The sequence below is a fragment of the Rhipicephalus microplus genome, chromosome 5 (genome assembly GCF_043290135.1).
Source record: "Rhipicephalus microplus isolate Deutch F79 chromosome 5, USDA_Rmic, whole genome shotgun sequence".
Classification (NCBI taxonomy): domain Eukaryota; kingdom Metazoa; phylum Arthropoda; class Arachnida; order Ixodida; family Ixodidae; genus Rhipicephalus; species Rhipicephalus microplus.
Window position 1 is genome coordinate 130088512 of NC_134704.1, and position 72089 is coordinate 130160600.

Sequence of the window (72089 nt, forward strand, 5' to 3'; positions counted from 1 at the left end):
ATGCACTAAAATCGCACAGGACATGGGCCTTTAGAATTTAGCCTCTTTTGAAATGCGACCGCTCTGACCGGAATCAAGCCGGCGACATTGGAGTAAGCAGCGGAGCACAGCGGCTACTGTCTCAGTGGTGTTAGTAATTTCATGTTGATGAATATGATCTTGTCCCCGAGTGTCTTAGAGGTTGCCGCCATTATCTTAACCACTGTGATTATTACAATCAGCAAAACAATTTTCGTTGGGAAGATAATATTAGGACACTGTAAGCCCAGTCCAGAAATAATTAAACTACTCTCACCTTCATGTCCACTAAATGGAGGTACCTTATGTTCGCAAACTTCCTAACCCAAAAGTCTACAATGCGTTGCCTTTTCGGTATAATAGTTGAATGACTTTTCTATAGAGGAACAGTGCAGCGTTTGAAACATGCTTCACGACATATCCTAATCACAATTGCTCGCTATTGCGTAAATACTACGCGTTGCACGACACAAGTATCCCATAAGTAAGTAGAGTTTCCTTCAGTTTGGTCAAACTGGAAAGTATGCCCAACATATTTCTGTGCGCTCGGCCTCAGATTTCATGACCGTCTTCAAGTTATTTTTGTTACAGTGTCTGTAGAAGTTTCTGAGTATTAGTGCCTCTTAGTAGAATACATGCCATCAGCATTATGCCCCAAAAGGCCCGTGCAGTGCTTCGAAGTCCGAAGGATGCGATGCCCAGTATAGAAGATGATACATCCCCAATTCGCCACCTCCAGCATGCACTGGCCAAGCGTATGCGAAAACTCTTCTGGGCGCACCATGACGTATCATATGCATATAATAGTATCGCAGGTTTTTCTTGGCTGCTCAGCGTTTACCTTTCGTCGAAAACAGTGGATAAAACCGAGGCATTCGACGCGGGTTTGTAAGACGACCCTCTTTACAAGTCATAAACGACGCTGTTGCTTTTCATTCAGCATTGCCACGTGCTACAAAAAGAGCAAAAGTACATCAAAACACAAATAGAATGCACGTATGAATAATTTTTAAAAAGCGTGGCTTCTTCGACTTCACCTCATTTAGCCGTTTTTGGCCTCTTTCGCCTTATTTAGCCGTTTTTGGCTGGCTACGGTTTGCTTGCTCCACCCACCACGGCAGCTGCATAGCCTTGCAAGCTTTGACAACTTGTCAGAAAAGACTCGTAGAGCTTGCTTAACTAGTTAGTTTAACTTAGTAAACCTGCCCTCGAGAGTACACGTATTCCTTTTTTTGCCAACAGACATGAAATATCAACCGATAACTACGTCACCATTCATTTCTTTACTCTTGGCATGATGGAGCAGGATCTTCTCTTTCATCACCTGCTATAGATCGATAGATCAGGTATACCTTCCCAGGCTCGCTCCACACAAGAAGCGTCGAACAGGTGTGCTATTATATACGACGCGTGCCAACTGACCCACGCTTCAACCCTCCAAGGCGCTCCGCCTCCAAGGGCGCCTTCGCGGAGTTAAGGGTTCCCCATCGGTCATGCAAATAGAGAAAACGTGCTGCCCAACATCCATCCTGCAATCAGCGACCGGAGATTTCTGTAAACGGCCGAGGCAGCCGGCACCGACTCGAGCTGGTGCGAGATGATGGTTAGTTCCTCCTTGACCCCGAAGGGTGGCGGCTTGATGTTCGTGCACACGACCCGAGGAGATGGCTAGCGATCATAGCAGGTCATGCCTAATTGGCCAGCGCTCTTTCTCTCCTCACAACCTGAGTCGGCGCCTCGAGCGCCGCTGAAGGTGAAGGACGATCGCTGGATGAGGCAAGAAGCGGGGGTGTACATGCCGAGTGATGTGTGCTTCCCTCACTTTCGTTTTTATGATGTTCGCAACCGTCAAAGTGAAAGAAAACATCGCTTTTATTATTTCCGTTTTGCTCGTGCAGAGGCCACCGGGGAAAGCGCGGAGGCGTTAGCGCCGATTGTGTATATGCCTTTGTGAGTGTGTCGTAATTACGCGAGTATGTCGCTGCGTTTGCGCGTCGTCCGGCCATGCCAGCGCTTGCTGCCAACGCTAGAACCTTTGCAGAAGCGTAGAGAAACGTCAGGATGACGCATGTCCACAAAATGGACATAAAAAATAGATAGGTAAGAAAATGAAATGCAAAGCATACAAATGGAAAGGGTGGCAGGTAGACGTAAGATATTCGTATATAAAGGAAGAGCGCGTGCGAGTACCTCCGTGAGTTTGACTTGACGGAGTCTGTGGCGCCCTTGTCTTCTGTGTTTACAAACGGAGTCGTGCTTCTGGCTTGCAGCTACACCGGAATTCAAACATGGTGAGCACTTTGCTTGTGTTCGTGCTGCCATCTGGCATGAGCGAACTCAGAGTTTTTCTCTTATCAGAAAGAATAGAAATGAAAGTTGGAATGCGTACCTAATCCTAAACTTTAGTGAACAAAGCATAGCGGTTACGCTCTTGGAGAAAAAGAAAAAATGTGGGCATAATAACATGTGCCTTACAATGCGAGCTTAGCAACTCCGTCGAGATTTGATGAAACCTAATTGCGTTTGACAAACGTCGTGGACGGCATCAGAAGCAACTCTGAAAACGGAGCCATAAGCTTTGAATGAAGAGGTGTGAACAAGTGCTTTATGAATTCCGTACCTAATATAGTGCATTGCACCGTGCATACGAATCCACTTCTCGTATGGAGCAGTGATACGCAGCGGCCCAAACGTTAAACACTTTGTTTATGTCAGAAAAAAACAACAAAAAAAAACAGGCTAGCTCAGTGATCCGTATTGTTCTTGGCAATTGCAAAGCATTATTTAGTCTTTTACAGTTGCTGTTAGCGTTGCATGTTATTCACTCTGACGCTGTTAACGACAACATTTGCTGCATATCTGTATTCACTCGAATGATATTATTTTCAAATGAATGGTTATCACTGTGGGGTGCTTCGCACCCCATTTGAGTCTGCCTCCAATACCACAACAGCTTGAATGTAAACGTCAACACACCTGTGATTTTTTGTTATTTCTTGCTTTGAGGGTTACGTATACGTAGGCATATTTGAGGAGGCAGGAACGTACAGCGGAGGGGGAAATAGATATATCTCATCGAAAACATTTTAGGATTCGTGCCATTGTGGTATACCTGGACTACTAATTTGCTTTAGGGAGAGAAGAAAACACAAGAGATGTCAACAATGTACATGCAAATGGTACTTCACTTTCAAGTTAGACTGGCCGCTGCTGTAATCCCATGCAGCTCTAATGAAGCTCAGTCGTAGCCGCATCGGGACCAATGGCAAAGAAGGTTTACGCTCCTGCCGACAACTATGCATACATTCGGAATTACCATCTGGCTGCATGGGTGTGCCTTCAGAGGCCGTTTTATGCTAAGATTTTTCGTTTCACGCCAATTTGAGCAAGGGAGGGGGGAAGTGCTTTCTGTAATGCGCGTAAAGGCTATGTCACAGGCCATGAGGTTTGAACAAACTGAAAAAAAGTATGTATTATGAGGCTTCTTGTTAGATACGGAAATCAATTCACTACGCTAAGACAGCACATAGAATAGAGGCTAGGTTATAGGGAGCTGAATACAACTTTATGTCCTATTTTCTCTATTTCTTGCCCTGTTTTAGCACTGTTTTGAATTTCAATCTGGATGAGCTTTCGTGAACGCTTCCGCTTTCTTGTGTTTCACGAACACACTCACTGGTTACGCTACTGGAATACGGGGTAGATGACGGCCATTATCAATGTCAAATCGGCATAGGACTGATTTTCATACTTACAGTCAATGCTTTTATGAAGTATTTTGGACACATAAACACTGAAAAGGTGACTTCAAACCTGAAATTTATTTTTGAACGTTAGCTTCATTTTGAGCCTATGTCATGACGGCCATCCCAAAAATGCCATTCATGCAAACAAGCTATAGTCTCATTTTATGTGCAAATATGGGGACAAGATATTTTTGGAGGTTATCAGGCGTGATGGCAAAATGCAACCTGGTGATGGGCCGAGTGCAGGCACATCTCCCTATTCCTGGTCATGGCGTTCTCTGCATGAATGATAAAGATAGGTGAAGAGTAGTAAGCCAAGCCGTACGAAATCTTAAAAGGAGGAAGAGGCGATTGATAGAAACCATCGCTCCAACTGTATCTGTACAGTCGCATATTACAACGTGTATGGTTCTTAGAAATCTTCATTGTCACTGCAGGGTAGCATACAAGTTCTTTTAGACTAATAAAACCCATACATTTCTTGCCTTTTCTTTTTTTCTTGTCCGTCCCTCCTTTCCTTCATGTTTCTGGCACTCTAGAACAAGAGCAGTTGTGTGAAATTTGAAGCAAAGCGGTTGAAAGACACATCTACGTGTGGCATCATTGAGGCAGTTTACTTCACTTGGGAACGCAGGGCACACTCTCTTACGTCTGTGATAGGTCAACGTCTCTTGAGGTGCAAATTGCGACATCTCAAACTGTGCGAAGAGTTTTCAGATAGTAACATGGGATGTTTGGTTCATGTCCCATCGTTAGTGTGGTGCCTGAGAAGCCGTACAGTTATTAACAAAGAGAAAGTTAGCTATCACCTTAGAACTTGGTGTAAACACTTCTTCATAAAAGATGACACGATGAATCAATTTACATATGATCATAGGAGGTAAAGAAAAAAAAGGAGAGGCAGGCAGCTTAACCAGCTAGGCATCGCTGATCAGAAGAGCAGTGACGCAGCTCCTCAGCGACTCTAACTGTGGATAAACTTCGCTTCCGGTGCTGCTGTTGGGTAATTATACGAAGACCTAAATTGAAGCATTACTTTCTCCATCGAACGCAAGAACACGAGTTCGGGTGTCTGTGGAACCTTTTTACGGCGTTTCCTAGGGCACGGTAGACCAGCGATTTCCCTTGATACACACCTGTGCCAGCCTACTCCACGACAACGCTCAATATTGCCTACAAATGCGCTGCAGTACTTATTTATGGGCTGCGATATAACACACAATAAAAGTTAACATGGCTAGAACCAGCAAAGCACTGGATTAACTGGCGAAAAATAAAACACGTCTTTGTTTTGAAGTGGGCGTGGACGCGCTCATGACGATGATTATGAGAAAGCCATAAAATAAGAAAACTTCCGGTGATACACAGGTAAAATACAACTTTTCTATAGCAACCGAGAAATAACTGTCAGCCCAACAAGAACATTCGTTGCACAAAAGCAAACAAACAAAAAACGAAACTGGCCAATGCCGAGGACTGTGAGAATAAACTTCATACGAAGCAGCGAATGAGCCGTAGCCTATATCAGATTTTGTGTCATGAATAAAGCATTAAGAGCCAGAGTGACTTACTTATGCAAACTCTGTATCTGTGCGTATATGGTGTGTTTACCATGCAGGCGCACCGAGTAGTAAGTACCTTGGGGGGTGGTGGGTCATGGTCTGACCTAACGTCGGCACTGATGTCCAGCAGATACATCAGTTTTCTCACCACGAAGTGCGGGCTAAGGTGCGATTATACGCACATACATCACAAGCAGCGGTCATAGGCGTAGGTGTGCGCAGGGTTAATTAGGGAGAAGGGTGCAAAGTTTTAGTGCAACGCAGCCCTGTACCTTCCCACGCTGGTAGACCTCAAAAGAAAACCTGCTTCACAATTGATGAAAAAAAAATTAAGCGTGGGTGTGCTTCTCAGAACAGCTTGCTTTTGATTCCTGGCTTTCCGGGAGTAAAGTTTATAGAAAGAAAGAACATCAGGCAGTTTTGGCAGGTATTCTCATAAAAAAATTGTGTTCCAACAATCCTGCTGCTTTGACGGGAGAGATGAGATTGACAAAAGTATGAGGCGAACCTTTACCACAAGTATTACTTGAGGTTAATTTATGCCACTTAAGTACTGTATGGTGTACAAGATTTTGAAGTATTCAAGCACTTTATAGAAATATTTATCAGTGTATATATTTTCATGCATTGCAGGCAAAGCTGGCAATTCTACTAGGTGTCGTTGTCATCGCTGTGACAATGGTGCAAGCACAACAGGTAAGTAATTTTTGTGCTCAACGAACTTGAGAGAACAATAATAATGTTCTGATAAAATGCCGGTGCTAGGTTAAACGAATTTGTAGCGAACAATTTGACTTGCTCTGTAGGAGAGATTTTGCATTCAACTGCGCTACCTTGTTCTGATCCCTTGAGCGTCCGCGTTATTTAATGTGCAGAGGGTAGCTAAAGAATGTGTTTACTGGACACAGGTGATTACCTCGAACGCACATGTTCGGAGAGTCATCAATATATATTGTTATAAATCCATCGTTCAAATATAAAAGACTGTCGCGTCTACGTCACGAAAGTATAACAAAGAAACTTAAAATACTACGTGACACAAGTTTGTAAGAGAACAGCAGTAAATGCAAAACATACACGTATTTAATGATAACTTTACACTAAGGCACCACACGTACGTACTTAGTATGCATATTTTTCAATATGCGTGTTATTCAATGTTTATTCAGTATGTTCTTCGAGAGCTCTATTTAGAAGGTGTGACTTGATACGCTTTGCTTCCTAAGTAACATCTCATCCCAAACCTTCGACTCATGTTATGCAACGACAGGGGTACTTGAGAAAAAATAGATGATGATGATGATCATGTTAACAATGATGATGATGGTGATACTGATGGTGTTGAAGGGTGAGATGGAAATTGAACTCCTTGCCCACTGCAAACAGAATGACACTAGAGTGAACGCTACTGAAGCTGTAAGCTCCGTTACTCGGTGCAGCAGGGCAGCCGTTCACAAAAGGTTTTCACTGACAGAAAACACGACAAAATAGGGAGCATTTGTCTATTCACAGGGTTGAACTTTTTATAGGTGTGATCAGTAACACAACATTACATTTAACAGCAGGATGTGATCGGATTCAAATACCCATTAAAGTATTAGATGAGTTTGATCCAAGTCACAGTGGTCACATTTTGATGAAGGTGAAAGAGCAGAGACCCGTCAACTGTAAGACCAGGTGGTTGAAGTTTGTGGAGCCCTCCACTTGGGCGTCTCTCGTATTCACATCATTGTTTTAGGACGTATAGCCCGAAGAAGTATCATGAAGTATTAGCTGGTTTCGTACATACGTCACTGAGGAACACATGAGGAAAATGTGATTGAAACAAATGTTTTGCTCATTTTTTTCTCTCGTTTGCTACCCGAGTCCTCACGTGGATGGTAGTCGATCGGACCATGCAAAGTTAGCCTTTTTCTCACGTCTTTCCCACGACCTACCGCCCATCAGTTTGCCATTACGGCAACATAGTGATCTTTCTCTACAAAACCGACGCTCACTATTGGCTCACTGCCAGTTCATCCTAGCGTGACAGCGATTTATATGGCTCCACTTGCACAGAGAATACACACACACACAGACACACACACACACACATATATATATATATATATATATATATATATATATATATATATATATATATATATATATATATATATATATATATATATATATATATATATATATATATATATATATATATATATATATATATATATATAATTGTGAGATCTAACATACAATAATGCCAAGGAATGTATAGGGGAAGTTCTTAGAACCAATGTAATGTAAAAAAGAAGAAAGAAAAGTGGGTGAATAAATAACTTGCCGTGACTATTAGTCAGCTGCCCTCTCGTAATATGTTCACGTGCAACGTGGCGCCACACAGGCTCATAAAAATGTGTTTCACACTCACCGCTATAGCTACAGATGGCGCTGACTGACAATCCTACGTTTAAATTCACATATAAACCGAATAAAGTGACTGGGGGGATAGCCGCCGTGATAGCTCAGTGGTTAGAGCATCGAACGCGTTATTCAAAGGTCGTAGGTTCGTTTACTGCTCACGGCAAGTTATTCTTTTGCCCACTTTTATTTCTTCTTATTTACATTATATTGGTTCAAATAACTTGCCTTATACATTCCTTGGCATTATTGTCTGTTAGATCTCATAATTATTGCGTCAAAACACGAAAAACAAGCCCTTAGGTATACACTTCTTTCCCATATATATATATATATATATATATATATATATATATATATATATATATATATATATATATATGCTAACCACTCCTTCTTGTAATGCCTTCGAGCTGTAGAAGCGTATGTAATAAATAATACATAAATAATATGCAACTCTCGCTAAGCATTGCCAGTAACACAAGGCTGGACGCATATTGCAGCTTACAGAAAAAGGCTACAATAATTTATATTTAAATGAAAAGAGTTTAGCGCAACATTATGGCATTGGACGAAGTGGTGCCTTTGCGATTTTAAACTTAGCTCCACGGCCTTTTCCTAATATTATTGTAATTGACCAGCTGCTTTTCTTCATTGCGCACATTGCGACGTTTCCTTCGATTTGTTATCTAAACGCATGACACGCCTACGTTGCAGCCGCAGGGTGAGGCGTACCAGTTCCGGTACGACGTACCGAACCCAGAAGGAGGCAATCACTTCCACGAGGAGTCAAGCGACGCGGGAGGCGCCCGGCGTGGCTCGTACGGGGTCACCAACAATGAGGGACAGTTCGTCAACGTCGAATACGTCGCCGATGAGAACGGCTATCGTCCGGTCATCAAAAGCAACGTGCCTGGCGTGTCGAGGGAGGGTTAAGCGCACATTTAGTGGACGGAGTACGAGAGGAAGCATCGCAGAGCGGGGACTTATGGCAGTGGCATCAGTGCTTTCATCGAAGTGCCTTCATTTCTCACTCCTTGGAACTATGGCAGTGGTTTTCAGCTAGCGCAGCGCAGCTATATAAAAGCAACTTTCAAATATACATAAAAAAAACGTTTTTTTACCTGATGTTTCGTCCGTATGTCTGTTTTTTGGAGCTGGTGCTGTTAGGATGAAAAGTTACTACTGTGCATAGATGAAAAGAAACGAAGGTGGGTAGTCCACGTTTGAACCTCCCACTTTCCCTTATTCCCAAAGCATGAAACAACGATCACGAGCTCAAAAAGTAAAGCCGTTAGAAGGGTATAGTGATCATTTGCCCAACTACAAGCTGTAGAAGGCAACCTTGTATCTATGCTTTCTCACCGAGAAAATGTAAATAGCATCTACAGGTTCAATACTGTGTTCAGAGGGATGCTGTTAACACCATCGACGCATTGAACCACCGCAAAACTTCGAGGTGACGTTATCAGCTGGCGTGTAAGCCAGCACTGGTGGTTTTGCAATTATGATTGTGACATTAAGGCGTACGACATTGCGGTATTACAGCAATGGTATTGCGGCGAGCTTCATTCACTGGTGAGATGGTGGCTTCTTGCGGAGTGCACCGGTGCCTAGACTCCTGGAAGCCAGGAAGTATGCAATGCGAAGAGATTGTTAATAAAAGTCAATTACCACGTGCCTTACCTATGAAAAAAAAAACACTTTTACCAGTGGTTACATCTCTTCACGTCGTTGTACAATATTTAAGCTTATCGATCAACCCGTCTTGCATTAAGGCAAATACACCCTTGCCAGAAAAAGGGCTGAAAATGGATGAGCTGTCATTCATTCCTGTTTTGGGTGTAAATGTGACGCTAGTTCTTTAGAAGTCACTAATCAAATTTTGATGCAATGTGAAATTCGCGTGTGTAGTCGTAGCTTCTGAGTGGTACAACAAATTAATGCAAGGTAATTTCGCTACCCTGTGCCCACACTCAGGTACACGGGCTGACTTCTTGAAAAGCGCGCAGCAGTTAAACCTGTTTCGAAGATTTTTCAAGGCCTAGGTAAACTCATTTTCTTATCTATTTGACTAAGAAAAAACACTGTTTTCTTCACCACTTTTTATTTCAAACATGACGCAGGCTTTTCATTCAGCAAAATCGTATTGAGGATGTTCAGCAAGAGACTTCAGGTAACACTTGAAAACGCATTGTTGGGACTCACTCAGTTTTTTTTCTTTCTACAACACAATGCTGCGTCTATATGTGCGAAGGAAAGCGCAACCCAATTAACACGCCTCGCAATGGAGAATGAACAATCTAATTGCCAGCTGTACGGTTATGTCGGACGGAAAGCAAAGAAACTGTGAAAGGCTAATCAACGGCGCACGTAACAACTTATGGTTGCTGCACAACGCGCTTTGGAACGCATTCCGGGCCACCACTAGCTCACGGAACAGGAACAACGGCGAGGCGATAAAAGTTTTTGTTGCGCTCTGTAGGGTTACGCATTATCTAGCAGGGAAGTGGCATACCGCGATACGGTGCACGAGCACGGACGCCGCCTGTACGCCTCGTTCGTGAATGTAATCGTCCACGCATGAGGTAAGGCGTCGAGAAAGACAGCGAATCATCATGTGCGGCAGGTAAGCACGTTGTACCGGTGGCGGACCGTGAGCCACTGTGGTTTGCAAGGCCCTGCTTTCCCTCCTTCGACTCGATGCTTGACCACGGTGGGCCCTTAAAAAGAGCCGAAACGGTCGTGGTTGCCTCAGTTCTAACACGTGGGCACGTGAGAGCCTTTTGTGGTCCCATAATCGTACAGCAACTCCTGCCTTCGGATTTATCATTGAAAAGACACCGGTCTTCGACACTCTACGCCATGTCCAAGTATGGCTACTTCCCTATACTGGTAGGTGTGAACGTTTACGATACTGTCTAGTAATGATTCGGTGTCGTTAGGAGGAATACAGATGGGCAGGGAAATGCGACGGCCACTACAATAACGAAACTTTGGTGCTAAAATCATAACTGTTTCGCCTATTCGCACCCCACATGCATGTATGCGAATACTAGTTTGTCATCGCGACAGTTTCACCATAATGCCAAATAACAGAGAGTATACTTATACAACCATGGTACGATGACATCTAACACCACATGAGATCTTTGCACAGGCAAAATGCGATGAATATACCTGCTCTGATATGTTTAAAGAACTCGGTGAACTAATTGATGAAAGGCGGATGGTTTGGTAAGACTAAATTGGAGCAACATTTTAATTTGAAGGCAAAAATAGTTCTAGCATCAATGGAATACGTTCTGGTATAAATAAATGTTAACGCTTAGTGCATTAGTGCATCATCAAACTGATGAAGGTCATGACAGAGCTGCGGAGAAACAGCCACCAATACGAAGCTGAGTAAACAATACGTGTCGTTTTACTTATTTTACCGTTACGATGAGGGTCGACAGGTGGCTGTACCTTCGGTCTGAGCTGCACGCTCTAAACTCCCTTTTTACGAATCAAGGTGAACTTGAGCAGAGGTGTCGATACATACTCGTTGCTGTTTCATCGCTATACGTTCGTTCGTTGCGTCAAGTAACAAAGATGGAAAGATGAGACGACACGGGCACACAAAAATTCTTTTCTTTCGTCTAACCTGCTTCCTTTTGGTACTTGGCGTAACAATCAAACGTTGCGGTAAACTAGAAGCTTGTTGAGTATTCAAAGCTTGTTTTCTTGTATAAAAGCTAAAAGCAGGGCGTGTTGACACGAGTCATCTCTAACGAGAAAAACAAAAACAAAAACAGCGTTAAAAAGGCACACGCGAGAAGTTAACGGCGAACGCAAGCGTTCTATATTCGTAGCTTTTCTACTCATACTAAGACTTTCCGCGTTTTTTTTTTTTTTTGCTAGAGTTGTTAATTCGTGGTGTCTACGCCAATCGATGGATATCAAGAAGTTTAGGGCGCTGTTTACAAGGTTTCTTGCTTGAGCTCATGGCATCTGCATTACGCCAGCCCACATCAGGTTATCTAATGCACGACGCTCGGCGAGGGAGTGCCATGACCAAGAAACATCTTAGCCGTGCCGGCACGTCTCGTTTAAAGTCTAACATCACGTGGCTAATGGTGCGGATAATCTTTCAGCGACGCTCCCCATGGAATTCGTTATGTTCCACAAAATTGTGCAAGCTTTTCAAAGACGATAATAAAGACGATAGTCTTTCTTGGGGACCTTCGACGCAAAAATATTGGTCTGTCTGTCTGTCTGTCTGTCTGTCTGTCTGTCTGTCTGTCTGTCTGTCTGTCTGTCTGTCTGTCTGTCTGTCTGTCTGTCTGTCCGTCTGTCTGTCTGTCTGTACATTTATCTGTTTGTCCACTCTTACCAGCATCGGGTACTTCAAATGACCGACCCCATCCACAGTGACCACCAATGTTGCTCAATGTTGAGCGTTCATGCCTGTGCAATTGTCAATTAAAAAGCAATTATTGCGCATGTTTGGGGTACCATAACAACACGCATATATTCTGCATATGCATTTCTTACTAGAAAACGCATACATAAGTAATTTTAAGGACCGTAGCGCTTATCACGCTGCGCTTATAATGCAACGCTTGCACGGAACGGGGGTGTTTCCAACGCTTTGCTAAGACGAGGTGGTCGTGGCACCTACCCGTCGCCTCGCGTTCTACAGCTTATCACCTCTGAGACGGGCGCGCACCGCCACGCGCTTTGTTTTCCAAAAGAAACTGGCAGATAGCGCTCATGTCTCACGTATGACGTGACTTGATGCGCTCGTTCGCCTCCGCTGCATGCTCGAGACATTCTAACGCAGCGCCTCCGGAATACCATTCACCGATTTTCTTGCGCAAATCATCAAATAAATGTTTTGTTCACTCTCTCCACACGCAAGACTATCGTGTTTCGACAACAATTGCAGATTACATCCAGATACGGGGCCAATTTTTCTGCCTGTGTAGCTCATAAAGGTCTTTGCGCGGCCAACGAGAATTTTTTCTGCCTTTAGATTTGAAGGCACAAAAACGTAGTCATTTAGAGAACCGCGTGTACCAAATTAACGATTGCGGTTTTGGCACATAAATCCCCAGAATTTAACCATTATATGCTATGCTACTTGATGAAAGGCTGGAGCCACTCCGTATTTATGTCTTTTATTTTTTTGGCTGTATTATGAACAGTCGATAAGTGAGCTCCCTGTCAGCATTGCTTCTTTTTACTACACTGTACTAAGAAAGTCCAACAGCCACTAGTGGTCAAGTAAGGTGACTGTAATCAAAGTGGATGGCATGTAGGTTTTCGTAGAGTAACGTAAATAGCTATGTCCAGTACGTGTATATGGGGGCATTAAAGCTTGAACAAAACCTCGTGTCGTCCAGAGCAGACCTACAAAGCGGGGATCACATTACACGAAACAGGAATTACTAATGATGCGCAATTATCATACCTGTAGCTTGTAATGCATCTGAGATTTATCGTCAGCCAGGATGTCAAAGGCTCTTTTTTTTCGGATATACAAGTTGCACTTTGGTTATTGCGTTAAGATTTTTGAAACTTCTGATAGGGCCCATTTATAGGGCAGCAAAATACAAGTAGTATCAATGCAGAACCAAACAGACTTTGCACTCATGCAAAGAAGCAACGCACGGTTGCGTACACGTTAGAATAATTACCCGAATGTGATGAAGGAAGCATTCTTTCCATATAGTTGTTTCGAAATGCAACAGCACGTAACCACACTTATTAATGATTTCCTCTAATCTATTAGTTATACGACGTACCATTAGGATTGGTGCTAAAATCATTGAATAAGTCATTTCAAGTGAAAAACATTTTTCAGCATTGCTCAATGAAAACCTATGTGTCCTGCGGACCTAAATTTAGGGAAACAGCTGAATAAAATTTTCAAGGTTTAAAATCCTCTTCTTCAAGCAAAATAAACCATGACGCATTATGTAGTTTTTGCTCACCTCTTTCTTCACGAAGGTACCAAAAGCTTTCTGGGAAATGGAATGACACACAAAATTATATCTGCTCTGAAAGTTATGCAAACCATTCTGTGCCCGCCTTAAACTCCAATTGTATGATGTATTTTGGCTAATCCGACATTTCTGTTAACAGTACAGATGCACTAATATTGCAGAAGCTACAAACATCAACTATTTTACAGCTTGCAAACGCTCCATGGCCTAAAGCAAGACGGCTAATATTAGTTGACTCAAGTCTGATGTTTTAACTGTCTCTGTAACAAATTTTGTCAACTTGTCAAGCGAGAACAAATATTTTACCATTAGGTATACACAGAAAGGTACGTACACTAACACGCTTAATTGGAGCAGTAATTAAAATAATTATCACGCACTTGGTAAACTTTCATTTGAAGACTTTGTTTTATTACTTCGCTAAGTAGGCGCTACTTGACATCACATAATGAAGGCTGGAATGCATCACAAATTGCAGAACATAACAAATGGGGAAAACACAAGTGAATGTGTCATACATAAACTGTACTTGAAACTTAAGTTTACATAATACACAAGAAAACAGCTCTAAAATATTCTCCTATCAGAAGAGAAAAAGTGTGTTCAGTACGTTATATTATCTGCTGGTCTTATGTTTGCCCATACAACATACTGCCAGCTGAATGTTAGACCTTCTACAAAAGGTCAAACACCGAGTCAGTTGTATACAGCTGGCTTGATTAGCTGTGTTTTGTGGCCATGGAAATTTCTGTGACCATGGTCACGGAAATTGATTACTTCTTATACGTTTCATTTTCAAAAGTGCCTTGGAATACGCCGGTTTTTAGCAATGGGGCACGTTTGTTAAACAAAACACTGTGAAAAAGATACAAAACTTGCAGCAGTGAACCTGTTCATAGACAAAAATCAGGGAAAGGGCCAACGCACGGTTTATAGCTGTATTACTGGACAGCAGGGGCTGTCCAGTAATACCTTCATGGTTACGACGCGGAGACAGTGACATAGTGCTGTGGGCAGACTATAGTTTAGTTAACAACCAGGAGCTGTTTATTAGGTAGTGGCGGTGAGCCAAGCAAATGCAGCAGACTTAACATGAACGATACATTAGTTTGAGAATCGGAAATGACTAAATTCCTAGAGGAAATATTGAAAGAACTCAGGGATGATAGCCAAACAGCTAAGGCTAAAAAGAATATAATATGAAAATAGAATGGATAATATATGAGAAGGGACGTGCGTTACGCGTGCATGAATAAGCTGTGCATGTGTGGCCACAATGGTACTCGCAATCTTCTTGTGAAATCGATACTCGTGATTAGAGTGATATGTGTGTGTGTGCTTCGATACGGTATTACACGTACTGCACAGCAGTTGTCACGCAAAGTTCACCGACACAACCAACGAGTAATACACAAGCTCCGCGAACAATTTTCTTGATGTGTGTGCTTTGGACCCACAGTGTGTGATCGCAACCACTGTTCTGCTCGTGCGAGTGGACTGTGGTTATCTCAGCGGTGGAGGCTATGGCGGTGGTGGCTACGGCGGTGGAGGCTACGGCGGTGGAGGCTACGGCGGTGGTGGTGGCTATGGCGGTGGAGGATACGGAAAGGTAATGGATCGTCGCCATCCTATTAATTACGTTTGATGATAGATGGGTATATCTGACATAAATTTCCCGTTAAATCAATATTGCCTCATATGCGTACATATTAATTTATACCGTCACTATTCTTTTTTAGTCGCCATAGACGCTCGGCCTGTGGATAACTTTGCCAAGTACCACATCTGAATGACGGCAGCTATTCCATCTTCCTTTTTTGTTTGCTTTAGAAGGCTCTTTGAGGATTGGTGGTTCGATTGATCCGACTTTACACCTAAACTCCCACATAACATGCCTTTGAACAAAGCAAGTTTACAGCTGTAGAATGTACTTCACACTTACGAGTAAACACTTAGTGATGGATCTGTTCAGTGCCAGTACTCATGAGAAGGTGTCATCATTATTCCTGATAGAATCTTTCCAATGTTAAAGGGCCCATATGGTCAATCGCGCAGGGATCGACGCCGACAGGCTGCGTACATTGAAAGTCAATCAACTTAATGTGAATACCACTAATAAAAATTTTTAAACTCGGTTCACATTAATGCAATTTTGCTAAAGTCTTCATCTAACAAAGAAATTTGTATTTCCCGGCAGGTGCCCATGAGGTACAGTATTGTCATCGACACGAATTAAGAAAACTAACTTTGGTCTAAACCTAATTTGACAGTTTATTTTGAAATAAACGAGCAAAAATCTCATAGTTTCTTTGTCATTTTCACCCAAAAGCATTTTTATTAGCACGTGTGCTTTATAATGCTATCTAGCTAAAATGCATATACTTCGTAGTCAGGACTCTAGTTTTATTTTATAGGGGCTGCATGCTGAGCCCGTGCACAGTTGTGGTGGTGATTATGATATCTCTGCAGACAAGCTTTGGCCAGAAATTGCTCCAGATGAGCATTTAATGAATTACAGGGGTCTGTCACGAGGCGTTCAACAGCCCAGTGTCTCGTAGTAATACCATCAAATAACATTACGCGCTCAACCTCATTGCTGCGGGCCCTTCAGGAAAAACGACGTCTTCAAACTACCAATAATTATACGAAAGCTCCTTCCCTGTCAAGCTCTGGGTGAAACCAAATGAAATGTTGAAATTCGCCCATGTGATAGCGAAAAGAAAGCACAGAGCGAGAAAGGATGTTCTCGCGTCTTGATTGACAAAGCCGGGGTTTACGCTGATTGAGCTCACATGCACGCGACACAACAGTTTCACTTGTTATCGGGAAAGTGTACGGGGATCACACATGCTGCAGGGTATTAAGAGTTATGGTTGCCTTGAAGTGATGGCATATGGCATTCGTAGCTCAGGTAACTATTAGAAGCTCTTAATTTTGAGACACACGTTCAAGATTCGCATGCCAGATTATCAGCCGTTTCATTGTCTTCAATTCCAACCTGAGAAAGAATCCACTGAAACTTAGCATTGTTACTTATCTGACGTTGAATGAGTGCCAGTAATTGTGTTTTCACGTTTCTTGTTATAGGCTGCGATGCAGACTTCGTCACGCTGACTTTGATTCTATCAGCATTACTATACATACCACGCAGAGCAGGATCCCTATTGTTGAATAGTCGCGGTGATTGAACAATAGGCAGCGCTCTTTCGTATGAGATGAGGCTGGAGTGTTTTTTCGTCTTAGTATATCTTCCACATGAGCACCGCGGTAGCTATTTTCGTTGTTTCCCGGTTCTTGCGAAGGGCGGCCCTTATCGTCTCCTACCTAATTCCTCACTTGTCGGCCTCTTGGTATAATTACTGCTTTCTCTCTCCGTGGTGTCATATGTCAGCAGCCTATCGCAGCTTACCTTGAAAGTCTACCTGCTCAGCGTCTCCAGCACATGAGAGGTATGACTGCGTTACAGTTACAATATTCCTTAGGCCTAAAGGTCTCTTCCTCGACTTGATTGAGGAACTTCGCGATTTATTGAAACAATTTGAGTGCGATTATCAGATGATTATATCGACTACCAACTGAATTCGGAATCGCAGTAAGCTTAAACTTTTAGCAAACAGATTACGAACTTGGCCTAATCAGTCTCGAATGGTCTGATTTGTGGCAACTAGTGACCTTGTGAGCTGTTAAATTTCTAACACGTGAAATCGCGCTAGCAGAGGTAGTTCACGTTCACAGTCCATATTGTTGGCAACAGTGACCCGATGCTGTGCCAGGTCTGTTGGTGTTCAGAGCGAGCGTGAAATCTGTTAAGGCTCATCAGCTTCGAATTACTGGTGATACAAAAGCAAGCGGGGAACATGCATCATGAATAACTCTGTTTACGTGCCTTGCTAATAGAATAAATAGTAGAGAAGGAAAGTTAGGGAGGTCAACCAGTCCAGAAAACCGGTTTGCTACCCTACACGTGGGAAAGGGATAGAAGAATTTAAAGAAGAGATGAAAGAGAGGAAAGCGACATGAAGATAGTACATCACATAGAACGTTCACAGGCACCTTGTCAGTAAAAGCCCAATAATCTGGCGTGGAACGTGATATCACTCTCCAGCCGCTTGACGAGGTCCCTCTTTTTCGAAAGCCTCAGCAGTTCCTTGGTCACCTTCAGCTGAAATGTCATTTCTTGACGAAATGCTAGAACGGATTCAAGAGATATTTGTCTATTGTCAAGGTGCGCCATAGTGGATGCCGGTGATTGTCGCTGCAAATTGTCGACGAGACAGTCACACAGTATGTAGCGCAGTGTCTCCTCAGAATTACCGGCACCGCAGAGCCTTGCTAAGCTTTGCCATATTCATGTTACGTGGAAACTGACAGCTGCATTTGTTGATTTTGACGCAGTTATGGCAGCCTTATAAGTTTGGCTACCAAGTCCTGGACGGGTACAGCACCCAGCATCGAGAAGAGAAGAGCAACGGCCTGGGCGGCGTGAAAGGCAGCTACGGCTACACGGACGCCTGGGGTCATTTCCGGCAGGTGCACTACGTGGCCGACAAGTACGGATTCCGTGCTAAGGTGCTGACAAATGAGCCTGGCACGGCAAACCAGCAGCCTGCTGCCGTGCGAATGATTTCAAGTGGAGGAGGAGGCCATGGTTATTAGGAAACGCGCAACAAATGCTATTGTTGCTGAAAACACTTCCATATAATGACGAACGCGGGAACTCGGACTAAATGAAGCTTTTAACACATAGTTGAATGTTGAAGCTCGCTGTATATCACGGGACAATGAAAGCGGTTAGCTTTATAAGCATTAGTGTGAGTCAGGCTTTGATTGATGGTCACGATGTTAATTTTGTGCGCGTGTGAGCTAGTTTGAGTGAAGAAGTTTCCTCTGCTGAAACCTGACACTGCCTGACACCTACGTTTCTAATGTACCACTGCTATGGGCAGGTTTACACAGCAAGAGAGAGCGCATATTGATAATGTCGTTGGTGAAAGCTAGTCGGCTTCAGTTATAAGGCAACAATGAAGATCTTCACAATGGGCGAGCACTGTATTTGTGCTTCCTCACGTTGCCTGTCGGGCCTAACACGCTCAGATGTTGTCAGACAAGCGTGCTATGTCGGTCAGTGTTTAGTTGTCCTCAGTTTTGCTGCATTTAGGGTGGGAATATTCAATTTTAAATAGCACCCGTATTGCTCTTAATCACCCACAAAAGGTGTAATACAATTATCACCCCATTCAAGATTAACAGTTACCACAAACTCCACTTGTTCCTTGTACCCTGTCGTGAGGATGACCCGCATACCATCAAGGGTACAAGGTCCTATGAATGACCCGAAACTTGTGACACTCTGTCAGGATCGTTGGATGTGTACGCTCAACGAGACACCGACACGAGCAGCCCGGTGGACCATTTGGTTTCTTAAGCAAGAATCCACATGGTATGTACTTAGTTGCGAAGTAAGCACAAGTCGTTACGAAATGTGAGCGCCGACAAAGGGTTATCGGGATGAAGCTATTGAGCACAATGCAACTCGAAGTATAGGCGCCACGTGTACGCAATTGTAGTTGATAATGTAGCCTATTTAATAACAATGCACATTGTTACTGTAAAAATTGTATTTATTACGACGCAACTTTTGTTTCGCACCATAGTGAATATATGCATGCGTCTGGAGTACAAGAAAAATCTGTTTTCCATAGGTTATCATAGCCACTTGTTCTTTTCTGAAACCATTAGAAACACTGTGTGGTATTGAGTTCTGCTGTTTTTTGTTCGCAAACAGTGAACAGAACCGGTGGTTTCTGTCGGTACTCTATCTTTAATCAGCGAGGAAAGTAAGTCATGTTTTGAGATCTCTGACGCAGATTCTGAGAGGAAGAAAAGCCCACGTGAAATAGCGTGCCTGAAAGGAGATCTGTGTAAGTTTGACTCTCGGTGCAATTTTTCGCTGGACAATTTTTTTGCCATTTATGCTAAATGAACATAGTAAGTAGGATTTCCGAGATCAAGAAAACGACGATCGACTGATTTAAACAGGAGGAACATTTGAGAAACACACGAACGCTAAGGGAGACTAAAGAAAAGAAAACAAGAAGTATATACTGGGAAGTGTCAGCAACCGAGCAAAATGTAACTAGAGTGGCTATGTAGCTGAAAAAAAGGACAATGAATTGGCACATTTGAGGAGCTTTTTTTTAAGTGTGTCAAATGTAAAACAGAAACTAGCTCCAATAAGGCTGTACTGGCACATACATATTCGAAATTTTCATCTGAAACAGTAATACTATTTTATTTTGAAATAATTTATTATTACTGCTCTGGAGGAAAGATGGGAGTAAGTATATATCAATAGAGCTTTGTTTGAACTAGTTTTCGTTCTGAATTTGACCCATTTCGAAAAAAAGCTTTTGATTTGTAACCATCGACGTTATAATTTCCCTATTCGTCTCCGTCTTTTAAAAGTTGTGGGCACGTAGGTGGCATCCGAAAAGGGACTCTGAAAGTTAGCACGCTGAAAATACTACAGCGTTGACGTAACGAATGGCAAAATCTACTTTAAATTTGTGAAGGAAAACTTGCCTGCTGGTTGCACAGTTCCCAAAGTAAAAATAATAAAATGAGGCATTCCCAAAGTTTTCTATACCAATGACAGATGAGTGTCTAGTATAGTGGTGTCCAGGCCTGTAGAATAGGTACCATAGAATGAAGTGGAAAATATAAATTAGAAAACACGGGTAACGCGCGTTGCCCACATCCCAGTTGTAAGGTGTTCAACTTCTACAAACTGGTGCGAGAAGCTTAACGACGGCGCGTTTCGGCAACATTACCCTGCAACACAGAACCATCTCTCCGTTTGAAACGGGTTCTCGAACACTCTGTGTAAAGTATACTTCAATTGCGTTGTTCTTGTCTTTTGCACTGAGCCACGCAAAATATCTATTCGACAATTCCGGAATGAAGGTTCATGGCTTTACGAATGTCACCCCTCATGCACGCAAGCTGCTCACATACACAATGAACAGCTGACGTATGTCAGCATTGTGCGTGCACGTGGGGTGAGATTTCTCGAAAAAAGAAACAAGCACGGACAGATGCACACGTTTGGTTGTTCTTGTATTTCATGGCATCACAATGCTCTATCGCAGGTCAAGGAAGTCAGAGTCACAATCACAAAGGAAGAGTTAACCCAACAATTGTTGGCGCACAATATGGGAATCCTTCAGTGCCTTTCATTTCTTTATTTTAATGATGCTGTTTGCTTATGTTAGCACACGATGACTCCGATATAACCAGCAGAGGAGCGCTGGCTTTCCCTTACCCCCTGAACATTACCCGTGGTCTAAATAGCGCAGTGCAGTATCGCCGCATTCTCAATAGCCAGCACAAGCCAAAGCCATTGTCGCTTGGCGCAAAGTGTCCTTGCATCGCGTATCGTGTCTTGCGTGCATTCGCTTTGTCCCTGGACCCAGGGTCAAGCCTTAGTACAATAGGCTCGTTACGTATTGTTTTCGCCATCAACACGGTCTTTATTCACCTTACCGCAGCAGGGCTTGTGAAATGGTAGCCAGGACAGCGAAGTTTGAGCTGCATGGTCATTATTGGTGGCGTGATCACGACCCTCGCTTCGCTAATCTTGTTTAGAAAAAAAAAGTGTGGCTGGTGCGAATCTACACAACGTCTTGTATCCCGTCAGCATACATTTAGGCGTGAAAAGGAAACTGAGTGGCAGCTCATTATCTGCTGCTGCTACTTGTAACCGCTCTGTGGCAAGGTTGATAAGCGCTGAGAAGTATCAAGGAGATGTGATTGAGCCTGAATCAAACCAGCTTCTCAATTTCGCGATAACATCGAAACCACTGCACGCGGCTGCAGTTCACAGATTTTGCTCAGGTAGTTTAAAAAATCGTGCGGAATTCAGAAGTGTTGTGTCACGGTTGTACAGGCTGAGCCCTTCAGAAAGCCCAATTATAGTTTTTCGTGGAAGGCTTACGACACGCAAACGCTGCACTGTGTCAATAAGGAATAGAAGAAGTTGTTGCTGTCATTTTACGCATAATATTGTCCCATTATAACGCGATCTGCAATGCCAGCAATGCTGATGAATTGTTGGAAATTATCAAGTCACTCTTCGGTAGTTACTGACAGACAAACTTCAAAATTGCTAGACAGAGTGGCGATGCATTCATTTATCTTCATGTCAATACAAAATATTTACAAACAGATGAAGGTTTTGCAACTGTTTTCGAATAGGGCGCACTTGAAATGGTACCGACGGCATATCTGAGAATTTTAATGTGTAATGTACATAGTGCTGAAAGTTATTGCTCCCTTACCAAACATTTTTGCAATAAGAGTGACTAATTTCTGCTTTTGGTAACTGCGATTATAATTTGTATTTACCGCTTGCAAATATTCATGTGTTCGTTAGCTCGCGTTGTTTACCTGTGATTTTTGTTGCTAAAATATCTTGCTTCCTTTTTAACCTATCTTAGTTTAAGTTAGCTTATGTGCGTGTTATCCTAAGCTTCGCTCGATATATTGTCTCTAACTTGTTTTGTTCGCTAGCAAGAAAACTAACTGACATTTGTAGTTATGAAGAAACCACACTAATCAATAATGTGTGATTATAGCTTGTAAAAAGTAATATGCTTCACCTATTACCAGTTGCTTTTTTATTCTGGTTTGTTGTTTATGCATGCATATGAGCTTCACACGTGTAGGAGGCTCACTTGGCGTGGTGCTTTATGTACAAAAGCAAGTACATTGCTATCGCATTTATGCCTCGGTTACTGGGTCATGTACTACACTTTGCACTATGATTGTCAACAGTGCGTCTTGTTCAACTTTAACCATCTGTCAAATTTTAAGGGGCACCTTATTAACAACTTTAGTCATCTACTTCTCTGTTTCCGAGATTAATATGTGTATGCTATTCAAATGCTTATGCTTAATATGCGTAGGCGTAATATGTATAGATATTGTACATGCGTCACAAGTTTTGTTTGATAGTAAGTCTATTGAGGAATGTGTACCGTTTGCTCTTGCTTATAATCTTAAGGGGCACCATGTTAAGAACTTTAGTCCTCTACTTCTCGGTTTTTGAGCTTAATATGTATATGCAACTCACATGCTTATGCTTAATATGTATGTGCGTATTATATATACGTATTGTACAGTAGTCACCAATTTTGTTTGATAGTATGTTTTTTTAGGACGGTGTACGGATCTGTCGTTTGCTCTTGCTTATTTGCCATACTTAGAGTGTATTCAGAGTTTTTTTCTTGATGAGCCTAAAATATGCCTGTTCAGATGCTGTTTGTCTTGTTGTTGTGGTTGTTACTGTTGTTGTTGCTGCTGCTGTCTAAATATATTGTTTAAAAATTGTACACGCGTACAGATAAACTCAATGATTGCTCCTCTGTAGCAACTTAATTGTGTCGATTCCTTGACAATGTGAAATACATATAAATTACGAGAACAGCAGAAGAAAAAAAGAGTAACATTTAAAGGCCCATTTTTTCTAAATTAGTGAAAAATTACAGACAACACTACCAAGGAAAGCAGAGGGAATGTTATTAGAAGTATATGTATACCTGAAGAAAGAAAAGTGGACGAAAGAAGCTTGCCGTGAGCAGGGACCCAACCAGTTTTCGAATGACGCGTCCGATGCTCTACCAACAGAGCTATGGCGGCTATCTTACCGTCCACTTTACGGGTTATAAATGTGCATTTAAACGGGTTAGGTCTCTGTCGAAGCGAAGTTATGTTTTAGTTCACTTTTCTTTCTTAAGATTTAGATTATTTTTAATATTAACATTGCCACAATCTTTCCTTGGTAGTGTTGTCTGTCAGTTTTCATTAATATAGAAAAGCAAACGAGGTCTTAAAATGTTTTCCACCTATATATAAGGTGAACGAAAATGACATGCCAGGGCAGGGACACAACCAGGAACCTTCGATATATATATATATATATATATATATATATATATATATATATATATATATATATATATATATATATATATATATATATATATATATATATATATATATATATATATATATATATATATATATATATATACGCTCAAGAAAGAGACAACAAAACTTTCAAGGAAGCGTCTTTACTTAACGTTTTCAGCTGGTAGACCAGCCTTCGTCAGAGTAATGTGACAAGAATTCATACATGACATTTCGGCTATAGAGTGTGGCCTTCATCAGCATCCTGATGACGGCCAGACTCCAGACCAAAACTTCAAAATAAACCACGTTGTGACCACTCATGGAGGATCTACTTGACTATATATATATATATATATATATATATATATCTGTTTTATTTTACTACCCAATCAATTGTGCCCTGCATGACATGCCCAACAGTGCACAGCCGGGAGGCCCCCACTGCACGCGTAATCCAGAAGCGGGCAAGGAATTCGCATTGCGCCCACTTACCAGCCTCTGCCCCAATACGCGGAATCCCTCTTTCTACGACGAAATGTTGACGGGACCCCGAGTAGTTAAAGGCTTAAAACTTCCTAAAATGCCCGCTTACCAGCCTCTGCCCCGATGCGCGGTACCCCTCATTCTACGACGAAATGTTGACAGAGCTCCAAGTAGTTAAAGGCTTAGAACTTCCTAAAAAAGCTCTTTTTTGCCCCACACCGAACCGTGAGTGCCAGGAGGCACCGTCTGGTCGGGAAGAATGCGTTATTGAAAGGAAGCATACACAGACCACTGACTTCAGAAAGGTGAAGGGGAGAAAGGGGAGAGAGATGAAGGGGGAAGTGGAAGGAAGAGTGGAAGGGGGCGCCCCTGGAGTCCACCTTATAAATATATATATATATATATATATATATATATATATATATATATATATATATATATATATATATATATATATATATATATATATATATATATATTTCCTCTTTTCTTTCCCTCTGATTTGAGATTGTATAAAGCTGAGCACCACCAAACTGTACCTTTAATCGTAATGAAGGCCAGACTCTAGGCCGAAACGTCGAAATAAACCACGTTGTGACCGCTCACGGAGGATCTACTGGACTATATGAACGCTACGGCCACTCAACCACCATGCCTGGCTATATATATATATATATATATATATATATATATATATATATATATATATATATATATATATATATATATATATATATATATATATATATATATATATATATATATATATATATATATATATATATATATATATATATATTGCTAGAAAGTAAGCAATAGGGTGGGGCAATTTCTCGCGAATTTCGCAAGCTTAGTTCCACCGGCATCCACCATTTTTAGATGGTATGATACCATCTAAAAGTATTCATAATCCGCAGAAAGTTACCTGCAGGCAAACTTCCTTGTTGCAGGCTTGTGCCACATTTACTTAAGAAAGCACGTTGAGGAGATAGTGCCAGATACATCGTTAATTAAAGATGTAGCACCCCATTTGACGATGACGGAACGGAGAGGAACATGTGAGCACCCGTCTTGTCATGTTCTTCTCTGTCCTTTCCTCGTCAAATGTGGGCTATAATTTAAGAATGCCTCTTTACGATGAGCCATAGACGACGGGAAAGAACAGTTACTCATCGGGCACCGACATGACGAGAACGTATCAAGAGGCGTACGAAGCGCGTAAATTTGAGATTTTTTTTATTCTTGTGAGCACGTGTCTTCTTTAGACAATACTGTGCAATATAAATACAGCGCGTTGCTTTTTTTTGTGCCTAGCTGTAGCATTTCTTCTCTTGCAGAGTGCGGAGCGTTCAACTATAGCATCCCCGCCTTTTGTTCCGTCTGCTATTAGTAACCCCATCACCATTGCGTATAAGGAAGTGGGTCGTTGTGTAACGCATTGCGGAGCATACCGCCTTCTAGGACGATTAAAAAAAGTGTAGCTACACTTTAATTGCAGCCACTAATTTGCCGTGACTATGACCAAGCCTAGTGTTCGTTCTTGGTACTTTGCGTGTTGCGTAATGGCAACCGCGCCCCTGTGCTTGAAAGCACTGGGGTGCTTTAACTTGGCGGACGCCAAACGCGTGACGCGGAAACGCTCTTCCGTGACGTGTTAGGCTCTTCAGTAGACCGTGCGGATACGTGGAAGCCGCCTGCAAAGGCCTGAAAAGATGGGCGTCTCGTGTGTACGCTCTACAAAGCCGGGCGCTGATTGAGCTGTTAAGACATGCACGTGTACCTGTCACGGAAGCATTGCGAGATGAAACGAAAACGATGGACCACGTGTACGTAAATGGCTATGCGTGCATGTACACGGCTTTGTGAAAGAACGAAGAGAAAGCGGTAGTTGACCCAAGTATACTGCGAGGGAAGTGAAAAAAAGAAAAGAGGCGTGCGAAAAGATTCCTGTATGCTCTTTGTGAACTGCGGCTGACTCGTCGTGCAATGGAGGTTACAGATATAACAAATTCAAAAGGCCGTTTGACTGACGCATTTTATACGCCATTGAACAATAAAAGGACACTATGAAGAGAAGCCATCTTGCTCGTATTAGTAAACTACTACTTCAAAATATGAAAGCCACCGCTCTTGCCACGAGATAAGGCAATCGAGCAGCGTATGAGTGACAAATTGTAGAATGAGTTCAAACACGCAAATTACGCTTACGTGTAGAAGTCGAAAGGAAGATATGCTGTAGGACATGATACACACAGGAATACACACGCACATCATGAAACACACGCTCACGCTATCATAGATGTCGGAGCATGTTCCAAGAATAATGTTTAAAAATTTTGCGTCTGTATTAAGTGTCCTTGAGTGATTTTATAAAACATTTATTCTGAGAAAATGTTCCTGAAGGCGATAGGCCCTCTTTTCGGAAATGCAGCTGTTGGCTTTTGACCTGCTATTTTATTTTCGGGGAAGACCCTTCTATCTAAACGACACTAACTTGCTACTAATAGCTTTCATGCTGCATACCATTTGTCGCACTCGAGCAGTAGATCTGTCACTAAGGTGAATTTTGACTGCCTTCCTGTGATCCACTGACCCATTTGACAGGATATGCGTCACTGAAAAAGAAACAAATTTTATTGCTAAATAACTGAGGTTTATTTGTTTCTACGTTATTGTGCACCGATATTGAAGCTGCATCCACTGCAGTGTTTCCTGGAATGTCGCATTGAATTGGTATTCAGTGAAACGATATAGCGTGGACCATTGCACTCACTTTTACGTGCTCTTTTATAGCATCACACCTGCCGCGGTGCCCTAGTGGATAAGGTACTTGGCTGCTGACCCGCAGGTCACGGGATCGAGTCCCGGCCGCGGTGACTGCGTTTGCGATGGAGGCGAAAATGCTGGAGTCCCGTGTGCTTAGATTTAGGTGCACGTTAAACAACCACAGGCGGTCGAAATTTCAGGAGCCCTCCACTACGGCGTCTCTCATGATTTCGGGACGTTAGACTCCAGAAATTACTATTTGCAGTCTCACATAATACTGACCAGTTGATGAAAATTCTTGATAGCTTCTTAGTGGCGCAAAAGCGACCTGCTAATCACTATATGTCGTACTTTGTTTTACTGATCCTATAAGGCGCGACATACATAGGACTGCATAAAGTTTTTAAACAAGTAGAACACGTCATTAGAGATCTTTTGAAAGAGTGCTCGGTCGCCAAACTTGGTATGATAAAATCTGAGGAGGAGGGATTTGTAACACAAGAACCGTTGGAATACTCGTACATGCACTGCGGATATAAGATATAAATCTGGAATACTGGCAGCTGCTGCACGTATACCATAGTTACGTCTCTTTAAATATCTATTTCACCAGTAACAATATTTTTGATTTTCGTGGCATTCAAAAAGAATTATAATATGAGGGGCGCCTAACTCAATACACGCTAATTATGATAAGTGTTCTTGAACACAACTATGTATGGTTTATACTTAACACTTTTACTAAGTTCAAGATCCAATGATGATTTCTGGGTTGTGTTTTAAGGTCGGTAATAATCAAGACAAGTTGCGACCATTCGTATCACATAAAATTGCGGATCCCGAGATTCAGCGATTACTAGCGAACTCGAGGTTGCCTGTGGGGCACCGAGACAAACACCAAGTTTTATTGCCAGTAACATCTGAAGGTATGGCCAGTGATTGGAAGTTTGCGATAAGATGAATATTCACCTTCAACCGCAGCGCACAATTTTGCGATAATGCCTTGCTTTGTGCAAATTTTATGAGTCATCTATTGTAGCTGTGAACGTTTGAAGTTAGGGCTTTTCGTGAAATGCAGCCGTCACTCACGTGCCGGATGTGCTTTGTGGATTTCTCCAGCTGCCCGCCACGGCGCTCAGTCCGGCAAGCCATCTATATCGTTATGCTGTAAACAAGAACACAATCGATCCCTCCCCGCCAAGCGCTCGCTTCGTGGCGTTCGCTCACCTAAAGTATTCTTGCGCCGTGAACAAAACAGAACACATACCACGTAACACGGGAGTAGCGGTGGGAGAAAGGGATATAGTTTGCGTGAATAAACAGTGGCTTTACCAACCTGGAAAAGAGTAATTCAGAAAATTTAGTTGGCGCCCGTCAACCACCGCCGCTGCCGCACGTGTGACCCGCCGTGTGTGCCCCAAACACGTCCGAAGGGCGGGAAAGCACAGGGTTTTCAGCAGTGTATGACAACGTCTGTCACACTTGGACGGATAGCAAACGGTAAGGCTGAGGGCAGCCGATGCTTGTACATACCTGGAAAGATGTAATTCAGAATATTAGGTTAGCGTCCGTCAACCTCCGCCGCAGCTGAACTTGCTGGTTTCCCCAACGTGCAACCAAGAGTGACCACTGTCGAGAGTGGGAGGCTCAGCCTCTCCAACTTTTCTGAGTGGGAGAGCTCGCGCCCCCCTTGACCCCCGGCTGATACGCCTATGCTCATGATGTAACCTACACTCTTTCTTGAGAAAATATTGTCGAGTGTGCTGCCGACAGACGTAACTTGTCCGTTTTCAATGATTCGTCTCCAGTGTTGATTCGATGGTATCGTTACTCCAGCTGTTTTCATGCCACGCACTATACTCGCATGGCCTTCACAAGAATTTCCAATGGTTGACGGATATATATAAATGCATCGCAGTGGTTAAATTACAGTTCTGGCAAAATATTGGCTTATGCGGAGTAGGGTAACTCAGCGTTATTCTAAATATGCCAAATAACAACATTTTCGTCAGTGCATGCACTGTGGAAACGCCTACCATTTTGGCGAAAGCTCCGGCTGCTTAGAGGCCACATTCAAAGCTAACGACGAAAAGGGATGCCGACAGTGGCGATGCACAGCGTGCCGCATGTCTAAATCGGAAAGTAACGAAAAGGTGAGCTTGCCTTCTGATATCACCCTATTTATAGCAGACATAAGTCGCAGGCTTAGTTCCCTTGCTGATATGCCATCTAAGTTGGAAGACGTTAAGGTATCCGTTAACCTCATGTCAGTAAAGTATGACGAAATTCTTAAACGACACGCGAAACAAGAAGGTGAAATCCGAGACTTACAAAAGAGAGTAACTAAGCTTGAAGAAAGCCATGAAAAGGAAATCCTTGATGACCTGAAAACAACAGTTAATGATATTGAGTGCAGAAGGAGAAAGTTACACCTCGATGTTTACGGTTTTCCACTAGCACAGAAAGAAAACTCGCTTGAAAAGTTGAACGCCATGGCTACTTCTGTTAACATTTCGTGCCTGACACTAAATGATGTTGAGAGTGCGCATTGGCTTCCGTACAGGCTTGGGCAGACACCAGGAGTTGTCGTGGGCTTTGCAAGCCAGTCTACTGGAGACATGTGGCTCGATAAGCGAAAGGCCTGCGGGCTTTTAAACCGGATATCCAAGTTGTAGAAAACATGACCAAAAATGTGGCGATCTCTTGCGCCATGTCAGGGGATGGGCAGTGAACAACGGTTTTCAATTTGCATGGAACGCAAATGAAAAGGTTCTCGTCCGTCGCAACGAACATGATCGAGCGATAGTCGTCCGGAATGGAGCAGACCTTGACATGCTGCTCGAAAACTGTGACACGAAATGAAACATCGTGTGTTTTTCTTTTTGTTTTGCTTTTTGCTTCGTTCATCAGTTACGAACTCCCAACTTTATGAAGCGATAAGGTAACCAGAGTTGAAAAAAAAATTCTCGCAAATAACAAGCCGTGCTCGAACTGAATCCACTTAACCCTTAAATTGGGCCGTAATAAGCGGCAGAAGCTTGACTGTTTTTTTGACAATTCTCCAGGGTTAGTTAATGTGGATATGTTCTCTAAGACGTGGTTCCTTTTGGAGAGTGACGTTTACACTGTTCCTATGTATAAGTCGAATGACATGAATCGATCCGACAAGCGTGGTGGTGGAGTGTCTATGATGCTATCAAATGACTTGGACTCGGAAATGCTTTCTGATGTTTGTATTGTAAATCCCAACCATGAAGTGCTCACAGTTGAGTCCCGTGCACAAGTATACTGTGTATGCTATCGCTAGTGATTGCTCTGTTTTTCTTTTAATTTTAGACTCGTTTTTTGAGTTTGTAATCGTGAACCTATACCATTTGATTTTAGGCGGAGATTTCAACATAAAAATGTTCCATGTAAATAGCACAACGCGACAATTCATGTCTCTTTTGAATATCTATTCATTTGACAATGTTATAGTGACACCTACAAGACCGACAAACACGTCGATGACTCTAATAGAGCTGTTTATAAATATTTTAGAACAATGGTTTACACGCTTTCGCACTATCATTCGGGCCATCAGCGATCATATGCCGATATTTGTTTCTACTAATCATACCGTGACCCTATCTTTGCGCCCCCTCCAACAAGTACTTTCTTATAGATCTATTAATGCTGAAACATTGTCTTTCTTTAGAGAAAATCTACTGCAAACAAACTTGCGTGTCGTGCTAGAAGAATGTAATCCAGACACCGCATATAAGATACTTTAATTATAATTCAAAAGCCTACCATTTTTCATTTCCGTTAAAAAAATGCTAACGCTCAAACAATGGCCGAAAATCTTGGATGACAAAGGAATCAGTGAAACAAATAAAAAACGAGGTTGATTATATGAGGCTTTCATCAAAACTAAAAACCCTGAGGCCTTTAAGGCGTTTAAGTAATTTAGGAACTCTGTTACAAAGCATCTTTGAGTGGTTAAAAATGAATACCTACCACCAGTTTATTATGACTGCAGGACACTGTGCTAACATTTGGAAGTCTCCAAACACAATAATTGGGAAATTACAAAATAAACAATTAAAATATTACAGAACAGCGTGGAAATATTAGGTTGTGATTTGGCCAACATTTTCAACGACTTGCGGCTCTTCGGTGTCTTGTGCTGTAGTATTGCAGAGCAGACAAGCACTGAACAGGTGCCCTATAATGTTACATCATTTATTCGTGCCTTTATTCGATTGATGCAGCTACGGATGGGCACGAGCGAACCCTTTAAAGACCGGTCAAAGCACTTGCTGCTTCCAGAAAAATATTTTTCTTTGAAAAGAATATATCATCACCACTGCTCTGTCGAAGGTGTTGCAAGCCGACGAGTGTGACGAATTGTTTTTGATGATTAGGTTTTTTTGTACTGAAACGCCAAGGATCGTTTCCGCTTTAGTCTCCGATAAACCTGATCAGCCTTGTTTATAGTAACTTGGAGCCATGGCGGCAGCTTGCAAAGTGCCCACGAATAAAGCAGTCGACTCGAGCTCAGTATATATAGGAAGCTCAGGCTTTAAGCTGGCCCTACATCTTGACCTACCGGACCAGGGAGAAGGTGAAAGATCGTAAGATCGTGGTTTTTAGCACTATGAAGCATTAGTTTAAAGGCGGGCTAGTTGGTTTTCACTCAACTTGAATTGTCTTTTACAGCTCAAAAAACATCTCTGACAGTAAAAAAGCACACACGTGCAGCACTGCTTATTTCTCTCTATTCCTCTTTCTCTCAGCAAGTATAATCTCTCAGAGATGTATGCGCGCACTAACTATACTAAACACCGTTATGATGAAAGTGAAAATATTTCATTATACTTATAATTTATTTCGCCAGCTGCTATAAGTAGCCCTTTCTGATGTGATTGTCAGCTAGCCTACATAAATTACATTTAGAAGATCCTCTCCGGCTTCATGACATCATGTAAGAAGCAGACAATTTTGTGGCTCACAGAAAATTTTAAGTTCAAAGAACCAATGGCAAACAAGATGCCGTATCGAAAGTAGTTTATTATCTTATTTTTACGTGGTCGTACATAAGTGTTCATTACGCGATGTATAATTTTCGTGTCATTTGTTGCCTCGCGTAACAAGCTGGTGCTGTGTGCATGACAAAGGCTGTTTAAACCTATCATATACAGCTAACGACCATTTCGGAAGGAAGCGACGAGGGATAGTTCAACGTTGTAATCACCCATACTTTGTTCTTTCAAGGAAAATTTTGTATACAGCGTTTGTACTGGAGTATTAATGCAGGTTCCTGGGGGCCCCTTAAGAAATGGTAATACATATACAATGAGCGTAAACAATTTAGTACGCCCTTAACACCACAAGTTATACATTTAAGAAAGGGATTAGGAAGTTGACAAGTTAATATCAGTAATAGAACAATATCAATATTACTAATAATTGCATGCTATAGAACCAGTGCTCAGACTATTAGCGAACAAAGCAATTCATAATACACGCAAGCATGAATATACGCGAAAAACTGTAATACTTATTACAAGAAATATAACAACAATAATTCGTTGAAAAGTTATGGTTGATCTCCCCGTCATGGGAATCGGCATAAAACGCGAAAGTGAAATATGCCTTTACAGGGGTATATAAATGTTTGCTGCACATTGATATAGAAGCTAGGGTTTTCAGAATGTATGTTCTGGTGTTTGGCAGCTATAGCCCTGTTCAACGTAAATGTATTCTCGTTGACGCTTCGTACATCTTTATTCCGATGAGTAACGTTCATGAGGTTGAGGTTGAGGTTGAGGATGTTGTAGGTAGCCGGGGGATCTAGCCTTGCATAATTTGCAAGCAATTGCCCCACCCGGTTTTGTCTTTGCTAGTTGTAGCTAATGTCCTTTGTTTTTTAACTAAGCACGAGCAGGCTTTTAAAATAAAAATTGTGCATAGCGCAACGTAACCCTGCATAAGACGGCAGCCTTTGTGCTATTCCACTCCGATTATTGTGCCGGTACTCTATATCGCTGCACTATACCCCAAACATAATTGTCACTTATCACCAGTCACATGCGAGGTCTGTAGCAATAAAAAATTTCAAGAGAAGTCGCGACACCTGTCTCCTGAAGATCGAGGAACCACGCGGAAACACAATGTCAGTCACGCTGTCTCATGGCGAGCCTAACTGTTGCAATTCCCCAAATAAACATTGCCGTTCCTTCTTGAGCGCACGACATTTAAGCAAATAGTGTTCAATATCACAGTTTTCCTTGCACTTCGAGCACCAGGACGTCGCGGAGAGTCTGATCTTGTGGAGCCATGCTGGTGTATGCGCTGATCCCGTTCGGATGCGATGAAGCAAGCAGGCCTCTTCCGTTGATAGCCCTTGTGTCACACATGGCTGGTGAGGCGTCAGCCATAACGAGTGAAAATGCTTGTTGACAGCCTCTCGTAAGATACGCTGATTGTCTTTGGGAGCCTTCTTCGTTGGTGTAAGCTGCAGAGCACTCCGGGCAAGTCTGTCAGCCGCCTCATTATCTGCTATACCCACATGTGATAGAATCCATTGAAACTTATGTTTATACCAATGCCATGCAGGTCTTCAAGGATTCGCAGTGATCTTTGAGTGCATAGATCCAAAAGCAATCCATGTTTTAGCCGCTGCAAAGCGGGCTTACTGTCCAAAAACAGCCGACTTGTTGCTGCCTACAAAACTTCAGTTCTTTCAGGGCTGCCTGAATTTCCACGCTTTCACATGCTGTCGATGAAACTACGCACTTGAGTCACGCTGCCCAGGACGCCTTTAGAGACGGGATCACGTGCGCTGCAGCGCTTGCTTCGCGCAATATGTCGACTGATCCATCGGTGAAAACTTTCAAATGATCGGCGTACTTTTCTTCAATATATTCAAGTACCAAAGAACGTACTTCTGCTGTGGGTGCGGAACGCTTGCTGTGCATCCGTGGAATCGTCACCTGACAGTCGACATCCCCATATGACCAAGGTGGGTCTTGTCGAAGTTGTCTTTGGTTTGGAAAATTGATGATAAGATGGCGAAGGGTGTTGAGGGACACGAAAGCTCACGATTTCGTGCGTCGCCGAAGGCGACTGAGTCCTGGGCTCGATTCGCCTAGTCGGCAAAGCTGTGTCAGCAGTCGTTGAGAGACGAGAAGACGTAACGGCGGAAGACGAGTTTCACGAAGCACCTTTATGCTCGCTGCAAACTTTGGCAGTCCCAAAGCAACTCTGAGGTCTTTACGACGAAGTTTTTCCAGCCGTTCGTACTGTGACTTACTCGGAGAGATCAGAGGCAAATGGAAAAGCACACGATTGACAATTAATGCCTCTTGTAACTTTATCATTTATGTTGGGTGGCTCCCCAGCTTGTTTCTGCCATCCTTCGAAGAATCTTTACACGAGGTGACAGCGCTGACATTGTCTTGTCTACTGCCCGTCGCCAATTCATCCTTGTGTCCAGTGTGACTCCAAGGAATCTCATGTATTTAACTTGTTTATTTGATGCATCAGGAAGTAATATTTTCATCCTTGTTTCTCGTCTCGCATACCTGGGAATAGCATGAATTGAGACTTTTCAGTCTAATATTGTCAGTCCAATAGATTCAAGCTAGGTTTGTGCGGAAAGTAGAGCTCTTTGGCCAATCATTTCCAATCGCTTATGCTGATATCCAGACAGACAGATGCATATGTCGTCGGCATAAATTGATATTTGTACTGCCTTGCTCACAGTCTTGAGAGCATTAGGTAAACAAGCCATGGCCACATTGAACAACATTGGAGACAGGACACTGCTCTGTGGCATTCCTCTGGTGATTTTTCTTGAGCTACTGAGCACTGTCCCTAACTTCATCTGCATCGAGCGATCACTGAGAAACTCCTGAACAAAGCGTAAAAGGTGCGCCGTTATTCCCATAGATGCAAGACCACAAATTATCGCACCTTGAAACACATAGTCGTATGCTTTTGAAACGTCAAGGAATATTGCCAGAGTTGAGAAGCCGTATGCTCGTTGGTGTTCTATGTGACTCACCAAGTCCAAGATGTTGTCCTGTGCACTCAACCGTTGCCGAAACCCAGTCATACATGCTGGAAGGGCCTTGTGATTTTCCATCCACCATGCCAGCCGAACACAGGCCAGCTTCTCCATCAGCTTCGCTACGCACGAAGTTAGTGATACTGGTCTGTATGTTGCCAGTTCTGTTTTGTTTTTACCTGCTTTCAGCACTGGCACGACCCAGGCCATTTTCCAGGCTTGAGGAATGTTTCCCTAAATTTAATAAACTGTTGTGGTATCTGTAGATATTAACCGCCAAAGCGTATTCAGAGGAAGACGCGTAATAGAAAGATCAGTGTCGCATATTTGACGCGGAAATTGGGCTAAGGGCGCCATTCCTCGAACTGTTAAAGTGTGATTGGACTTCGTGGTATCTCAGAAAGCGCGTCGCGTAACCTCTGTGTATGCAAATTAATATTAAAGTGTGAACATATATCTTTACTGACGAGTTAGAAACGTTTGCCCCCCTCCCCCCCACTCGCGAAAGAGTTTGTAAGCCACTGATCACGAGTAGCGAATTCTCCACAAACTAACGCACACGCACTACCACACACACACACACACACACACACTCACACACACACACACACACACACACACACACACACACACACACACACACGCACGCACGCACACACACACACACACACACACACACACACACACACACACACACACACACACACACACACACACACACACAAACAGATTGATCAATATATCTAAATATATTTTGCTACTAGGTTGTAGATCAACATTTCACACAGTGAAATGCGTATTTCTAAAAGATATCTTACATCGATCGCACAAGAACAGGTATATTTGTGTTGTTTTACTGTATAAAATGGGACGGCTGTTCTTCTCTCACGCATAACATCACTCTGTTTTTTCGAGTACTGCGCAATCATTCATAGCTTAGTTAGAAAGTCGCAAATCGTCTCCAAAACTTGCCTCTTCTACACAAATTACGGGAAAGTTTTTTTCAGCTACCAGTTTATGGACATCAGCTGATTCACTTGCTCGCCATTTAATTGAATGCTTCAGCGAAATAAGAAAACAATGTAGTAGCAACTGTTCATGGTAAGTCTGCCATAAAGCAGTCGAGGTTGTAAAGTGACTAATGGCTTAATTGACAGCAGTGTTTTTTTGTTCGCTGTGGAAGGGCAATTGGTAGAACAGCTTTATTCAAAATACAGATGATGACATATTTTTAGCAGTACCTTTTCGAATAAGTAAAGCAACAGAAAAGCTGCCGAAGTAATATTTGTCGCGACTATGTTTTATTAGGTGTTCACCACTCAGCGCAAGTACAACAAATGCCGGCAAGTTACATGCAGTTTATTCAAAGGTAGACGATATTCGGTTCATACGCATTGGATAGCAGCGCTTCAGTGAATGCTTTTGCTCACGGAAAACGTTATTGTGTAAAAAACATTGGTAACAAGCTTCCGTTAACGTTTTCATAGTAAAAATTATGAGATTGACGATGATGCATAACAGAAATGATCGTTTTTCATTCTCCATTTTCCCGCCGCAGCAATATCTTTTTACTCTACGCAGTTGCTTCTAGTGAAGCCTCAAAATCGAGGCAGAGGCACGTATGTTTTGGGAATGCTTTGAGTAGATAGGCTCACTGAGGAGCAGAAACTTAACTTTATTGAAGATAAAGCGGAATCTCACTGTACGTCTTGAAGGAAAGTCAACAGCGCCACCACTTGTTTTCCTGAAAAACCGGAACCGTAAAACTACATAAAACTGCACCAGGTGACGCCACAGTACTGTTAAGTATGCATTTTAAGTGCGTGAGAACGTGGCGGTTCAGAAAGCATTTAGAGCGTCGCCGCGTGTATGGTTGAAAACTAAACACAATAAAGGGCACGTATGGTGACCACGAGAGGTTATCGTTGTTCGGAGCAATATATTTTGTATCTAGTGGCTTCTTGGTGCTGCGTGAATTAAGCTGAACGCCCCTTGGGAGACCCCAATCTCGGAGACTCCTAACGGGGCTGTGCGAATAACGGCGAACCGGACAGATGGCGCTAGGTTGGGTGAGCTGCAGCAGTTTTACATATGTTGGATAACAAGTAGCATTTGATTGGTAACGCAGATGGTTAGGCACTGGGTTTAAGTGCAAACGAACATGTGTAAATTTTCCTGAAAAGCTCTAAACACTAGCTGTAATAACATGAACACGAAAAAAAGAAAAAAAAAAGATTGCTGGCTGCGGTCACGGAATCGCTATCTCGTTGCTTTTCGCTTGTATGCACTTTCAAAACTTGAGACTACGTAAACTTCGACACTATTTGTGAAAGGATACGCATAGCCAATTAATGCACGAACTCTTCAGCTTCCACTTAGCTGGTACAAGCTGTGCAGACTACATTAAAAATCAGGTTCTAGAAAGCGTATGCGCTCAGCCTGACAGAGAGATGCGACAATAACGTGCATGCTTTTGTCAGGGGGAGGGAAGAGCGTAGCAAGTGTTTCCTTGGCTACACCACTGGCGTCATGGGTGAAATCAAATCAGGTTTTATTATTTCATATTAAGATGTACAAAAAAGAATATACAGAAGGAGGACTCGTAGTACTTAAGTAGTAAGGGACCTCCTATGAAGTGTAAACATCAGTATTTGATTGGCAACAACAGTGCGAAAATAAAAGAATGCAAGGTTAAAAAATTGAAATACAGATACAATTAAATGGCAATGCTCTCATCAACTATATGCAATCAAAAATATAAACACTAAAATATATTTATATATATCTATATAAATCGCATGACATGAAAAGAAGAAAAACAAAACGAAACAAGAGACTGAAAACAGGATGACATGGCGAGGAAGAAACCGGTTAGGCCGAAGTGTGAGCGTCGCATAACAACAACTTGTTCAATTCATGGCAAAATACGCGTTTTTTTGAATTTTTATTTGAAATGGCAATGTATTCCATAATGATATTGCCGGAAAGTGAACTGTCTGTTTGTCCTAATTAGTTCGTACATTGGGCAGAATGAAGTTGTTATGATGCGCAAAACGAGTTAGGTTAGTATATAGTAAAAATGATGAGTGAATTGATGATAATGATATTTGTTTATTGATTAGTTTGAAAAGAAAAGTGGCGAGATTGAGTTTTACAAGGGTGGCAACATCGAGAATTTCATTTTCTTGTAGCAACTGTTCAGCGTTGTGGGTGGGTGAACTAAACGTGATTAATCTTGCCTGGTTCTGAGTAATTTGTAGTGGTACCAGATGAGTGGTGTACGTGTTACCCCATGAGGTTATGCAATTCATATGTAAGTGCACAACGCGAAATAAAGTGAGAGCAAGACCGGACGTGAAAAAAATGGACGTGCTCTGATGAAGATGCGTATTCCGTGAGATAACTTCTTTTTAAGCTGTTTGACACGGTTTTGAAATTTGGAATGATAGTCAATACTTACGCATAAGTAACCACATTCTTCACTTGCCAGTAATAGGTGGGTATTCATGAATATGAATGGAATGCACAGTGGTGATTTGTTTTGTGATGGGAACAAAATAAATTTAGTTTTATAGGGATTAATAGTAAGTCTATTTACACCAACCTACCAAGTTGTGAAGGTTACTGTTGAGCTGGTTTACTACTACTAATATATTTTCATTAGAATTATTATTTGTAGTGTCATGAGCATATACTATGTACTTGAAGAAGGTAAGACAATTAGGTAGATCATTGATATAAATTAAAAATAGCAAAATTAGTAATTTTAGGTTTAGAATAAGCATTGCATATACTAACAACTTGATACCTGTCTCATAAGTAGTCGCGTAGCAGCAGTAAAGGAGGACCAGTTATGCCGATTGAGTCTAGTTTAATATTAGGAATGTCATGATCGATGGTATTGAATGCCCGGGTAAACTCTATGAATATAGAACATGCAAATTTACCGTCATCGATGGCTTTGTTTAGTTGGTCAGTAAAAAATATAAGTGCAAATTCAGTAGAACAACCTGATCTAAATGCGAATTGGTCTGTTGAAAGTAGATTAAGTTTGTTTGAATATTTTTAAAATTGTTTCTCAATTACTTTTTTTCGGAGACCTTGCTGAAAAAAAAAAGGTAATTAACAGATCGGTCTGTATTTGGATACTAATGAGTGATCTCCTCTCTTAAAAACTGGTACCTCGTTTGAGTTCTCGTGAAAAGTTCTAGTTTTAAATGTGAGGTTGATAATAATGTGAGACACGATTGGAGGCGAAAATGTCGTAGGCCCGTGTGCTCAGATTTGGGTTCACGTTAAAGAACCCCAGGTGGTCGAAATTTCCGGAGCCCTCCACTACGGCGTCTCTCATAATCATAGCTTGGTTTTGGGACGTTAAACCCCACAAATCAATCAATCAATCAATCAATCAATCAATGTGAGACACGATAAATGATATCGGTTTACAAATCAATTTAATATGTCCTGGGTGAATGTTATGCAGCCCAGCGTTGGTTATTCTTAAATTGTCAATTACTAATGCATCCTCACCAGGAGTAGTTGGAAACATATAGAATGATTGTGAAAGGCGGGGGGGAGGGGGAGAGACGCCCCAGGCGCCGAACAGTGAGGAAGGAAAATATGGGCTCCCGCTCTCAACATCTGCTCCACCAGACAATCAATGCATGTCATTGAATGGATTACAGCGATCGACGCATAACATCGAGGAGAACAAGGCTACATAAATTTTCTGTGGTGGGTGAACTTTTCATCATTTTACGAGACTTTTTGTGCCGACGACGCCATGGTACAGGTAGGCCTACGCCGAGCCGAGTCAATGCCACACGGACGCGCGCCAAGTGGCGTTCGTCGGGGGCGAGTGGCCGCACGTTCGATATGCAAGTAATGATGGACGGGGAGAGCATATCTCCGGATGAGTGAAGCGAAGAGCACGGGTGGCTAGCAGCAGTTTCCAAGTGAATGTCGACCAAATCCACTGGTTGGGGGACTCAGACGGATCTGGGCTTAACATGGACGCGGCTTCTAGAACATTTGAGAAAGGCAATCAGGTCACGAACAGAGTCACCAGGGCGTTCCACGTGCCCTACATACCTAATTATCACTTCAAGATCATCCTACGACCAGGTGGGGGCATATTAGCAAGATGGGTTCCACCAAGGTAGGCAAAGCCATGATAGAAGCTGCAGGGTTGGGCTTGGATCAGACGGCGTCAGACATCATCTGCCCGAAGGTCAGCCAGAACATAATGGTGGCGAGTACACCGGACTGGGAAAATGCTGAGAGGTACGTGAGAATAAGATCAATAGACCTTGGCGGTTGCAATCATGCAAATCAACGCCTATGAGGCTGTGCCAGACGATACGTGCAAAGGAGTGATAAGAAATGCTGATGGACTGGTGGAGCTTGAGAGAAATATTGTCAACCCAAGAAACCCCTTGGCGCTCGTGGCTAAAAGAATTAAGAATACCGGCACAGTGATTATCGCCTTTGACGGTTGCAAGGTTCCAAATTTCGTCAGGTATGGTCCGATCCTGGTGAAGTGTTCACTTTGCAAGAAAAAGATCGATATATGTTATGCTTGTGGCCGGCTTGGTCACAGAGCTGACGTGTGCTCCACCCCGGAAGAGACCGTATGTAGAGGATGCGGCGCAATAAACGTGATCAAGGAGCACAGGTGTCAACCCAAATCTGAACTTTGCGGTGGACAAGATGTGCAGACAGCGTTACACAATTCCATACGTTGTCAGAAGAAGAAGTGAAAAAGCAATGTGGCAGCCAACGCTGAAAAGGGACAAGTCGACAATCCGTTGAACCTGCACTCATCCGAGCTGCACTCCACGGCATCAGCTCCAATGGACGACTCGAAGCCAAGAGCAGCATCTTGCGGCAGGTCCAGGTCTAGAAATCGCTCCCGATCCAGAAAAAGGAGTGCATCCAGGTCCAAATCCGTGGTGAGCTTTGCGAATCGAAGTCCACTGATCAACCCGGAATCTGAAGGAGGCGTTGGTTCCACGTGGGCCGACAAAGTCAAGCGATTGGCAGTGACGGACAAGATGCCAACTACAAGAGGGCAATCTTCCGACAACACACAACTTGCCTGGGCCGATGGTGCGCGAACCGAACCGGTAAGTGTCATGCTTTGCGACCCAGCCTCAGAGAAAAGTAGGGAAATAGAAAGGCTCAAAAAAGAAAATGAGGAACTAAGGGAAATGAACAAAAATATGCCTACAGAATTAGCAGCAATTAACGAAAAACTTTTAAGTGAAACCAATCAGGCTGAGAACAAAAACACGCCAAAAGAAACGCCAGTTCCCGCGCCTGTGGGTGATGGGGCCATGTCGGCCAAGCACAGAGCCGTCGAAAGTAAGCTCAAGAATACTGAAACGCACATCGAGGAAATGAAACAAACACTAGTCTCATTTGCAGATAAATTGAAAATGATCACGGACAGCGTCTCACAGTTGACGATGAGTGTGGGACAAATGCAGAGTACAATAAATTATTCTAGGGAAGGGCTTAAGGCATTTAGCGAAAGAGTGAAAACTCTTGAAATGATGAGTATGTCCGGCAACGACAGAGCGCAGTGTGGACCATCGTTCCTCACAGCCTCCATGATTCCCCAGGCAGGGGATACGAATATTCAATATGACCCACATTAAAAGAGAATTTCGAGTGTGGCAATGGAATTGCGGGGGTTACAACAACAAACGTGCCACACTCCAGCAATATCTCAGATCACTACAATTTAAGCCGGATATAATAGCCCTCCAAAAAACTGGGTACGGATACGTCACGCTTACTGGGTATAGAGCTATATAGTGGGAAACCTATGGTAAAGGCTTATATGTGTCGTAAATAGGCAGCTGACACACATCTCTCACGATCTGGGCATTCGGGACAAGAACATTGAGTATCTCATGGTGGAGGTATTAGTTCCGGTCTCATACAAAAAACAGAGATGCAACAGCTTATTTGTCCTCAACATTTACAGTAACCCGAAGCACTACAAACAATAGTTCAAGATAATTTTCGGGAAAGCTACGAAACTCGCGGAAGCTAGGCCTCAAATCCTATTAGGGGAATTCAACGCTGCTCATGAACTCTCGGGATATACCTCGACAAACCCCAAAGGCAGGAATCTATGGCATCATGCTGACGAGCGAGACCTAGTATTGAGAACAGATAAAGGGTATCCCACAAGAATCGGCAATTCTGTCTGTAATTACACCACACCCGACCTAACCTTTGTCAAGAACGTAGAGCATCCCATATGGACAAATACCGGTCATAACTTCGGCAGTGATAAATATGTTCTCGAGGTAAAGCTGGAGGTTGAAAAATGCCGCACTCTTGAATTCGAGGTTGTTGATTGGGATGTCTTTCGCAGAATTAGAACGCAAAGCGAACCAAATGCTGTCAAACCAAGCCTCAAAGAGTGGTGCAAATCCACGAGGAATGATATCAAACAAGCCACCAGAAAGCTTCTCATCTGATGCTAACGTGGATGCCATGGATTCTAAACTAGCCCACTTAATTGAAGCAAAAAGCAAAGCAGACCATTACTAAAGAATGGCGGACTCAAAGACTCAATCGTAAACTAAGGAAGAAAATAGCAGAACGGAACAAACGAACCAAACTGCACTGCACCAACCAATGTAAGCAGCAGTGGGATGAATTTTGTGAAACAATTGATGGGCAGATCAGGAACGGCAAAGCATGGAAACTCATTAAACACCTCCTAGACGAGCAAGGCACCAGGTACAACCAGATACACTGTGGTGCCCGGGCCATACACACAACCCTTAAAAATCAAGACATTGAAACAGTTACTAAACACACAAGAGTGGAAACTTGGGCTAGTTGGTGCGTAGTCATATTTGCAAGATGTTTCAGCGCGCGAGCGCTGAAACATCTTGCAATCTGTCTACCCTGTCCTTTTTCCTTTATTCGGGCGCTGAAACATCTTGCAAAGAAGTTACTAAACAACTCATAAACAAATACCTACCAGTCGCCGAGGAGCCAGAACTATTTCCACGATCGGAATAACGGGGAGCCCCTCAGCCGGAGCTGGATCGACCGTTCATCTTATCTGATATCAGAAGGGTATTGTTGTGTTCCAAGCACCGCTGTGTCACGAGCGAGCCTCCGAACCCGCGAAGGACCGGATGCTGAAACTGCTTCCAGGTGTTGACTCCTCCCCTTCGCCCGTCCGGCGCAAACGAGCCACCGTCGTTCTCCCGGCAGTTCGGCCGCCGCCTCCATCCGAATAGGAATAAACCTGTTTTCAACCGTTCGAGGCTGTCCGAGCTTTTTGGACGACCGCGACCAACGCGTACGTCTATGGGCCGACGACAACACCGGACATAACAGTGGCGACGAGGAAGTGGATTTGGACCAACGTTACGCAACGATATTGACAAGCTACAAGCTATGGCTACGCATGGGCTCCCAAATCGGCTACCCGAATTCAACGGCTCATCATGGTCATCGTGGTTTAGACGCCTGCAATTTTACTTCGAGGCTAACAACATCACTGATGCGGCAATGAAGAGTGCCAACCTGCTAACGCTGTGTGGGGAGCAGACATACGACACAGTCTGTGCCCTGATTCAGCCACGCACTCCAGCAGCCGTTGACTACGACGACATCGTAGCAGTGCTACAAGAGCACTATGACCCAAGGCCATCGGAGGTCTACTGTCGAGCCCGCTTCCAACGGCGAGACCAACTGGAAGGCGAAAAAGTGGCCGAATACGTAGCGGCTCTCAAAAAGCTCGCTGCTGACTGCAATTTCGGGACGTTCATCGCGACAACTGCAGCTACTGCGCAGGAGGGAGGATCGACGGCCACACCTGCTAACACCACTACGCTCCCCTTGGACGTTATGTTGCGGGACCGTTTTGTGTGCGGACTGCGTGACGCAGGCCTACAACAACGCCTGTTCGCAGAGACGGGTCTCACCTTCTCCAAAGCCTATGACATCGCCCAACGAGCGGAGAGCGCCGGCCACCAGCAGAGGGATATTCGACGGAACGTCGAGCCGGTGCATCACACCAGTCAGCAGTCAGGTCATTCCACGTCTAAGGCGAAATAAAGCAGAAAGACACAGCGCTGTTGGCGATGCGACGACATGCACGATCCCCAGGTATGTCGATACAAGACAGCGACCTGCAATTTTTGCCAAAACCTGGGACACATTGAAAAGGCATGCATCTCGAAGCGCAAACAGCTCGGACCGAAGACCTCAGTGCAACGGAAAAACAATGTCGACGCACAGGAGGGCCAGACGAAAGATACAAGCCGAACAGCACTAACGTCATCGGCACTTTATGACTTAAACGCCGTTGTGAACCTCGGAACGAGACCGAAGATTACAACTGAAGTTATGGTACACCAGCGCCCTATCAGGTTTGAGGTGGATTCCGGAGCAGCATGTACGCTCATCAGCGAGGACAGTTTTCGCGCTACTTGGCGTGAGAACGCGCCAGCTCTCCAGCAAGACGACACGCAGCTGAAAACGTGGTCCGGACATTCCCTTCCACTGCTGGGCTGTGCCAACGTAGACGTGTAGTACAATGGGCAAGCCCATCAGCTCCCCTTGCTAGTCGTCCACGGTTCTGGATCAAGCCTTTTATGACGAAATCGGTTCACCCCCCTTGAAGTGGTCATTGGCGGAGTTCACCACACACCCAGTTATCCGTCAGTGGAGCAGCTTCAAGATAAGTACAAAGCGGTTTTCTCCGAAGAAATACCAGGGAACAACGGACCTCCAGTCAGACTGGAGCTGCGGGAGGATGCGACACCGAAATTTCTGAAAGCTAGGTCGGTGCCTTTCGCCCTACGAACGTCAGTCGAGAATGAGCTTAACCGACTGCAGGAACAAGGGATCATCAAACCGATGCAACATTCGGAATGGGCTACACCACTCGTTGTCGTCCGAAAGAAGAACGGTACTCTACGCCTCTGCGGAGACTACCGGAGCACTGTCAACCTGGCGACAAAAGCATCTTCCTACCCACTGCCGACACCGGAAGAGGTTTTTAGCACGCTTCGTGGTGGAAAAATCTTCAGCACCTTGGACTTGACACAAGCCTACCAGCAGCTGAAGGTGAGCGAGTCAACGTCTGAACTGCTCACGATAAACACTATTAAGGGTCTTTACAAAGTTAAAATGCTACCATTCGGAATATCTGCAGCGCCAGCAATCTTCCAGAAATTTATAGAGTCTACACTTAGCGGTATCTCAGGTGTTTGAGTCTACTAGGACGATGTTATTGTCGGTGGCGCCTCCAATGAAGAGCACACAGAACGCTTGGAGCTCATTTTGGAAAAGCTAGCAAATGCTAATTTGCGCATCAGTAAAGAAAAATGTGTTTTTCGGTGCCTGAAGTGAAGTTTCTTGGACATCAAACTGACGCGGAGGGTATCCAGCCCACTGAAGACAAAGTGCATGCAATCACCGAAGCACGAGCGCCTACTAACAAGCAAGAACTGCAGTCGTTTTTGGGGCTATTGACGTTCTACGACCAGTTCTTAGAACATCGAGCCACAGTGGCCAACGATCTATATCAGCTCCTGCAGAAAGAAGTCCCATGGACTTGGTCGCCACGCCACCAAGAGTCATTTGTTGCCCTTAAGCAACTACTTCGCAAGTCTACTGTTCTGCGACACTAAAACGAAAGGAGACCCCTACTGCTAGCCTGTGACGCATCACCGTACGGAGTGGGAGCAGTCCTCTCCCAAGTTGACGACCAGGGACGGGAAGCCCCGATCGCTTTTGCTTCGCGCACCCTATCGCAGGCAGAGAGGAATTATTCCCGGCTAGATAAAGAGGGACTTGCCATCGTCTACGCAGCAGATCACTTTCGGCAGTACATTACCGGCAGGAAAGTGACTTTCATAACAGATCACCGGCCCTTATTGGGTATTATGGGTCCCCAGAAGCCAATGCCACAGACATTGTCGCCGCGAATGACACGATGGTGCATGAAGATGTCGGCGTACGATTACGAACTCGTGCATCGCACAGGGAAGAAACACCAGAACGCCGACGCACTAAGCCGCCTGCCGCTATACACTACAATAGATGAACCACCCCCGCCGGGTGATATACTCACGTTCGAGGTGCTGCCGAACCCTCCGCTAACAGCTGACACGGTAGTAGCATCAACGCAGGAGTGCACTGTCTTGAAGGAAGTCTACGCAGCTATACAAGACGGCAACGTGCAGAAGCTAAAGGGTGAACACTTCAACGCTTACCGCAAGCGAGCTGCGGAGTTGAGCACTCATCGCGGTTGCGTCACCTTGGGATCAAGAGTTGTAATTCCAGCGGCACTTCGCGAACAGGCCATGTCGCTTGTCCACGCAGGTCATCGAGGCATTGTTGCCATGAAAAAGTGCGCCAGAAGTTATATGTGGTGGCCTGGTATCGACCATGATATAGAATTAACAGTTCACGATTGCCAGCCTTGCCAATGCAACCACAGAAGCCCGCCAAAAGCCCCTATTCCTGAATAGGAAAGACCAGACACGCCTTGGCACACCCTGCACATTGATTTTGCTGGACCTATCGAAGGGTGTTCGTTCCTGGTAGTTGTAGACGCATACACCAAGTGGCTGGAGGTAAAACAAATGGCTACAACGACATCGGCAGCAGTTGTCGACACTCTGCGGTCGTTGTTTGCAACGTTTGGCCTACCGCGCAAGGTGGTCTCGGACAACGGCACTCCGTTTGTGTCCACGGAGATTCTCAAGTTTTACAGCGACAACGGCGTCTCGTCTGTTACATCAGCTCCTTACCACCCGGCTACGAACGGACAAGCCGAGCGCTACGTGGCTGAGCTAAAGCGCGCCCTTACTAAAGACCAGACTGGGACAATGCAACGCCGCATCGCGCGCTTTCTCTTCAGACAGCACAACACTGTTCAAAGCACTACTGATCAAACGCCAGCGAAATTGATGTTCGGACGAGAAATGAGAACCCAGCTGACAGCGATTGTCCCGCAGCCCTCAGCGAAAGCACTGTCGGAGGAAGAAAAGCTCCCTCATAGCAGGAGAATTGAAAATGGACAGCGCATATACGCCCGCCAGTTCCACAGAAAGCCCGGCTGGGTTGAAGTGACGGCACTCAAACGCATTAGTTTGCGGTCATGGCTCGTCGACATTGGTGGAAAGGCCACACGCCGCCACCTTAATCAGCTACGCCGTTCAGGTAATTTGCCAAGGGAACCTCTCATTCAAGCAGCCACCTCGACGGAAGCTTCGTTCCACTTAGCCTGGCATCTCGCACCAGATGAATCGGCGCCGCCGCCCGCCGGCCCTGAACACAAGAGAAACGACACCCAGCGTGCGGAGGCTTCTCTTCCTAGTGCGTCCAGAGCGTCCACGCGCCCACGGCGGCCCCCAGATCGCTTCCAAGCGACAATCTAAGGAGGGAGGAGATGTTGTGTTCCAAGCACCCCTGTGTCACGAGCGAGCCTCCGAACCCGCGAAGGACCGGATGCTGAAACTGCTTCCAGATGTTGACTCCTCCCCTTCCCCCGCTCGGCGCAAACGAGCCACCGTCGTTTCCCCCGGCAGTTCGGCCGCCGCCTCCATCCGAATAGGAATAAACCTGTTTTTAACCGTTCGAGGCTGTCTGAGCTTTTTGGACGACCGCGACCAACGCGTACGTCTATGGGCCGACGACAACACCGGACATAACTTGTATTGAGTGAGTTAAACAGAAAGTCTGCCCCTGGCCCAGATGGCGTCACCAACAAGTCACTCTGGAATCCCGACGAGCCCTCTATTGAATCACTGACTGATTTTATTAATGAAGCATGGAATTCGGGTGAGGTTACAGATGAATGGAAACTTTCTCAAGTCATACTAATACCGAAACCGGGTGAACCTCTAACTCTGGAGAACATGCGACCAATATCGCTTTCATCATGTGTAGGAAAAGTTGCCGAGCATGCAATCCTCAATAGGTTTAAGGATTTCTTGGAGGACAACAACATATACACCTACAATATGTTAGGCTTCACATCCTCACTATCAACTCAGGATGCTATGAAGCTAATTAAACACCACATTCTAGACAGATACTCTAGAGATACGAAAGCCATCCTCGGACTAGACACGGAGAAAGCATTAGACAACATTAAGCACAAATATATCCTTCAAACGATAGAGGAAATTGGACTTGGATCGGAAATGTATAATTACATAAAATCTTTCTTAGGGGCATGTACGGCGAGGTTAAGGGTGGGAGACACACACTCAGACGTGGCTCAACCCGGTGATCGTGGAAACCCTCAAGGCTTGGTGATCTCTCCCGTCCTCTTCAACCTGTGCTTGATCGGCCTGTCCAGGAAACTGAGCAATATCAGCAACATTCACCACACCATCTATGCTGATGACCTTATATGGTGTGCTGGTGGTAGTTAAGGACAGGTACAAGATGCATTTACAGAAGCGGCGCAGACAGTGGAGGAATACTTGAGGCCCACTGGTCTCAGGTGTTCACTAAACAAATCGGAGTTATTACTGTACAGAAAAGAGAAAAGGGGGAGACCTAAGGGCTGGAAGCCAGTATCTGAAAGTTACATACATATATTGACCGAAAACGGGGTAAATATACCCAGAGTTGACACGATGAGGGTACTCGGCTTTTTTATAGATGCAAATGGCAGGAATCACATGGCACCCAAGAAAATTATCTTCAAGACGGAGAACGCATACCGAATGATCAGACGACTAGCAGGGAGACAAAAAGGTGTAAAATAGGGCAATCTTATCTGATTCATCGACTCTTTCGTGCTATGTCATATTTCATGTGTGGCTTCTATGTATAAGCGGACACAAACCCAATTAAAGAAGCTCGACGTGGTGATCAAGAAAGTCATCAAGAGTGCACTGAGTCTCCTGCTTCTCACTATCACTCAAAAAGTGCTCAAGGTAGGGGTACACAGCACGACTAGAGAAATTGCGGAGGCTCGAGAAAGGTCACAAATAGCAAGACTCTCTGCAACTTGCACGGGAAGATCGGCCCTCGATAGAATCGTGATCAGCCCTGTCATCGACCAGGAGACGTACACCAAGATATCACAGGACTTTGCTGAGAGGATCATCGTTGCCCCGTTGCCAAGAAGTATGCACCAAACCTTCAACATCGCCAAAAGGGTAGCCCGGGCTAAGGCTTTATTGAAGAAGTTGGATAAAGGAGGCAGGGGTCTTGCTTTCTCGACTCAGCCTCATATAAAGACCGAGATAAGTTCACTGCGGTGGTAGTTGACCACTAGAGCCGGTGTACCAACTGCGCCTTGGTTTACACTTCCAAACCGGAAGTCGCTGAACAGGTTGCTATCGCGTTGGCTCTGACGGATGATCGATACACCGAGATATACAGTGACTCAAAACCAGCAATCAGAGCCTTCAGCAGGGGCATGATCACACCACAAGCAGTTCGAATTATAAATAGTAAACAGGCCATTGATACACATTACACATATTGGTTCCCAGCACGCCTTGGATCACTCGATGACATTCCCATGAATCCGAATGAATCGGCTAACAGTATTGCCCGCGAACTTACGGACAGGGACGCTTTTACACATGGCTTTGATTCTGCTGGATTCGAAAATGTACAACGGAATACGCCCATGACATATAATGAAATTACGAAACATTACTACCTGGGGAGGAGACAGTTTGCGCCGCCTCACAGTAGACTAAACAGAGCACAAGCGGTCACACTTAGACAATTACAGACACAGTCTTATTACTCCCCGGCACAGATAAAACAATGGTACGATATAAAAGATACGGATGTTTGCAAGGCATGTCAGAAAGAAGTATGCAGGCTTGAGCATATGCTGTGGGAATGTGGGTCGCTTGGCCGTGGCATTTCCCGGGAACGGTTTACAGGAATGATAAAGTCTCACGACCATATCCCCCAAGTCCTGGCTGTCCAGTACGCCCATGACAGGGCTAGGAGGCTTGACCTCCCAGTCCCAACGTTGGATCAGCCAGGCAGGTGGCTACACACACCCTGTACAGGACGTATAAATAAAGTTATTTCCATCCATCCGAGGGGGGGGGGGGGGCGTATAAGGTTTGCTGTGCAGGTAGATTGGCATCGGAAAATAAAAAAAAATCACTAAAAGCATCTGCAATTGTAAGTGGCGTAAGATAAGTATTACATTATGGGATATTTGTGATATGTTATCAGTTGCTTCTTTCCTATTCGAAAATGAATTCACTATCTCCCATTTTTTCTTTACATCAGGACCACATTTAAGTAACTATTCCTCGTAATATTTGGCTTTAGCTTCTTTAGGTCGATCAGGCAGTGAGTTAGAAAATTTCTTATAGCACACACGTAAGTGTATATTGAATGACTGTCTTTTTGTTTTTTCAAAATTTTCACGTGTGCGCATCGCATTAAAAACATTATCGGTGACCCAAGGGTTTTGAGGAGATGCCACTTTCCTTTTGCATTTGCGCATCTGGGAGCAGAAGTGATAATGTGATAACAACTTTGTCAGAAATTGTAAGTAAGCTAAATACGGGTCATTAGTATCAAGAACAAGATACCAGTCAGCATTGGAAACAGATTCTAAGAATGATTTTTTGTCAAAAACGAGTTTCGTGCAGCAATTGGAATATGAATAGTGGGCACATGTAGTGCGCAGAAAAACGGGGAAGTGGTCCGTAATGTCTGTTTCAAGAACTCCTGCCTCGGGTGGATACAGAAGATTCGACAATGCATGATCGATCAGAGTGCTGGAACCACCGGGAACAGCGCGAGTAGGGACGCTAATAAGGCATTCACAACCAAAACTATGAAAACAGGATGAATAACTAACAGAGTTCACAGATGAATTCAATAAGTTTAAGTTTATATCACCCATAACTAAAACATTTTTATTTTCGTAGATAGCTTCGTCATCAATGTTTCGAAGGAAACAAAAAAATCAAATCCAAAAGAACAAGGTGATTGGTAAACGCAACCGAAAATGAAAATTCTATTATCTATGTTCAGAAAGTTATGATCAAATTCTAACCAGACTGATTCGCAATTCTCAGTATTTAGTGTGAGGTCGCGTCTGCGTCTGTACAGTATATCAGGCGAGATGTAGATAGCAGCTCCATCATGATTACTTGATAGACGTTAGACGACGGGAAACAATACAAGATCTTATCAACGTCAGTAAGCTAGGTTTCCGAGACAACAATTATTGAAGAAGGAAAAAAATAAGAGTAGAACACAGATTATGAAAGTCATCGTAATGTTTACGTAGGCTATGTGCATTGAAATGAATAACAGAACGATTACTATTCCTGAAAAATCCGTTTAACTCGCTTGTGCTGTAATATGAAGCCATGATGGAAGGATGGCAGTAGGGCAGACACAAATCAAAATCAGATTAGTTAATTAACGTGAAATCCGATTCCTCGGCTATGCGGTACACTTTAGTTTTCTCAGCTGTCCTAGCTTTGATGTGGCAGTTGCTGATCTACAGAATTTGCCATTTGTGTTCTTTTTTCGAAGGCAGTGTTTTCGAGAAGAGTGCCTTGTTTTGCTGCGTCAAGTGTTCATTCACATAGACAAGACTGTCAACAGAAGCTTTCACACCAATATCACTTAGGTGAAGCTTAGGTTTGTGCGCCTTACTGACGAATGTCCGAAAGGCAGAAGCTTTCGGACGCATTGCGACAATTGGACGATCGGCCACTCTCTATGCAGATGCTACTGGAATACCATCCTCGACTTTCGTCAGCTCAAAAAGTAGTCAAAGCTGTCTAGTGCTTTTTGAGGACTACAGGCCTACGTGACAGCCTTTAAATTTTGTGTAGTGCCACCGCTTCATACGCGCCAGCCGATTGACTGACAATCCTTTTTCTTCTCTCTCTTTCTCTTCTCTTTCCCCTGTCTCTCATCTTTATGCCCCCTTCCCATTCCCCCAGCGTAGGGTAGCGAACCGGGCATGTGCTTGGTTAACCTCCCTGCCTTCTCTCTTGTTGTTCATCTCCCCCCTGACGAATGCATCTTTTCTTACTCATGAACACAACCTAGCTACGATAATTTTCTTGTCTTGAGCTTTAGAAGGTGACTCAGTGAGCGACATCGAAATCAGTCGCCGTTACCAGGCACTCAATTTCGTGCCATTGGTTTGCGTGACTGCGACGCAGTACTTCCCTTGGGTGCAGCGAATACCCCTGACCTCAACATTGTTCATTCTAGAGTATTGTTCGAGCTCGGCCACCCTTACCAACAGCGCTTTGTTTTCTGATATGAGCTTTTTGCTATCTGTTGTAAGCTTCAAGTTTTCATCACGCAGTTTTTCGAAGATGTAATTTAGGACACCCATACTCGATTCCAAGTTTTCTACTTGTTTCTTTAGCTTAACATCAAGACCAGAGGACTGACGCTGTAGCAAAACTTTACCGAGAATGTCTTCAGTGAGTTTGCTGCTATCATTTTATAATTTAGCTTCAAGTGCATCTAACCGCTTGGGAATCTCTGCATTTGATGGCATTTTGCCAGAAAAACGGCAAGTAAACAACTACCAAAGGTACATGAAAAAGAAGTGGTGGCAACGACAGCGAACAAGTGAAATTGTGCGTCAAGTTTCACAAAACGAACCTGCACATGCAGAGAAAAATGCGTGAGACGATATGCCGGATGCACTGTCGCTGCCACCAGTGAAGTCTCGGTGATGGCCCTGCTTCTTATCACATCACATCACTTTATTTCCTTAAACACCCCTCAAGGGGGTATTACATAAGGGGTGGGTATACAGTGTAGCCAGGTGAATTCACTCGTTAAGAAAGCTTGTTACATTGTCCAAAAAGTTTGATGGATTAGTAATGGCTGCAATCGTGTAGGAAAGGCCATTCCAATCTGTTGCTGCTTGGGAGAAAAATGAAGAGGAAAATGTGAGGGTGCGAGCACGTGGGCGTGGCACTTGCAGTTCATGTCCACGGCGATGACGTATGCGCGTAAGGTGAACGATGTAAGGTGGATGACATAGATCAGTGTAATAAAATTTGTGGAATAAAGATAGCGTGGCCATACGACGACGAAGACAGAGATTAGACAAACCGGATTCCGCTTTCATTGATGATACGCTAACTCGGTAATCGTAAGTGGAATGAATTAATCTAGCAGCACGGTTTTGGACTGCTTCGAGGGCAGATGCGAGGTCGGACTGGTGTGGGCTCCAGATAGCGGATGCATACCGCAGTTTCGGTCTAATGAGTGATTCGAAGGCTAGTAGTTTTACGTGCGTGGAGGCATGGTGAAGGTTGCGTTTCAGGAACCTTAGTGTTTTATTGGCAGATGTTACAATATTTGTAATATGAGTGCGCGAAAATAGGTCATTGCATAAGTTCCCCCCCCCCCCCAAATATTTAAATGAGTTAACGGCCTCGATGCGAACGCCAGAAATTGAATACGGAAAAGAAAGGGGAGCAGAAGGTCAAGAGAAAGAGACAGATCTATATTTACCAGGATTTAGAGTCATTAGCCATTGCTGGCACCAGTCTATTACGTGGTTAAGATCAGTCTGTATACCATATTGTTGGCCGAGAGGGTTATTTATATTTGAATAGATGACGCAGTCGTCTGCGAACATTCTCATGTTAGCTGAAACTGTTGAAGGCAAATCATTAGATTAAGGACAAAAGGGACGGATTCTTGTGGCACACCTGAGGTTACTGGGAGCGGTGATACACGAAGTAATGACACCTGGCGAACTTGCTGCCAGCCGACGAAGCCGATAACACCAGACGAGCTTACGGGATGCCAGTGAGCAGGATAATCACGTTCGCTTTCCACGTGGGAATGTTGACCGCAGGCTGAGAAAGCTGCATATGCAGAAAGGAATGCGTGAGACGATATGCCGGATGCACCGTCGCTGCTACCGTCGCTGCCGCCAGTAGTTAGTTCGCAGCTATCGCCACATCTCTGCCCATACCCACCTTAAATACGTCCACAACGCTGCACGCGACAATCCTATGCTGTCGCATAACACATTTTGTGGGTGGTATTGTCCACGAGATCGAGCTGAGTCGCCGCCTGCAGCGATAACTGACTGAATTGGCGAAGTGTGGATTGCTCCTTGCGTCGTCTGCCATAGCCAGGCCCCGGAAACTCTCAAGTTCAAGTGCTCACCTGTAGGGGGCGAAAAAATCAACAGCGGCGCGTTCCTGCTTCAAACACCCAGAGTGGATCTGCTAACCTCTCTCGCCACTCGCGCTATTGCACTTTCTTGTAGAGGCGCCTTCGTCGGGGCCAAGTTTTATTTTAAGATGATCAAAAACTACATGTTTGCGTACCGCTACACATAAAAAACATTTTGTTCTTCTAGCAAGTAGTTTTTATTAAACATGTGCTGCGTCAACTTCTTGTAATAGTTTTCGCTCCAGCTGACTTGATGTCAGTGGCAGCCTATCGACATAATTATCCTCATTTCAAAGTTTGCGGCGGCCAACGGTTGCGACGGCAGGTAACGGCTCGCGGTACGTTCGGAGGTGTCTCGGACTGTTTCGTTTCGCTGTAAATATTTCGAGCCTCTGCCCACCGACACATTCTTTCTCATTCTGTTTATTTTGACTCGTTCAAATGCTTTCGCGAAGAAAATTGGAGTGACTTTCGGGGAACGAAGCGACCGTTGAAGCTTTCATCGGATGAACACCCGTTGCAAGCCCGGGCCGGTGAGTAGAAACCCACTTCAGTTTTTTAAGGATGGCTGCTTGTGGGGCTAGTTGGATCATGTCAACGTATGTAGTTTTTTTTTTGCCAATGACTGCGTAGGCGTCACACGGTGGCTGTGCATTACAGTATTAAATTTTAAAATTGTTGAACGTCTCAATCTGTAACAGGAAAAACGTGCGTTACTTGCGGCGTGCATGGCTTCACGTGGGAACGAGTCGCTGACTCAATAGCTAATTATCAAATTCTATCACAAGGTCACACCAACCAGGCCGTTGCGATAAAAGAAGGCAAATAAATCACTGTCGCCTCGCATGTGTCTTCTTAGCTAGCCCATATATTATAGCAAAAAAAACTACTAGTTAATAGTTTACTGCAGTCGCGTTTGAAAAACATCACATAATTATGGGTCTGGTTTTGCTATAGTGTGACAAAGGAAGCGTCACATAAATGAGAAATACTTCTTTTTCTGCAACAGCCTCCTGGCCCACCTGACATGGAAGCAAATGTGTACAATGGTCAAGGAACCTGCTACATGACATGCCTTGTGAAGAAGCAGCCCTGAGTGATATACGTGTTATGAAGTACCACTACATATATGTATAAAATACTGTTGTTTACTAATTAACTGAGTTTATTTGTTTACTTTGGAAAATTTCATGCATTGATATCTGGTGATGTTACTTGTTTTTCCAGACTACCATGCAATGACAGGATGACTACCCCCGAATGTCCACTCTGCAAGCACGTTGAAACATCTGAATGTCCACTACAACAGGTCATCTCTAACCTCACACATGTAATGCTGTTTTTGTGAATGTTTTACCGCGCATATCGTGGAGAGGCGCTTTAGATTGACTACAAGCATTGCCTGCCTACCGTGGCATGGAATCTACACTTCAATAATGTTGAAACTGTAACACTATTAGTTAGATTGTGTGGCGCTGCTGAGCTCAACAACACCCTGTTTGATCCCAGCCACTGTAGCGATATTTCGATGGGGGTGAAACGCTAAGACGCTTGTGTGCTTAAGGGTTTGTTCGATTCGCCTGCACCACATGATCCAATTTACCAAGTGCTGCACCTCGCCATTCGTTTCAGTGGCGCAGCAATGGCATCTTCTAAATCTTGCCATTCATTTCAAAAAGCGCAGTAGAGGTACAGCACCAAAACTATTTCATGACTTTCCTGTACCTTCTGCTCTTACGGCGCTGGTTAGGTGCAGCCGCTCGCACAGCTTAACAAACAATATAGCATAAGACGTAGGTGCTGTACCCACCTCTATAAATGCGGCGTGTTTTGCCAAGATGTTTGCACCTCATTAAAATAAGCGTAGAAAAATAAGGATTCCACCTTGTCGGCACCTTGTCCTTCACTTGTGATGCCACACCGCTGAACTCCTGCCGCACAAGTTCTAAACTTCTCGTGCACAGCTGTGAACCAGTTCGGATTGGTGCAGGGGAACTAAACTGACCCTTAAAAGATGGAAGCTTGAAAATATGAAAAATATGTTAACATAAGGGGTCAAAGCAAATGTTTCGACAAGCAATCGTGTCTTCTGTGAGGCTACAATGTCATTTGTTTGAACCCCTGGAAGCCAGAATCAATCTAAATTTGCCCACTACTGTACGACTCACGATCACTTCATAGTTGGCATGTGAATCGTCGGAAATTATTATTTGCACTACATAACGAACACACCCACAGTGATGGGCATAAACAGGCTTTCCGACATTTAGTTGTGCCTTGTGACAGTTTAACAAGAACACCCAGAACTGTTTTGTCTTAATTAACTGTGTTTAGCTCATACAAGTTTACAAAAAGATGCACCAAAGCTCATAAGACTGCACTCAATTGCTTTAGCTCTGCACATCTGTTCAATGGGCTCCTAAAATAATAAATCATAAAGGTGATGAGTAGTTGCAGCACAGCTTCTTTAAAGACGTGAATGCTGTCATGAAGAGCAAGTTTGTGTTCATTGCATGTGGTACTGTTTTTTTTTTTTTTGGCAGAGAAACGTTCCAGATTTCTTTGTGCACATCTGCTTCTGTGTAAATTAAGTTGTCATAACTATAGTGTCTACCACTACAAAGTGAAATTCTGTGCACTACGGTCATGAAAAAAAATCTAAGAAATCGCACAGGCAGTTGAAACATACATGATCCTCACTTATCTACAGCCACACTGCAAGATAGTACGTATTTCAAGTCCTAACCTCTAAAAGTAGCACGGAGTCAACAACTTAATTTTCAAGCACAAGTTTACTGAAAAAGTAAACATAATAACAAGTGTGTAATAAATGTGACCTTTATTGAACCAGTATTTGGACAGATTCACATCACGTACCACCAATTGATTTCAGGAGTGCTTGCTTGCAAGAGGGTACTCAAGTTCTATGGATATGTCTATGCAAAAAAAGAGATTGTGCTCGGGGCTGAGCAGATAGTGCGATGTAAGAGTACCAGCAAAGATGTACAGACAACAAAATTGTACAATGCATACCTGAAGCTTATTTTCTTAGAATTGGGCCTTTTCGATCTGTAAGCACACACCTCATAAGTGTCCCTTTAGCATACATGTTCGCTGCATACTCAGCAGACTGGTCATTACCTGCGACGAGAAATTCTAGCTGTGGTAACTGTGTAACTTAACTCTAAAAATAAATGTAGCAAGCCTGAAATATTTTTAGGCCCATCCCCTAAATACATAATACCTATGATATGGGCTTACGGCTGAGTATTAAAACTAGTGCCTACTCTTTCGACACGACGCGACATTGCAGAATTGTGAAGTACTCAATGTAGCATTGCAGAGCGAGAATGATTCAGAAATGCACGCATACGTAATTGCTTATTTAACAAATTTAGCAAAACTACATTGCTCTAACTGCGCGAGCTATCTATCGGCAATGTACAAGTTTCCTTCCCGATTCCACATCATGCATTCGGTTCAAGATCAACACTACGGGGCAAGCGCCGCATCTGACGGCAGAATCGGACCCTTGTCCTGAAGCCACGCTATTAAACTCGAGCGCCGCAACACAATTAGAGCGACGTTCATTCAGCGATTTCGATGTTCAGTCATATGCATATGCTTGTTAGCTTTCAAGAGTCTTTACACATGGGTTGAAAGCTTTCGATATGTATGAGTGACTTGTTTTGTTCGGACCAGACCGTATACATTAATTGTACCGGCTTGGACACTCGCAATAAGCGATGCAAACCTTACTTGATTGACGTTGTTTTTGCCAGTCGAGGCCAGCTAGGTGCCCTGGCGATAATTACAGACGCGAAACGTGATTGGGCAACGAAAAAAAAACCCAGAGGAAGTGAGCAGCGCGAACCAACCGCGAGCCCCCCCCCCCCCCCCCACCTGCAACAAAAAAAAAATGCGTCTGTTTATTGATGATGATAGTGCTACTAGCACCACCTCGCCTCGCGGTATTGCAGTTCAGTACGCCGCCGCTACGAATTTGCATGTTATTTCGATACAACAGCCCAAAGGTACAGTTTCCATTCTCTAGACTGGTAGGTGTTCTGTGCCATAACCACGTCATGTTTCTATGTGTGCATACGTCATGCACGTTCCCAAAGTGTAGTTTGTCCGGTTATGTCAGCGCGAGCGTAACTATTTGTACGTATGCCTCAAACAAAGTAAGAAAGCATTTGGTGTTGCTCGGCTGCTAATGCATTGTAATAAAATCTGCGAGTACAACTTTCCAGAGTGCTGTTTATTGTCGTCGTACCCTTCATTCACCAGAATAATTTCAGAGTGGGTTCCGCTTTCTGTTTTATGCCCATCGCAAAATGCTCTTTGCATCCTCCCAAACATTAGGACTATAATAAATGGTGTGTGAATGCAGCGTTGTAGAGAAACTCGATTGTAAAAAAAAAAAAAAGGAGAGGCTCTAGGGCATGCACTTGTGCGCTGTTGGTAGGTGTAAAACTACGGCACTGTAGTTTGTCGATCATCCGAGGAGCCTTAGTTGTCATTATCTGGCCATGGTACCACTACATCGAAATACTACTGTCACATAAACTGTGACACATTGGTACATAAAGGGTACTTAAAACGAAGTTACCGTGCGCAAACCGTGTATGTAGATTTAGGAACGCTTTAAAGAACCTAAATGTTGAAAATAAATTCAGATGGCACGCCTTATATAAAATGTATGATTTCACTGAGAATTTTATTTTTTTTACATTGTCTTACAACATGTGCACTTCGAGCGCTACACCATGTGGGTACAAGTGGCAAACGCAGTGCGTAAAGCGCAGTCAGCCACTAAGCTTTCCTTACAAAACTTATCGACTGTCCCACATTTCACGGTGAACAGAAGGACAGAAAAACAATCATATGCGTATGAGGTGTGAATGGTGGTACTCAACTAATTGCACAGATATGTGGGCGTTTCTCGATATTTTTTTCTCTCTTTTTTGAAATAGGCAGATTATAAAGATATAAACAAGTAGTCCACTCATGCTTGAACAGTGCATAGGAAGCTGAACACAAGCTAACCACGTACAAACAACACAACAAAGGCGTAATGTTGTGCAAAAGAGTGAAGAAGTTCATCCAGGGCGGGCATCCCTACAAAAAGGCAGAATGCGCTTTACTAGCGGGTAATGTTAACGCTGTATAGGTGTCGTGCACCGATTCAGTAGAGAATACCGCATATAATAACAGTAAATTGTAGTCAACGCATTCTATCCACTGACAATTGGCTCAGACCACACGCAACAAAGTGCCACTCCCTGTATTTGTATACGCGCCGCCGACCACTGACACTTTCGCGAGAACGGTGCTGCCGCCTATAGCCCGATCTCGCTGCGAATACAAGGTAGTGGAAGTAACCGCAACAAAATTTCAGCTTATTCACCGTTTAGCGCACTATTACAATTGCGCTAATTAGCGTGTTGTACGCTAAATAAGGCGCTAGTGCTAAAGACTTCATGCGGTAAGCAGCAGATGCACTAGTGTGTGGGCTGCTGCGGAAGAAACTGTCCATAAAAGCCCGTGTCCTTTACATCACTTGGACGACACGGGTCTGGCAGGTACGCTTCACGTGTTCATAGTGATACATGGTGTTTATTTCGAGAACGTACCATTCGATTGGTGTTTGGTGGTTTTACGCTACGTTCTCCACCTCTTTATTTTTCCTTCTCTAGCTATCTCGACTTGTTTCCTATTCACCACTCTCTTTTTTTGTTTCTCTTTCCTGAGCCTTTTCGCTTCTTGTTTTTTCGCCTTTCTATCTCTCTACGTCCTCTTTTATATTTCTGTCTATCTATATATCTTGCTTGTTCCTTTGGTTGATTGAATTCTAATGTTTTCTCTACTCTGTTAGCAATTACCTTTGTAAATAGCTTGTACACTACAGAGAGCAAGGTGATCGGCCTGTAATTCTTCAAGTCCTTGTCATCTCCTCTCTTATGTATTACGATCGTCCAAAGGAACCAACCAAAGGAATCAACCAAAGGAACAAGCAATATTTCGAACAGCCTACTCAACGATTGACCACATTCATACTGTCAATCAGGTAATAGAGAATTGCTCAGAATATAATCAATCACTATACATTGCCTTCATAGATTACGAGAAGGCGTTTGATTCAGTAGAAATATCAGCCGTCATGCAGACACTGCGGAATCAGGGCGTAGATAAAGTATATATAAACATTCTGGAAGAAATCTACAGGGAATCAACTGCTACCATAGTTCTTCATAAAGAAAGCAACAGAATACCAATCAAGAAGGGTATAAGGCAGGGGGACACAATCTCCCCAATGCTATTTACCGCGTGCTTACAGGAGGTTTTCAGAAGCCTAGAATGGAAACAGTTAGGGATAAGAGTTAATGGAGAGTACCTTAGTAACCTGCGCTTCGCCGATGACATTGCATTGCTGAGTAACTCAGGGGACGAATTGCAACTCATGATTACAGAGTTAGACAAGGAGATCAGAAAGGTGGGTCTTCAAATTCATCTGCAGAAAACGAAAGTAATGTACAACAACCTCGGAAAAGAGCAGCGCTTCGAGATAGGTAATAGTGCACTTCAAGTTGTAAAAGACTATGTCTACTTGGGGCAGGTAATAACCACAGAGCCGAACCACAAGATTGAAGTAACTAGAAGAATAAGAATGGGGTGGAGCACATTCGGCAAGCACTCTCAAATTATGACAGGTAGATTGCCACTATCCCTCAAGAGGAAGGTATATAACAGCTGTATCTTGCCGGCACTTAGCTACGGAGCAGAAACCTGGAGACTTACAAAGATGGTTCAGCTTAAATTGAGGACGACGCAGCGAGCAATGGAAAGAAAAAGGGTAGGTGTAACCTTACGAGACAAGAAGAGAGCAGAGTGGATTAGAGGACAAACGGGGGTTAAGGATATCATAGTAGAAATAAAGAAGAAGAAATGGACATGGGCTGGGTGTGTAGCGCGTAGGCAGGATAACCGCTGGTCATTAAGGGTAACAAACTATATTCCCAGAGAAGGGAAGCGGTTAGGGGGAGACAGAAGGTTAGGTGGGCAGATGAGATTAAGACGTTTGCGGGTATCAATTGGCAGCAGCAAGCACAGGACCGGGTTATCTGGCGGAACGTCGGAGAAACCTGTGTCCTGCAGTGGATGTAGTCAGGCTGATGATGATGATATATATACCTTCCTCGATCTTCGTTGCCTCGTCGTTTCGAGTTATTGAATGCCAAGCCGGACAAATCGGCGAAGCAGCTGTTGATGATGCTGATAAATAATAATGTGTGAGCCCTTTGGAAAGGAGGAAGACGAGGTGATTCTTTGTAGAACTTATCTTGCTTGTCTCAGAGCTTTTCTAGACTTTTCGCTGCAGTTGTGGGGTGTATTGCCCCGTACGTTGCGGTAATGAATGTACAACCTCATAAGGTGACGTCTGACTCCGGTTCAACCGCGGCCACTACCTCGAGGAAGCGAGAAGACACATCCAGTGAGAGCGATGACACTGAGCCGTACTCCGCATCTTGCGACGAGCCCTCAGATCAGGGCTTTCAACCTGTCCTGCACCGCAAGGCCAAGCGACGGGTCGTCGATCCATCGTCGGTGTCAAGTACAGCCACCGTGAAAACGGCACCCCAGCGATAGCCCTATTCCATACTATTCGTGCCAAAGCACGCTACCGAAAGTCGGCGTGTTCTGAACAGGCAAGAGCTTTCGCTCTATTGTGAGAACACTGTGCCAAACGAGATCGAAGACGTACGGCTAAATACAAGAAGAAACATGCTAGCTGTCGATGTGCTGCACCCGAGTGCACTGAGCACACTGCAACAACTAACACAACTGAGAAACATTGCAGTTAGGTCCATCATACCAGCCGGTGGTGCGACCACATCAGGAGTCATTTACAATATTAACACGGAAATCCCAAACGCAGACCTTCCAATACTTATAAAACGAGCGAGTCAAGACAACGTCATTGTCAGCGTTGGACGCCTTGGTAACACCGCTGTGTGAGAGTATAACGTTCAAAGGTGACTGTCTTCCCGCATGCATGAAGGTTGGCCACTTTCGTCAACAAGCTCGACCATTTGTGCCTACACCTGTGAAATGCTTCAACTGTCAGAAGATCGGCCATGTAAAGGGTGTTTGCAGGAGCTCCACAGTGTGCACCCAGTGCGCCGAACCACATGCAGAAGACAACTGTAGCGCAACCACACTGAAGTGTCCTAACGGTCAGGCTGCTCACAAGGCTTCTTAAAAAGAATATCCGCACATAAAGAAAGAATTTTCTATTCTCAAGCGAACGGTATGAGACAGCTCAAACTACAAAGAAGCCGCTGAGAAAATCCGGCGAAGAAGACGTCACCGTCGAAGGTCTTCACGTCGGACAGCGCCTACTTCAGGCAGTAAGTCGTCGCATCAGGAAAAATCGCCAGCTGCAGTTTCCAGCATGGCAAATACAGACGTTGGAAAAGAGCAAAGGGGCAGATGAGTCTCTACAGAAGAGTGGTCGCCACATACGCGTACACAACGCGCAGAAGAGCCGCAGTGGAAGCTCTGTTCTTCAGAGCAAGCTGCTGCAATGGAGGACTTGCGGAACACAGATCAGCAAGTGATATCACTTCTGTGACACTTAATTAACGCCATTCGCTTGTTGTTAAGCAGCATGCACACAACGTCAGCAAGAAGTGCATTGCAATTACCGGACGCTTTGAGTCCAGTACTCGCAGCGCTTGAGTAAATAATGGCTCACCAGCCACTGTTTTTCAGAGGAGAGGTCCGAAAGGCAGCGATTCTTCAATAGAATGCCTGGGGACTGAGATCACGTATCACCGATTTCCATCAGTTTATGTACACCAATAAGTTTCCCATCATTGTTATCTGCGAGCCAAATTTGCCGAACGAAATCAAACTTTCTGGTTATGAGTCATACATGTCGTCTACAACTGTGGACAATAGCAAAGTTCTGATGTTTATTTGCCACGACCACACTTACATTCTTCATCTGGTGTCACTCCACGACGACAATCAATATATATGTATAACAGCGAAGAAGAGACTAACCGTCACGGTTGTGGGTGCCTACCTTTCTTCATCAAGCTGTTTCGACCATACAAGACTACGAGGTATCTTGTCAGCAACTCCTCACATATACATTATAATCGGCGACTTCAACGCTCATCATACAATCTAAGAAAGTTCTAAGACCAATGTCAAAGGGAAAAAGTTGGTGTGCTTCGCCTCTGACAACGAACTTTTATTGGTAAATGACGGTGGTCCAACATTTCTGCGTGATTCAAAGTATAGCAGCTGCCTTGGCGCGGCCTTTGTCTCACGAGGCCTCGTCAGGCATGCTGAGTGGTTCCCAGACATAGAAACGCATAGAAGTGACCACATTACCACCTACGTCAAAGTCGAAGGATTGACCCATGCTAAGTTACGCGATAGAGTTCAAACAGTGACTGGTTCATATTTCAGTCTCGCATGGCAGAGCAGTGTCAAGCAAACAGATCCCTGGACATAGAGGAGATTATTAAAAGCACAATACACGACACTACGGGTACTCTCACATGCTCTTCTAATGTAACGCAATTTGACATCGAGTTAGATGGTCTTCGAGCAATCCGACTGCGTGCTGAACGTCCCGCCGCGGTGGTCTAGTGGCTAAGGTACTGGGCTGCTGACCCGCAGGTCGCGAGATCGAATCCCAGCTGCGGTGGCTGCATTTCCGATGAAGGTGGAAATATTGTAGGCCCTTGTGCTCAGATTTGGGTGCACGTTAAGGAACCCCAGGTGGTCGAAATTTCCCGAGCCCTCCACTACGGCATCTCTCATAATCATAGGGTTGTTTGGGAACGTTAAACCCCACATAACTAAATATCCAACTACGGCGTACTGAACGTAGATACTGACGCACGGAGGCAATGGAAGACTTACGAATTGTTCGACGTATGCAGAAAAAAATTGGCAGATCCCACGTACAGTGGAAGTCGATGATATGCGAAGAACAAATGAGGAAGGGTTATACGTCAGTTTAAAATCAAAACAACGTTACGAGGTGGAGGTAAATTATGCCGTACATAACTTCCATGTCATAATTATTATGTTTGGACGTGTCATTTACCTTCACTATCTATTCACGCCACCTGATACCAAATTTGGTATATGTGGAGCTAGTGAAACGTCCGCGAGCGTGCTATAAGCGTAGCATGCAGTCGTGTTTTACATGACACGAATATCATGATTATCATTTCGGACATGTCATTCAACTTCGCCGTCTATTGACGTCATGCAATACTAATTTGGTATAAGTGAAACTAGAGAAACGACCGCGAGCGCATCATTAGCGTGGCCTGTGGTCGTATTGTACATGACATGCATCTCTTGATTATCATGTCTGCACCAGTCGTATACCTTCGTGATCCACTCTAGCGAAAGCGATCCACTCTAGAAGCTAGCGAAAGGGCGGGGAAAGCATCATCAAGGGCTCAATATACTGCGACGTAACATTGACGAGCGCACGCTGGGCGCAGCGATGCTACGCTAGGAAAACGTGAATACTCTATAGTCTGACGCTGGACGCGACCAGCGTCTGTCGGTGCAGCCTGGCGGCAACCGGTGCAAACTGCGACATGCTACATTTCGCACCAACCACAATACCAAAAATGCACTGAGTCTGCCTAGCTTCATGACGAATGGACGCCGGGCTTCCTCAAACGCGCATGTGTAAAAGCAACGCAGTGCGGCGCGTGCCTGCGAGTATATTCCAGGCAGATCGGCGCCTGGCGTGGCATCGCCGGCATGACGCGACGAAGCGAACGCTGGAGCACATGCGCACTTGGTCACGTCTAAATGTATTGGCGCCTTGAGTGTGACATGTAGTCATGCTCTTACTTGACACGCATCTCATAATTATTATGTTTGCACCAGTCACATGCCTTCGTCATCCATTCACGTGACGTAATACCGAATGTGGCACATATGAATCTGGCGAAACTGCCCCGAGCGCATCATGAGTGCGGCATGTAATCATATTGTTACATGACAATCATTCATGATTATCATGTTTGCACATGTCATTTACATATGTCGTCTGTTCGCGTCACGTAATACCGAATTTCGTACGTGTGAAGCTATCGAGGCGACCGCGAGTGCATCATGAGCGTGTTATGTAGCCATTTCTTATATGACACGCATCACATGATTATCATTGTTGCACCGGTCACATCGCTTTGTCATCTATTCACGTCCCTTATTACCAAATTTGGTGTGTGTGAAGCTAGCGAAACGGCTGCGAGAGCATCATGAGTTAGGCTTGTGGTCATAATGTCACATGACACGCATCTCATGATTATCGTGTTTGCACCAGTCACATACCTTCATCATCCATTCGCATCACGTTACACCGAATCTGGTATATGTGAAGCTAGCGAGATGGCTGCGAGCGCATTATGAGCGTGGCATGTAGTCATGACTCATAACTTACATGACATGCATGTCATGATTTCCACGTTAGGGTCTGTCACTTGTGTTCGCTATGCAATCATGTCATTCCATAGCAGTTTTGCAACATGTCATGTGAACGAGACCACCGCAAGAGGAGCAAGACCAAGAAATATAAATCATAACATTCATGACATACATGTCACGATATTCTTGTTATGACTAGTCGTATATGTTCGTACAGTCATGTTATACCACACCAAGTTTGGTATCGATACCATTATCCAAACGGCCAAGAAAGCTAAATGTCGTAGGCGGCTAGATAGATGATAGATAAATAGATAGATACGCTCAAACTCGCCGAAGCTCGCTAAGAAATGCTTCACATTTAAACGATTCAGCGCCGGATAAATAAACTCGAGTAACAACGTTGGACCGCTTTTTGTAAGTCGCTTGACCCACGAAAACCTTTATCACAATTGTGGAAGACGGTAGGAGGTATCTGCACAAAACCCACTGAGTGGTCACCATTCAGGGCCCTCGCACTTTCTGAACAGAGACGCGGCATTGACACGGCTGAAGATTTCTGTGCCAGAGTATCTGGGCAACTCGCAGTGCCTGATAGCCTATTTTCCTCGACCAAGTGTCCACGAGCACTGGATCCCCACATGGATATGCCTTTTTTCACAGTTGGACTAAGAGCAGCACTAGCTTTGTGTGGATACGCGTAAGCACCAGGGCCCGATAGAATTTCTTATAGGACCGTGCATAATTTGGGTGAACGTGTGAGAATCCTGCTCCTGGAGTTGTTACAACAAATTCTGGCAAGATGGAACGCTCCCGTCAATCTGGAAGACAAGTCGCCTAGTTCCACTTCATAAGCCAGGCAAGTCACCGTTGGAGCTATCTTATCGCCCGATCGCATTGGCCAGTTGTGCAGGCAAAGTTATGAAGAGGATGATCTTGGGACACCTGGAGTGGTACCTGGAGTACAACAACATCTACTCAGATGCCATGGCAGAATTTCGGCATGGTTGGTCATCGATTGACAACATAGTTGACGTGGTCACTTACGACCAACACGAGAAAGGCCGTAAGCGTCTCTGCGCATCTTTGTTCTTAAACGTCAAAGGGGCGTATAACAATGTTATGCATGAAGTAATTCTCACCGCTCTCAAAGATGTAGGAGTAGGTGGTCAGATGTATCGCTGGATACGTAGTTAGTTGTCAATGCGATCCTTCTTTGTGAGCACTGAAGACGGTCAAACCTCTCCACATTACAGCCACCGTGGCGTCCTCCAGGGTGGCGTACTCAGCCCTGTGATGTTCAATCTTACGCTAATTGCTCTCACTGAGCATCTGCCAAGCACAGTCAGGCTTTCAATGTACGCAGATAATATCTGTGTTTGGGCATCGGCTGTAACAGGCCTTCAGTTGCGAGAGAGAATTAAAAAAAGCTGCCACTGAAACATAACGTTACCTCCAAAATGGAGGCTTGGAAATTTCTTCCGAGAAATGCGCCCTCGTAGCTTTTACACGCAAGCCTATGAATAAGTACACCATAAGCATCAATGGTCAAAATGTACCATACGTTCCATCGGCCAAGTTTTTGGGCGTCATAATTGACAGGAATCTATCATGGAGCGGTCACGTTTCGTACATGAAAAAAAACAGTTAATAGACACCTGTAATATACTGAAGTTCTGTGCACGCAAAACTTGGGGAATGTCACCCAGTGCAATTCTACAGCTGTACAGGGTAGTTTTTCTTGGTTTCCTGTTTTACAGCTTACCGGCAATGACCACTGCAAGCAAAACAAGCCTACGAACGTTACAAAGTGTTCAGTCCCAGGCACTCCGGATTAGCCTCGGCATGCCTCGTAGTGCGTCGACAATGACTACTATAGCAATCGCCGGTGACCACCTCATAACGACACATATCGACGTTGAGGCACTCAGGACACATATAAGGCATATTGCTCAGACACCCTGCCACCACCTAGCCTTTTTACCAGCAGAGAGACCACGTTGGTCATTTTGCCAGACGGTAACCACATATTGCGACTCTTCGCCAACATGCTTAACAACCGTCGGCAGGCCTTCGACTCCTCCTTGGTGCCTGACTGAGGCTAACATCAGGCTAACTATGCCTGGTATCCAGAAAAAAGCAGATATGTTGTCACCTGCTCTTAGGCAGCTTGCTCTGCTCTTGTTATACGAGACGTATCAAGGCTTTATACACGTATACAACTGCAGCTCTGTTTTACAGAATAATTCAACGGCATCATTTCTTATACCAATAAAAGACACGAGAAGAAAGTTCAAGACCTCCCACCTTACGACATTAACAGGAGCAGAGTTCACAGCTCTTCGTGAGGCATTTCAATTATTCAGCGATTAACAGCCACAAGAATGGCCCATTTTCAGTGACTCAAAGGCGGCACTGCTCTCCCTTCTATCACCTTTACGCCATGGCCCGTACGAACAGCTGGTATTCAATATTGCAGAAAAGACACCATTTCAGTGAGAAGATACATGAAATAGCCTTTCAATGAATTCCAAGTCATTGTGTAGTAATAGACAATGAACGGACCGATTGAACTGCTCATTCTGCGCATACTGGAAACGACCAACTATCAGTTCCGCTCTCTAGAACTAACGCTGCAAAGAAACTCCGCATTCTTGCTCGTAAGCGCACCATGTCGCACTGGAACGAGCCATATTTCACCCATGCGCGATTATGTACCTTAGACCCAACTCTCAGTCTTTGAATTCCTCCGGAACTTCACTGACGAGACGCTACTATGATGTGCAGATTATGGTTGGGCGTCACATTTACCAATGCGTATACGCGTTCCGCATAGGCATGGCCGACACTGCTGCATGCGACCATTGCGGCAGTGACGAAACAGCTTGGCACAATCTGTGTGAATGCCCACAATACTGCTCGCAGAGACAGTCACTCTGCAATGCGCTAGACGAACTGAACAACCGGACTCTTTCGGAAGAAAGAATCCTGCGCGAACGACAGGACTTTATGTCACTGAAGGAGGCTGTGAAGGCGCTCCTGCTCTTCTTGCGTTTAACCGGCCTGTCCAAACGACTGTGATCGGAACTCCCTGAATGTGTGTGCAGGCAATTTTTTTTCTAATTTATTTATATATTTCTATCTCTATCCTCTTTCCGACCACTTTCTCCACCCCTGTACAGGGTAGCAAACCAGTTATTCTAGGTTAACCTCTCTGTCTCTTACTTTTATTTATTTCTCTCTTTAAAGCCACGGATTCATTAAGAAATTCCAATCGCAAGACGCACGATGGCAAAACAATCTTCTAACACGCAATATGAGCGCAATATTGCATCTGTGCTGTGACTCCTTGAACGATATGACATCTATATTGCCGAAATCGAAAAGTGCCACGGCGTTTTTACAAAGGAGTTCAAAACCCTGACGGGGGTCCACCAGCATGATAAGCAATCAGCCTGGGTTTGAATTCAGCTCGGACCCACAGTTTCTATTATTTCGTACAGCATGACTTCTCGCTCACGAACAGTGATGCCTCTAACGACAATGCCATCGAAATTTCCGCGAGACTGATTTTTAATGTTGCGGCGTGAAAGCAATGTACTCTAGATAAACAGACTCACGCTCACCAACCTTCATGCTACCAAGTTAGTCACAGTGAAAAACATTGTGTACAGCTATCTCCTGTGTTTCTCAACTGCACTGTTTGGTAACTCAGCGAACATACATCTAGTTTTTCCAGCGAAATACACAAATAATTTGCCTAAACAGCACTCATAAGTGAGAAAGAGATTGATTGATATGTGGGGTTTAACGTCCCAAAACCACTATATGATTATGAGAGACGCCGTAGTGGAGGGCTCCGGAAATTTAGACCACCTGGGGTTCTTTAACGTGCACCCAAATCTGAGCACACGGGCCTACAACATTTCCACCTCCATCGGAAATGCAGCCGCCGCAGCCGGGATTTGAACCCGCGCCCTGCGGGTCAGCAGCCGAGTACCTTAGCCACTAGACCACCGCGGCGGGGCAAAAGTGAGAAAGAGAAAATCAGGAAATAAGGAAACGGCAAGCAATGTATCGGTCACCTTATTCCCTGAACTTCGGACTTTGAATAATTAAAACTCCGTCTTGTCCAGGCTTGCAGCAGTCAACGTAATTGGAAAAGACCCCTTCATAATTCATGGCGTAGCTCGATACAAGAAAAAACAAAGTGCAAGGCTGTGCCCGGCAAGCGAGGTGATTAAGGTTGCAGTCGTCAGAAGCCCCTGCAAGAACGAAGGCAAAGAAAATCCCATTATTTTGCGACTAAACCATTGAAACTAAAGAAAAAATAAGTATGAAAATTGCAAATTTTTTAGAAGGCTAGCTTGGTCTTCAAAGCCTTAACCAAGGTTCTTTGCCGTATCAGCACGAACATTTCTGTACTGCTTGAACAAGCAGGGCAAACTTGCTGCAGTTTACTCCTCGCGCTTCAGATAAGTAAGTCCCGCCTTAGCAGCTCAAGAGCGTGATTACCACGAGAATATTAGTATAACTCTGAGCACAAGCTTGATGTGAATTCTGTTCATCCGTGGAGTCTATAAATATCTTGATTGCTTGTTTTAAGAAATTCTTTCTGAGAAAATTAGTTAACAGTGCTTTAGGCAAAGTGCACCTTTATATTGATGACCAGATACAAATATTACAGTGCTCGTTTGAATAAAAGAAAGACGTAATTATTATGAGAAAACATGTCTACTAATTGGAACCAGCTAAATCAATGTGAGGAATGATTAGAATTGCTGACACATGGTGATAGGGACATGGCCTCTTGTAGTATGGTGGTGGCAGTGAGAGCTCGAAGTCTTTCGACAGCGCTCTGGCCTTACTTTAGGTCATAAGAAGTGCCATGGTTATGAAATCAATTGCGAACGCTTGCGCACAGCACTACGGTAAAGGTGCATATTGCTTCAGGCGTGGGCCGGATAGATTTCAAGGTGGCGGGGGGGGGGGGGCGTTAAATATGATCACAGTGCACCCCCACAAATGCCAATCAGGTCAATGTATGGGCAAACTTTGCACCCCCCCCCCCCCTATTAGGTTAGTAAGGGGAGGGGTCTTCTAGCCCTCTCGTGCGGTCATTTATGCACGTTGAGCACAAAATTACCGCTTAACAATAGCGCGTGACTTGACCAAGAGGAAAGCTTTATTTCAACAATTCCAGAGCAGTTGGACAAAAAAACACGACATGCCAACGCGCTGATAATGATGTACGATTGTGTCCATGAGTGTGCATGAACTTATCATAGAATAGAATGTTGATAGATTTGATTTTCCGAGAAGTGTACCTGAGCTCTTTTGCCCAAATAGTGGTTCTGGCGGCATCTTTTTATAATAAATCTGTGGTTTTACGACATAAAATCACAATATGTTTATGAAGGATGACTTGGTGGAGACTTTCGGGAATTTACACCATCTGGTGTTCTTTAACGTGCACTAACATCCCACAGTGCAAGAACCTCTTGCATTTCACCCCTCTGACCCCCCCCCCCCCCCTTAAAAAAAAAAAAAATGACCACCGCCACCAAGATAGAACCCGCGAACTTCGGTTCAGCAGCCGAATCGCTTCACCACTGATTCACCGGGCGGACACGGCATCTCTTGCTCGACGCCTACTCATAACGTTCAGCTCCTATCTTATTGTTAACGTTCGTTCTGACTTAACTTATGTGCTTGTTTTCCCAGCACGCCCCAACGCAACTGACCCGAACTTTGTCTAAAATTAAATTGCCGGAGCTACCGCAATACACTCGGTACACCGCTTCAGCGCATGTCTCTCTCAACATCTTGGAAATGGTGAGAAAAAAAGCAGATAATTAAAAAGATTGGCGGATCCCACGTAAAGTGGGGATCTATGATATGCGAAGCACGACTGCGAAATGTTGATATGCAACTTTACAATCAGCACAACGTTACGAGGTGGAGGTAAATGATGCTGTACATGACTTCCGTGTCATGATTATCATGCTTCAATGTGTCGCTCACCTTTGTCATCTATTCACTTCACGTGATACCAAACTTTGTATATGTGGGCAAGCGAAATGGCCGCGAGGACGCTATGGGCGTGGTATGTTGTCTTATTCTTACATGACACGCGTGTCAGGATTATTATGTTTGCACCAGCCATATATTTGGTCATCCATTGACTTCACGTACCAAATTTGGTATATTTGGAGAAAGCAAAACGGCTGCGACCACATCATGAAGGGCCCACTATACTCCAATGTAGCGTTGACGTACGACACGCTGGGTGCAGTGATGCTACGTTGGCAAAACGCGAGCACTCCATAGTCTGTCGCCGGGTGCGACCAGCGTCCGTCAGCGCGGCCCGACGGCAAACGGCGCGGAATTTTGATATGCTGCATTTCGCGCCGATGCGTTACCCAGACAACACTGCGTCGCCCTCTTTTCG

The 72089-nt window shown here is 44.1% G+C and overlaps 2 protein-coding genes across 2 annotated transcripts; both read left to right on the forward strand.

Moving 5' to 3' along the window:
• Positions 1-2171: 2171 nt before the first annotated feature.
• On the forward strand, positions 2172-8860 carry LOC119174233 (adult-specific rigid cuticular protein 15.7). Its single transcript, XM_037425062.2, has 3 exons — positions 2172-2309; positions 5960-6022; positions 8450-8860. The coding sequence occupies exons 1-3, from the start codon at positions 2307-2309 to the stop codon at positions 8666-8668; spliced, it is 285 nt and encodes a 94-aa protein (XP_037280959.2). The 5' UTR covers positions 2172-2306; the 3' UTR covers positions 8669-8860.
• A 1620-nt stretch (positions 8861-10480) lies between these two features.
• On the forward strand, positions 10481-23345 carry LOC119174231 (adult-specific rigid cuticular protein 15.7). The gene is made up of 3 exons (XM_037425061.2): positions 10481-10627; positions 15182-15331; positions 18118-23345. The coding sequence occupies exons 1-3, from the start codon at positions 10598-10600 to the stop codon at positions 18376-18378; spliced, it is 441 nt and encodes a 146-aa protein (XP_037280958.2). The 5' UTR covers positions 10481-10597; the 3' UTR covers positions 18379-23345.
• The last annotated feature ends 48744 nt before the right edge of the window (positions 23346-72089 follow it).

What these genes read in the sequence shown, in the direction of transcription:
- LOC119174233 (XM_037425062.2), top strand. An exon ending in CAATGGTGCAAGCACAACAG is followed by an intron (nt 6,023 to 8,449) that starts GTAAGTAATTTT and finishes CCTACGTTGCAG; the next exon opens with CCGCAGGGTGAGGCGTACCA.
- LOC119174231 (XM_037425061.2), top strand. Translation starts at nt 10,598, where the DNA reads ATGTCCAAGTATGGCTACTTCCCTATACTG. An exon ending in ATGGCTACTTCCCTATACTG is followed by an intron (nt 10,628 to 15,181) that starts GTAGGTGTGAAC and finishes TTGGACCCACAG; the next exon opens with TGTGTGATCGCAACCACTGT. An exon ending in GCGGTGGAGGATACGGAAAG is followed by an intron (nt 15,332 to 18,117) that starts GTAATGGATCGT and finishes ATTTTGACGCAG; the next exon opens with TTATGGCAGCCTTATAAGTT.